Source organism: Leptopilina heterotoma, unplaced genomic scaffold (assembly GCF_015476425.1).
Source record: "Leptopilina heterotoma isolate Lh14 unplaced genomic scaffold, ASM1547642v1 Lhet_307, whole genome shotgun sequence".
NCBI classification, from domain to species: Eukaryota; Metazoa; Arthropoda; class Insecta; order Hymenoptera; family Figitidae; genus Leptopilina; species Leptopilina heterotoma.
This window is the reverse complement of record NW_025111010.1, coordinates 705,718-777,806: the sequence shown is the minus strand read 5'-3', so window position 1 is coordinate 777,806 and position 72,089 is coordinate 705,718. Positions and strand designations below refer to the sequence as shown.

Genomic DNA, 72,089 nt, shown 5'->3' with positions numbered 1-72,089 from the left:
AATGCCTATATGAACAATTAAAATGACTCATACACTTTTAGGTAATTAAAATAAATTAATAAAGTTTTTATTACTTCTTTCGTAATAAATTTCATATCTGACAAATGGCAAAATATATTTTACAAAACAGATACATGACTTTTTAGGACATACTAAGGAACCATAAAATTGTAGAACAATTCCAGGACAGTTTATATTTAGAAATCTAAAATAATTTAAAATTAAAATATAATTTCGGGTTTAAAAAAAGGGTTAAATAATTATATTCAAACAAAAATGTCCACACTATATGAGCAATTGTTACTTGGAGGCCACATCGAGAGATTGAAATCCGAAATTTACAACTTTGAAATAACGGATCACCATCATGTTAATAAAAATGAAAACGATAAGATTCAACATCACGATGAGAACAACATAAGGCAAGATGAGCACAGAATGGAAAGAAGTAGCTACGATCAATATTATAATGATTACTCCAATCAATATTGCCATCGAAATGCGACTAACCAATATAACAAGTATGAACTAAGGAATGAACGACAAAAATGGAATCAGCGACAAAAACAACAAAGCATTAAAAGAAGCAATGATTATTATGGATTTAACTACAGAAATAGAAACAGTAATTTTAGAGAAAGCATGCAGAACAGGAACATGGAGTCACAGGATTATGAAAGAGAACAGTTGAGTAAGAAAAATTGGAATTTTGACAAGTATAACATTAATTCTAGTAATTCACAACTAACAGAGATGTAGTATTGATGAACAAAGAGTTGGATGTGGAAACGGATACAGAAGATATAGCGACGTCGAGGATGGTTACAGTAGAGATGATCATAGAGACCACAGAATGACAACTACGAAGAGTCTTATAAGAGCTTTAACGAAATATTTTCTAATATTTATAATTCAATGTGTTTTCAGAACTCGCTCGCAAACCAAAACTCTTTTAGTGACAAGAAACAATTGAATTATAGTGTCTCAACCCCAGCCAATGAGCCACAAGTTGTAAACGAAAGAACTAATTACTGCGTATATAAATCCTATTATAAGTACCTTCGACGACGAAGAAGATATCAACATCAATGAAAAACTACCAATCAAGAGAAAGATGGAAATACATGCAGATGTAGATAGAAAAATCAGTTTATCGTTAGAAGAAAACCAAACTTGTATTTTGGACAGCAGAATGGTAGAAGAAGAAGAAGAAAAAAATAGAAAGGAAACTTTAGATAAACCAAATTCGGAAAGAAACAACATGTTAAAGGAATTAGAAGAAACGAATCACCTGAAGAATTATAGTTGTTATAATGACGAAATTTCTCATCAAGAAAACAATACGTCAGAAACTGAAGTTAGTCATAAATTAAATGACACGAAATTAGACCAAGAAAAAACAATGGACAAGAGTCACAAAATAGAAAATGCACATATTACTGACAAAAAAGGCACCTACACACATAAGCCAGATTCATCAACAGATCATAAGGATTTCGACAATCATGTTTTAATACCAAATATAGAAGAAATCTCAGGCAAAATCAAAGCTAAGTTTACTGAAGAAAGCAAAGTTAAAGAGTTAATAGTAGAGCTGTGCAAAATAATTCGAACCGAATTTTTTCGCCTAGTTCGAATGTCGAAAATTCGACATTCGAGTTAGCTTAGTTCGAATGTCGGTTTTTCGACATTCGAATGTCAAAAAACCGACATTCGAACTATCCCAGTACGGATGTCGAATATTCGACATTCGAGTTACTACAAAATTCGAACCGAACCGAGTTTTGTTCGGTTTTGGTACGCTAAAATGTCGAATTCTAAAATTCGACATTCAGTCGCCCAGTTCGAATGTCGAAAAACCGACATTCGAGTTAGCCTAGTTCGAATATTCGACATTTCGGCGCCCCAAAACCGAACTAAACTCGGTTCGGTTCGAATTTTGCACAGCTCTAGTTAATAGGTATAAAGGAAACAATGGAAGAAAAACACCATAAATATTTTTGTGATAAATTTTTACTCGAGAGGAATGAGAAAAAGGAAATAAACAATGAAGAAAATTTACATGACTTCGAAGTGAAAAAAGAAAATATAAACACCGAAGTAGAAAAGGATACAGTGTAATTAAACACCACAATTGCGCAGAACTTGTGTACTACGAAAACTCAGCCATTTATAAGGGAAAATAAATTGGTGAAGTCGAATTCAGAGAGAAAACTTGAAACTGTAAGAATATGGATGATATTGCGAAAATTGGTTCAGAAAAAAAGAGTTCAGCCGGTCAAAGAAAGACGATTTAACCCAGAAGGACAGAAACGCAAGCCAAATACGCCTCACCTTGAAGAAATCGAAAAATTACAGGATAAAACGTGGAGGAAATTAGTAACAAAAGTTAACTCGGAGAGGTTAGGAATAGGTTAGACATAGTCAAAATCAAGCGGGGGGAGTCATAGTAGTTTAAGCATGAAACATATTTAACAATTTTCTTGGGTAAAATATTAAACTTACTTATTCCTTACAAATCTCATACACTAATTGTAATATAAATATAAATTAATTGGGTTTGACATTTATTTTCTATTGTATTGTATTTTATTATATATATACTATTTTATTCTCGCGAAGAGCAAAAAAAAGTTAAAATATTTTTAGCAGTAAAAATAAAATGTTAAATAAAGACAAACAACTCTATTAAAATAATTTCGCTTGCTAATTTAGTAAAAAAATAAGTTATTCATAATACATTTAATAAAGTTTCAAAAACTAACACATAAAAAAAACATGAGCCTAGTTAATGCTTTGAATATAAATAATAAACTTAAACTAATGGGATACGCTATAATAATAATTTAAAATTATCACCATGAAAAAAACCATTAAAATATCAGACTAAAAAAATTTTAAACAAATTTCAAAAATGAAATCTTGTATGTTCTAACATTTTTATTTTGTTATAATACTAGAATTGTGTATAATTTTATTATTATTAACCAAATTAACTACATTTAAAAACAAAAAGTATTTCATTAATAGCAATATTATGATATTAAGAATATTATTCGTTGAAATACTTAAAAATTACGTTTCATTGACGCTGTGAACAAATTATAATGAATTAAAATATGGAATATGCTTAAATAGTTTTAGAAACTGCAACTACTTCTCTCATAACAATATAAAAATGATGATGCACTAAGTAATGTTGAAAGGAATGCTTTTAAGTTCGAGCATTAATGAAACCGTTGTAACACCAATAACACAAATATAAATTAATAATCTTAACACTATTAAATTGGAAACAATAATATGTAAATACTCTTAAAAGATAAAAGTAACACCAATAACACAAATATAAATTAATAATCTTAACACTATTAAATTGGAAACATTAATATGTAAATACTCTTAAAAGATAAAAGTAACACCAATAACACAAATATAAATTAATAATCTTAACACTATTAAATTGGAAACATTAATATGTAAATACTCTTAAAAGATAAAAAAAAGAACTATTGATCTTAGAAAACGTAAATCTATTTTTATGGTTTTTTTTCTAAAAAAAAACTATAATAAAACGTAAATCAATTCAAACGAAATATAAAGGCAAATTCCCACAAATTTTAAACATTGATTTCTAACTGAAAATGCAGTTTACTTTTTTTAAAACAGCATTTTAGTAAGAGAAAATCTAGAAAGAAACGTCATGCTTTACATTTTTCTTTGCCTAAAAAACAAAACTTAAAAATCGATTTATACTCATATTTAGAAAAAAGATAATTCATTCAACTTACACTATTTCTAAAATAAACATATAAAAAATTTTTTAAAAAAAGAATAAAAAATTTTAACACAAAACACTACATTTAATTGCTCAAAATAAAATTTTAAAATGGATGAACATAAGAAACAATTTGAAAATTTTCCATTCTTAAAACTATTTGACCAGAATTTTTTAATAATGAAATAAAAGAATCAAAATCTTACATTTTTTTCTATAAAAAAATCTAATAAAGAAACAGTGTTATATAATAATTAAACATTTTTTCTTTAAATTTTGCACGACTTTTAAACGAACTATAAAAATTTTACAAAGTCTGTTTGCGTTTGTCAACTTTTTCTAATTAATGACTAAAACTATTAATCTTGATGATAAAATTTTTGTAGTTCAGAAGACAATTTTCTAAAATCTATTCTCGCTACTATAAATTATAATAATTTAACGATACAAATGTAAAAAAAATACTTTAATATTATTCAAAAAATTAATTTAAACAGAAGTTTTCAGGGAAGGTATGAAAATTCACAATATTCTAATCAATGAAAGTTTTTTTTACGAAAATAACGAAGTTTTTATCTTATTATGATGTAATAAAAATATCCTGCAACCTGTGTAAAACTATTTCATAAAGGCATTATAAAAAACTAAAATTGAAATGATAAATAAATTTGTTATCGAAGTTTAAAGAAAGATTTTATAATTATAAATTTCTTCAAAATAATTTGTTATGAATTCAAATTTCTATACAATGAAATTATGTATTTTCGAAGTATCAAAATTAAAAAATATTTTATGTATTCTTCGTTTAAAATGAATATCAAAATTTAAAAATATTGTATACTAAAAAAAATATAGACTTCTTAATTTATGAAATACATTAAAAAGGATAAATTAAAAAATTTTTAAATTATAAACTTTGTCACTCCAATTTAAACAAATATAATATAAAACAAAATTCAGAAAAATTAAATATGTTAACGTAAAAATGCAATTAAAATATAGACAGTTAAGATTCTGTTTATTTTTTTAGTTATGTAGTTATAAGACAAGTCTAAAAAGAAACAATAAAGCATTTTTTTACCACACTAGACCATAAGATACCTAAAAAATTTTTTTTTTAATAAATACAAAGATTATATGCAAACCAACGAAAATATTAAAAACACCATTTTTATATTAACAATAAAATAAATCGTACTAATTACAAAGTTAATGTGTAAATCTACGAAAAACTAGCTTTTTGCTTCTAATGTAAACTAAACATGAAACTATACTGGAACTCAAAACATTAATTTACCCCTATTGATATAAATCTGTAAAACGCGAAAAGATTTTACTAAAAATTGTAAAGAAAAGAAAAGAACAAAAGCATTTAGAAATGGCTGCCAAGGGACGTCAGCCTAATTAGAAAAGGGACAGTGACAACAGAATTGTCGTCACAATTTTTTTCTTCTCTTTTCGAAGATAAAGCAAAAAAATCGCCTTAATCGTAACAATCACACGATATAAAATTTATGTAGTTATCGTTACGTTAACGCATATGATACAAGTAAAAGACGTTGTCAGCGATTAAAGTCAAATTCGACAAAATTCTTTTAAAAATTATATAACTAAACTAAAAACACTAGAACCTACATAAATATTTTTATCAACATTAAAACAAAACATTGTAGCTAAAAAAAGAAGAAACACTTTAAACAACGAACTTAGGCAAACTTGTATACTCTATTTCTTTCTATCCTAATAATCGCACACAATACAATCCAAACAGACATCTTTTCATCAATTCATAAATCCTTAAGAAAAACATTGTCAGCGTTTAAATTCAAACACATCATAATTTCTTTATGAATTATATAATCGTCCTAGAATCTTCACGACCTATATATGTAATGTTGTTAGCATAGTCTATAAAGAATAAAACCCTCATTAATCTAACAGATAAACTTAAGTAATCAAGACATCAAGGACACTTTTTTTGTAAAACTCAAAAGAGTTATATCTACCAGGATATCTACACACTCAAAACAAGAATATTATACGGCGCTTTTTGCAGCTGACAAGGGACGTCAGCCAATAAAAGGGGGCATTTGTGACAAACCGACTTCGTCACAATTTATCCCTTCGTGATAACAAAATACAAATATGTTTATAAGAAAGTATGAACAAAATACAAATACCTATATTAAAAATCATAATAAAACAAACATAATTCATCTATTCGTTATAATATTGTTTACAAGAATTAAAATAGAAGTAAAATACATAAAATATAATTCTCATTTATAGCTGTTTATTACATTTCACACATTTATAAATTTGCTTTGAAAAGTTAATGAACTTTATTTAAAAGAATGATACTTAAAATACTAATGTATTGTGAAATCTAAGAAGTGGTGTGTCCAGGTTAATGAACCAAGATCACACCACTGTCCAAAACTGCAAGCTTGCAGAAAAGCGCCTGGCAACGAGCAGGTGCAATAAACTAAAGAATAATTTCAACACTGTAATGTCGATTAATAAAATCGATTAACACAGGGAAATCTGGGCATTTGCCCGTGAGTCTTTGCGATAGTAAGTCGTGGGTCAGTTTGGCCGTTATTTTGAATATAAAGAAGTTATCATACGTATTACTGATAATTAACAATAAAGTATAAAAAGTGAAGAATAATAAAAGTTCTTAGTGAGAAATTGTGCTATAAAAAGTTGATCTAAAATAAATATTATAGAAAAGGATTATAAGAAGTTTAAAGGAATAATAACAAATAACGAATAGGTGAGTCAATTGTATACATACACTTAAATATTACTTCACACACACAAATATTATACATTTGGGGAGAATAAAGATTGTGTTAGCATTATACACATATTAACACGAATATATTATAGTTATGAATTAAACATACAAAAGAGAATAAAAAAGGATAAATAAATATGTATTAGGGTTTTAGAGGAACGAATAATAAATTGAAATTGTTTATAATTATCTTAACTTTATTTAACACCTCATTCTAATCTCCTAAAATTCTACTAGTGAAAAGTAGAGATTCTCACCTCACTACTTGAACAATAAGTAGGAAGGAGAAGATCCACTACCAAAACAGGTTTAAGGGTTTCGAATTCTTTTCGTGTAACACTCCTTTAAATTCATTATTGTTAACAATTTAATTTGTTTATTACAATAATTTATGGTAATAACATTTTAGCAATTGTTAATCAAATAATTGTTATTTGTCAACTCTTGGTAGAAACCACCTACAAAATTGCAGTTTTTTTCGAATTTTGTAATTAACTAATCTGAAAAACATGTTAATTGTTATTTACTAACTTTTGACACAAACCATCTAAAAACTTTATTTTATTATATATTCATCTTTGTAAATTGCAAAATTAAAAAAAAACTCCAAGTTTCTAGTTGATTTGTGTCAAAAGTTAGAAAATAAAAACAGTTATTTGCTTAAACAAATTTGTGAATTTTTTAAAATCATAGAATATCTTCATTTCATACTATTTAGATTAGTTAATTGTAATAATTTTGATTCAATACATAATAAATTTGATTCAATAAAAATTGTGTTTAATTCGATTTTTAAATATGCTTAATTTAAACAAATTTTTTAGGTAAAAAAAAAATAAAAAATAAATATAAAAAATTTATTATATAATATATATATATATATATATATATATATATATTTATTTTTTTTTTTATTTTAAATTAAAAAAACTTTTTTCTCAGTGTATAAGTAGGAAACGTTTTATGTCAGTCATACCCTATGACTGATATGAAGCTTTTCTTACTGTGTATCTTTACATTTTTTCAGGTAATATTTAATCAATCTTCTTATGTACCTATAGAAGTCTTATGTTTTAATGGTGTAATTTAATGTTTATTTGATAATTTTTTTATATTACATTATTTAGAATTAAGGACCGTCCATAAATTACGTAAAACATTTTTTGGAAAATTTGACACCCCCTCCCCCTTGTAAGATATTTTACATACATTAGCGCCATTTTTTCTATTGTTTGTAAGAACTTGTTGACCCCCTCCCTCCCTCAATGTCTTACGTAATTTATGAACAGCCTCTTATATTGATTGGATGAAAAATTTCTTTTAGTTTATGTAAAATCAATTTTACACAATGGTTTTTGCAAATTTGGTTTATAAATTAAGTTGACAAAGATTAATATTAATCTTTCATATTATAATTAATTTTTAAGCTTTTCCTTTTATTTTTAATTTCAAAAATTAACATTCTTCATTAATCCTATATAGAGAAACAGCTATTTTTGGCTAAATTTGATGATGGTCGCGATTGATTGAAATGCCATGATGACAAAAGTATATAGGGGAGAGTGGGGTAAGACGGGGTACCGGCCCTATTTAACAAACGAATTAACCAATCGCGATTATATTTTACATTATACTGCACGGAGACGATAGTTTCTTGTTTACAAAAACTAAAAGATATGAAAACAAATCTTTTATCTGTTTTACTAAAAAAAAGTGTTTTCGACGATTTTTTTGTGATTTTTTCACTTTTTTTTGAAAGTGTTTATTATTTAATAATAACAGTGCATGAACTATGTACTATGTAAGATTTTTTATAACTGGCAAGGGTTACAGAAAAAGGAAACCATTTGTTTTCTTTCTTTGTTGGATCGTAGATTGTAGTAATTAATCGTTTTATTAAATTTCGTAGGTGCGGGCAAGATGAGGTAGCCAAATGGGAAATGTCAGTGTAGTGCCATTGTTCACCACTGGCTTAGTACTCAGGGTGTCGATTCTGTAACTTTTCTACTTTTCACTCTCACTTCCCACTATCCCACCTTCCACTTTCCGGTTTTCACTCTCACTTCCCACTTTCGATTCTCACTTCCTACTCCCACTTCTAACACTCACTTTCCACTCTCACTTCTCACCTTCCGCTTCCCACTCTCACTTCCAAACACCCACTTCTCACTTCTATTTCCCACTTTTACTTCCCACCTTCCACTTTCCACTCTCACTTTCCACTTTCCCACCTTCCGCTTTTCACTCTCACTTCCCACCTTCCGCTTCCCACTCTCACTTTTCACTTTCCACTCTTAATTCTCACTTTCCGCTTTCCACTTTAACTTCCAGACACCAACTTCTCACTTCTATTTCCCACTTTTACTATCCACATTCCACTTTCGCTTTCTACTTTTAAATCTCACACTCTACTCTCACTTTTCACTCCAATTTTGGGAGTAGAAAGTGGGTGTGAAAAGTAGAAGTTGGGAAATAGAATTGAGAGTGAGAAGTGGGAGTGTGAAGTGAGAGTAGGAAGTGAGAGTGGAAAGTTGAAGGTGGGAAGTGGGTGTGGGAAGTAAAAGTGGAAAATATAAGTGAGAAGTGTGATGTGAGTGTGGAATGTGAGAGTGATAAGTGAGAGGGGAATGTAAAAGGTTGGAAGTGGAAGTTGGAAGTGAGAGTGGAAGTGAAAGTGAGTAGTGAGAGTGGAAGGTGGGTGGTGAAGTAAGAGTGGAAAGTGGGAGTTAGAAGTGAGAGTGGAAAGTGGGTAGTGAAAGTGGAAGATGGGTGTGGGAAGTAAGAGTGGGAAGTGGGAGTAAAAAAAGGGAATGTGGGAAGTGAGAGTGAAAAGTGGAAGTTAAAAAGTGAGAGTGGGAAGTGGGAGTGGGAAAGTTACAGAATCGACCCCCAGACGATTGTTCGGGCGTAATCCAGCCGAGCCTCGACAATTAGTGCTGCCGCAGTACAGAATTTTTGTTTCGCCAAAGCTTGGACAAGCCACTGCGGCAAGTGCTGGCTGAGTATAGAAAAATTGTTCACAACGCTCTTTGCCAACATTGGTTTTTTGACATAAACTTGAAAAAATAATAAAAGAAATTTATGAATATTTATAAATATAAATTTATTAAAAAAATTAATGTTTTACTTTTCATTTATTTATTTTTTTTTATTAAATTTAATAATAATAATAATTTAACATAATTGTCTAATTTTATAAATAATGAATTATTTAAACAAATTAAAATTATAAACAAAATTTAAACTTTAATCTCAACAATAATTTGGTTCCTATTAAAATACTATCATACTTCTTACTATGAATAAAAAATTATTAAAAAATTACCACGTAATTTAAGAATTACGTAAAATGTTAAATGCAATAAGTAAAGTAATTTAATTTAATTATTAAAAATTTAGTTTAATTTATTTTATTTTAATTTATTATTTCTAACGTATCCCTATTTTGTTCTCATCTTTGACTCAATAATTGTATGTCTGAATGATACTGAGATATTAATACTTTACTGTACACATGTGTCGTTAGCATACTGGTTAGAGCGTCAGTCTGTTAGTCCGTAGGTCGTAGGTTCGATCGTTAGGTACTAAAATATTAAAATCAAATGCACACTTACTGTAATTGTCTATTTTTTAATTTTTAAATGTTATAAACAATTTTTTTCTACTTTATTTATTAAATCCATTGTTAGTCTCCATCTTTAATACAATTTCTTTAAGAAGAGAAATATTTTATGAATAATAACTATTTATTAATATTATTTACCATTTTGTTGTTAAATTATTTATAATTCTTAATTTACGACTAATTAATAACAATACGTAATTTATTGTGGCAATATTCTCAGCCAGCACTGGTCTAGTGCTGTGTCAGCGCTGTCTGGCAGCACTGGCAGGTAGTACTTCGCCAGCGTTAGACAGCGTTATCATTTCAGCGTTATGCCAGTACTGTCTGTCAGCGTAGCTGTTAGTACTGACAGTGCTGGCGCAATACTCCGCCAGTTGTAAATTTCCTATTGGGGAGAGTGGGGCAAGACGGAGTACACAAATTAGGCAAAAGAAAAGTGAAATAAGAGAAATTAAGAAAACTATTTAAATAAAAACTGAATAAAATAAGAGTTACCAAAAAGAAAAAAGCTTGTAAGGTTAAATCTTTAATTAGCGAAGGTAAAATGGAAAATACACCTTCCCAATAGGAAATTTACAACTGGCGGAGTACTTCGCCAGCACTGTCAGTACTGGCATAACGCTGGGATGATAACGCTGTGTAACGCTGGCGAAGTACTGCCTGCCAGTGCTGCCAGACAGCGCTGGCGCAGCACTGGACCAGTGCTGGCTAAGAATATTGCCGCAATAAATGCCGTATTGTTATTAATTAGTATTAAATTAATAATTTTAAATAATTTAACAACAAAATGGTAAATAATATTAATAAATAGTTATTATTCATAAAATATTCCTCTTTTAAATTAAATTGTATTAAAGATGGAGACTAACAATCTGTCCTCCTCCGAGGACAGAATTTTTGAAGCGAGAATTGGGATTCAGTGATCACACTGTTATAGATTGGGGCAATTTTATAAAAAAAGGCAATCTTTCTCTGGTGCCTAGACATTTCATCTACCAAATTAGGTGGTCCAGGTAAAATTGTTGAAATAGATAAAGCAAAATTTGCAAAACGGAAGTACCACCGTGGAAGAACTATTGATGGTCAGTGGCTATTTGGTGGATTTGAGCTCAGTGCTACATTACTGAGCGTCATTAAAGACAAAATAGTTGATGGAACAACAATTATATTAAAATTTTATTTCCTTTCTTGTCAAACAGCCTTTTTCAGGGCCACCATTAGATACGTGATCTTCGACCAACTAGAAAGCCAATTATACTCCCTTTTTATGACTGTTAATTCGTAAAGATGGTTCCTGAACTGAATGAACCTAAACGATTTTTTAGGTTATTATTGTTATTTAATTATTTTTTTCAACCGACAGATTGGCTCAGTCGGATAAATGCCTGGCGTTGGTGGTCGTTTAAGGACCAAGGGTATAAGTATCCTTGGTTCGCGCCCACTTGGCTTGGTATTTTTTCGGCACGTGAGACAATCTGAGCGGGAGGTTTGACGTCGAGGTATAATGATGTGCACCGTCGATTATTGTCCGGTACACACCATTAGAACTCGACTGTCGATAAACCGGTTGTACTCAGAGAGGTTTTCTACAGTTTCCCTCTTCTCTGGCGAGAAAACCCATTGACGGGTGGTCCAGGCGTAATGCGAGTACTCCTAATAAAGTCGGCTGTAGACGCAAATTAGGTTAATATATAGAAAAATTTCTAAAGTAGAATGGTTATGCTTAATCCAAAAAAAGTATCTCTCGGGGACTCTTGTCGAAGTGCGTAAGGCCAATAGGGCAGGAGTATAAACAATAAAATAAATAATTATTGTTTTCCACCCCTGTGTCTTTTATAATCATTTTTTTCATTTTCCTCCACCAAAGGTCTTTTTTTTATAAAATAAAGGATTTTCCGAAAAGTAATAATCGGAAATTTCCAAAAGCAAGAAAAGCCCTTCTACTATATTACGTTTCTATGGTTATTTTCCGTTTTTTGCGTTTTTCTCAAAAAATACTCAATTTATAAAAAAATTTCATTGAACATAAAATGTGTACCTTAGCAAGATCTACAACTTTTATGTAGAACGTTTTTCAAAATTTTTAATATTTACCGAGTAAAACGTCAAAAACCAAAAAAAATTTGTTTTACAGCCCTGGCGTTCTGTAAGTAACTTTTTCATCCTCCCCCACCGAATTCTTTAATAACTAGTTAAATTAAAGCTTTTCCAAAAGAAATTAATCATTAATCTCCAAAATTGGCAGAAGTCACGATTCTGAATAATTACCAAAAGAAGCAATGTTGGCGAAGAGCGTTGTGAACAATTTTTCTTTACTCAGCCAGCACTTGCCACCGTGGCTTGTCCAGCTTTGGCGAAACAAAAATTCTGTATTGCGCCAGCACTTATTGTCGAGGCTCGGCTAGACTACGGCCGAACAATAGTCTGAGTACTAAGCCAGTGGTGAACATCGGCCCTACACTGGCATTTCCCATTGGGCTTTTCTCTATTGTAATGGTTATTATTTAGACTCAAATGAAGGGTGAGCTGCATGTTCTGTCTGCGGCCAATGGGCTTTGTGCAGTTGTTCTGGTGTCGATGTCGAAGATAAAGATGCAACCTTTACTTGTAAAATTTGTCGACAGAAATAGGTTGCTTTCTTGAGTATCCCATCTATACCCCTTAGGGTATCCCATCTTGCCCGCCGGTGGGGCAAGATGGGAAGATTTGCAATTTTTTCCATATTATTAATTTTATGCTTTTTTAAGAAACATATGGCCTTTGTACGCCTTTATTACGAAAAACTGATTTCCAAAGATGGTTATTAAATAAAATAATAAAATATATATTCGATAATTTTCGTTTTTTTGCGCTTTAAACCTTAAGTACCCCGTATTGACCCACTCTCCCCTACTCAGGGAAATAAAAGTAAAAAATTGACAAAATTCTTAAATACTTGGTGAATAAAATAAAAAAAAGGAAAAAAGTTTATTTGTGTGTAATAAGAACAAGTTGTGTATTTCATGATTATTTAGCTTCCTCAATATAATATATACCAATTTTTTATTTTAGAATAATTATTTTAAAGTGTTAAGATAAAATTTCAAAAAATGCAAAATTTCTTTTTTTTGTGAAAAATAAAAATTGTAACACGGTGTTACAAATTCTCCCGCGTATGTCGCGAATAAGGCGATTGAACCCGGAAACGGCCGAAGGGCCTCGAGGGTGTCAATCGCCGAATTCGCGAGCAGACGCGACACTTGTTGTCTGATCTCTCCCTACGCAACACCTCGTGGTTTTCTGTTCGTCTACATTGATTCCCCGGTGACTGTTTATACATCGAGATAGTGTGATCTACTGGTGGAAGCACTCAGTAACGTAAGTTGAATAAATAATTCATTTATTTGTAAACTGGTGTCTCATTTCTTTCCTTTCCTCCCCCTCTTTTCCCCCTTATAATTGGAAATACGGGCAACCAATTATAAATTGACGCCCAACGTAAAAATCCACCTTTCCCATTTCCTTTCTGTAAAGAAATACTTTTGCTTCAACATCTTCGTTTGTTGAAATTTCCAAAATAATTTTTCTTCATCTTCGTTTGTTGAAAATCCCCAGAAAATTCATTTATTTTTCATCATTTTTTAATTGTTGAAAATTCCACCTGTCACCTCATGGTCACCTAACCTCGAAACCAAATCTTTTCTTTTCCTGTTTCCCATATTTAATTGTTTATCTTATGTTTTATGCATGAATATTATTGATCTTGACATTACTGTAAACATTTTTGTATTGTATTAATTGACAATTGTGACAAAATTTCTTTGTGACGGACGCAGACAAGACAAAATTTCTGTGAAAAAGTGCGCGTAAAGACCGGTAAAAATTAATCGTGAAAAATTCTTTGAAATCGTGACTAAATTCGTGAAAATTAGCGAAAATTAGTGAAAATTATTGAAAAAACGGAAAATAAAATCAAGAATTAAAAAGAAAAAGTGAATTTATCGATTATTTTTGAGAGAAAATTTTGTCGTTGTAAGACGCCGGTTTGTTTTGTTTTCGTGATCAAGGTCGTGTGTAACTTGGAAAAAAAAATAGTAAACACGAAAAGTTTCGCGATTAATCCGAAAATAATTTTGTCAAGTTAGAAATAAAATTAGTATACCGGGTGACAAATAAAATTGAATGAAATAAGTCGAGAAAATAAGATTTTGGAAAATCAAGACTTATACCGGGTGTCTCTAAAGTTTAAACTTAGAATAAAAACTTAGGAAATTTTTGACACGGTAACCGACTTATACCGGGTGTTACTTTTTATACGGTAGTGCGATAAAGTATAGATGCAATTGTAAAATATCGTTAAAAGTTAATAACAATTGTAAGGATCTAAATTTCATGTATATGTAAAAGTATATTTGTGCGATAATGAAATTGTGAGACGGACACTCGAGCAAAAAGAAAAGAGGTGTTTCCTCGATTTGCCGAAAATCAACGTTTGTTCCCGAATCGTCACTCGTCGTATATATAAATGAAATGAGTGGGGACAGGCATGAAGACGAGAATGATTGAGACCAGTTTATAAAATTATAGTCCAGCGTTTAGGACGTTTTTCTTTCGCCATTTTTAATGTCTCGCGCAGAACCTTAAGGTAAAAGAAAAATTGATATTGTGAAAATAAGTGAGATAAAATGATTCAATTTTGTGATTGAAGGAAAAATATTATCAATAATTGTATGTTCATTTAGAGTGGCGAATTTATACAAATGGCAGAAAGTTTATATTCGAAGAGTCTTCCCTAACTTTTATTGACGGCGAACCAGAGCAACAATTCGATCTCCTGATCAGCGTGCATCAGAATATAAGCTGTGGAGAAGAATTTTAATTTATACTCTGATGAATTCGTAAATTGGGTATGCATACTTTGACTGGGAACAAGGCTCAACATCATCTCGTCCTCTCACCTAAAAAAACGTTCGACTAAAGGAAAAATCTTTATCGATATTGGTCCGTATATTGTCTTTATATTTTGTATTCTTTCTCATGAGAATTCACTTAAAATCTCAATGATTTGCGCATTTCTTATTTTTTAACATTAAATTTTATATTGTATTTATTGGGATATCTATGTTTGTTTGTATGTGTGTGTTGTGTGAATGATAAAATCTATGTATTTGATGACTTTTTAAATTGATTATTATAAATTCAAGCTTGATTTCTATTGGATAAAATAAATTGTTCTATTAATTCATTTATTCTGCTATTTTTTTAAATTTATTTATAATATTTTAATTATTGAGTCTTTTTATGAAAAGTTATTTTATTTAATTCATGTTTCTTTTCGATTTTAACATAAAGCAATATTTAATGGTTACATTTTTGGCGCTCAACGTGAAGGGCACAATAGAGGTTGTCCGTTTAATTAAAATTTTATTTTGTATTTGTCAAGAAATATTATCAGTTATAAGTAGATATATGAAAACAAGGTCGAAGGAAGGAACTTTGTTGACAGGTTTGGAGACGATTAAGAAAATTAAAAATAAATTTAATAGAAATCAAGTAATTATTGAAAATATTAATATTGAAATGGCTGAGCAGGGGAATATGGAGTTATTGAACGAAATGAATGTAGATCAACTCCGTGAGGAAGTAACTAGATTGCATCAATTGAATGTAGCACAAAATAATCAATTAGATGTTTTAAGACAACAAATTGCCAATAATAATGGAAATGGTGGCAATAATGTCGTTCAGGCTTTAATTGATGGATTACGATCTCTTAATGTTGATTTAAAACCCCCTAAATTTTTGGAATCAGATAATCCAAATTATTTTTTAGAAAAATTAGACAAATTTTTTACTGTTAAAAGGATAAATAATAATAATTCTTTGGACATGGTAGAAAATTCTTTTGATGGAAGAGTTCGAGTTTGGTTCGGAACACAGAGGGATTTATTCGAGGATTATGATGATTTTAAAAATAAATTTTTAGATGAATTTTACTCTGTGCCTATTCGTGTAAAAATAAAGGCTAAATGGCTTGCTAAAAAATTTGATACAAATCAGGGAAATATTCATTCATATTTTTTGAATCAAGTTCAGGAGGCCCAATATTTTTTGCCAAAAATTGAAAATTTTGAAATGCACTATACTATTATATCTCAAATGCCTTCGCGTGCTAGGGAAGCATTGGCCACGGTTGATTTTTCTGATTTTAATAAAATATGTCAAGCTTTAACTCAATTAGATCTTTCTTTTAATGATAAGATAAATAATCAAAGAAAACAGAATAATTCGAATACGAATAATAATGAAAATAAAAATCAATTAAAATCTAATAAACATGAACAAAATAGAACATCAGTAAATTGTCATCAAGTAGATGGTATAATACAATGGCCAAATGTTTCCCTACACAAGTGTAATAATTGCGCGGGGCCCTCGCCTTCGTCGAGATTGATGGAAAATCGAGTCGCTATACAACTACCGGATACTAGAATACCCCCTCCCTCATTGGGCTCTGAACGTTTTGGATTGTCTCGTGATCAACATAGCGCCGACCATTTAAACGGGTTTTAGGCGCGATGTTATCAGTCAAAACTTCGCGCCAATGTTTATATGACGAATTTGCAAATTTAGATAAAGATCTTGATAAAGAGAATGATATTAATGGAAATAAAAAATTATCGCGAATTCCTCTCTGTCCTCGAATTATTCTTACAATTTTTTCTGTGCCTATTCCGGCTTTGATCGATACCGGTAGTCAAATTTCTGCGATTTCGGAGAATTTTTATCAGTATTTGTCTTTGCACGGTAAACTAACGGAACTTCCTGTGTCAAATTTGTCATTGTTTACGGCTATTGGTAAAAAACCAACTAATATTAAAAAACAAATTATGCTCGAAATATTTTTGGGAGAAAATAAATATTTATTTTATTTTTTGATTGTGCCTAATCTTTCAAATTCGATTATCCTTGGCAATGATTGGTTAATTGCTAATGGAGTCCTTATTGATTATGAAAATAATGATTTTATAATTAATGGATTTCAAGTGCCAAAGGATATTATCAGATTTGATAAGATACCTTATGAAAGTTTAACTCTCTCGGAATTTCAAGATGGAATTAAATATATTCAAACAATTGGTATAGAAAGCAACATTCAACTAAATAACAATTTTAAAAAGCAGGGGAATAATTGTTTAATAAATGATAGTGTTGAGATAGATTTTGAAGGTTGTTTGGAAAATTTATTTTGTTTGAATGATTCAGATCTTTATGAGAATAGAGAGATGTTTATTTTTCGAAAGGAACCGGAGGAACAAAAGGTTGAAGTGGGGAATGTTTTTTGTGATAAAGTAGATTATTTTCAAGTTGATAATGACTGTTCTGACGATCTCGATTCTTTAAATGAAAATTATAATGAAATTCAGGATTCGAATAATTTTATTGAGGGTTTACGATCTATTATTGACTCAGTTTCTCATTTGAGCGAAGAGGAAAAAAAAGTTTTTATAGAGAGAATGTCGAGATTTGAAAAATTATTTACTCCGAAATATGAGAGCGCTGATACTTTTGAGTACGAATTAAAAATAAAGCCGCATAAAACGTATATTCGAAAAAGTTATCCGATTCCGTGGAAACATCGTGAGCCTGTAGGAAAGCAAATGCAAAAAATGCTTGACCTTAAAATAATTGAAAGAGCAGATTGTTCGTATTGCAGTCCCCTTAGAATTGTTATAAAAGATGACGGTACCGTACGAATATGTCTCGATGCTCGCTTCATTAATGAGATAATTGAAGATGATCATGAGTCACCCCCTTTGATTAATGAACTGTTACAGAAATATTATGGTGTTACATTTATTTCGACTACTGATCTTGCAACCGGATATTGGCAGATACCCCTGCATCCCAATAGCCGGAAATATACAGCTTTTGTTTACGACTCGAAGGTATACCAATTTTGCCGATTGCCTTTTGGTTTAAAGACGGCTGGCTCAGCTTTCATTCGCGCTTTAAATTTTGCTTTAGGTGATAAATTTCGTGATGTCCTCTCAATGTATATAGATGATTTTTTGATAGCCACGAGGGGATCTTTTTATGATCATTTACATGCGTTGGAGGGAATTTTTGATGTTTTACAAAAAAAGAACTTCACATTAAAGTTGAGTAAATCGTTATTTTTTAAAAAAAAAATCAATTTTTTGGGACACCAGTTGTCTATTGATGGGATAACTCCGCGAACAGATAAACTCGAAATTATAAAAAATTTTCAGGTGCCAAAAAATCGGCGCGAATTACAACAGTTTTTGGGAATATGTACATATTATCGCCATTTTACAGTATCACATTCGAATTTATTGGAACCTTTTCGTGTTTTGTTAAAGGAAAAAAATCCTTGGGAATGGACCAGTCAACATGACGAAGCTTTTAAAATAATGAAACTTGCTTTTGTAAATAGTGTGAAACTTAGTCATCATATACCAAATTCTATGTATAAATTGCAAACCGATGCGTCAGATATAGGAATAAGTGGAGTTTTATACCAATTTGATCACGAAAATAATCCTCGAATAGTCTCTCTCGTTAGTAGGTGTTTGAATTCGGCGGAAGTAAATTATACGACGACCGAAAAGGAGCTTTTGGCGATCGTTTACTCTATAACGAAATTACGAACTTATTTACTGGGTGAGAAATTCGAGGTTATTACTGATCATAAGGGTCTTACCTTTTTACACACAACCTGCTATCAAAGTTCACGATTAATCCGATGGTCTATTATTTTACAGCAATATAATTATAATGTTTCCTATTGTCAGGGAAAGGATAATATTATTGCCGATTTTTTTAGTCGAAACCCCAGGGGTAAATTCGAGGATGTCATGCAAAATTATTTAAGTATCGATGTTGTAAATGTATGTCATGATTTTGATGCTGAATTCTGTGTAAATCAAATCTCTTATGATGTTGATTTGGAGAATTCATTAAAAAATCTGGCAGATTTGCAGCATCAAGATGAATTTGCTATGAGTATTTTTGATCGAATAAAGATTGGCAAAGCTGAAGAGTGTTATTTGTCGTATAATCGTGTTTTGTTTCGGATGGATAAGTTTCTTAAATTGTGTCAAGTTTTCATTCCTGCTGTTCTTACTAAGAGATTAATCGATTGTGTCCACTCCAAACTTGGACATCCGGGTGTTTATAAAACCTTGATGTATTTAAAACAATTTTACTTTTGGAAAGGAATGGGTAAACAGGTAAAAAATCAAGTTTTGTCGTGTGATTTATGCCAACGAGTAAAGTGCCTGAATAAAAAAATGGAGGGGGAATATAGATTGGTGCAATCAACTGAACCGGGTGATTTAGTAAGTGTAGATTTTTTCGGGCCCCTTCCTCGATCAATAGGTGGTTTACAATATATTTTTGTAGTCTTAGACGTATTTTCAAAATACGTCAAACTTTATCCTATTAAAAAAGAAACTACCGAAATCGTCTTAAAGAAATTGCGTGAATCATACTTTCCCGAGATGGGTAAACCCAAAAGAATTTTAGCAGATCACGGTTCACAATTTACATCAAAAAAATGGAGTAATTGTCTCAGTAAACTTGAAGTCAAGGTCATTTTTTCCTCTATTCGTCATCCTCAGGGCAATCCCGTTGAGAGAGTAATGAGGGAGTTGGGTCGATTTTTTCGAACGTTATGTTCTGAGCGTCATACACGCTGGGGTAAGCATATTTCGGAAATCGAATTTTTTTTAAATATAACCACTCATCACAGTACGGGATTTTCTCCTTTGGAATTACATTTTGGAGAAAGGCCTTCTGATATGATTCAACAAATAATAAGTTTCCCGGAAACCGAATCTTTGAATAAAGAAATGAAAATTATGCTCGCTCGTGAAAAAATTAATAAAAGTTTCAATAAACGAGCTCGAACTCAGAAATCGTGGTCCCATGTTGTTTTGCATGAAGGTGATCATGTTTTATTGTCTATTCCTAAACAATCTGATGCCCTCAAGAAATTAACAAAAAAATTTTTTCATATATTTTACGGTCCGTATCAGATAACAAGATGTTTCGATAATAATGCTTTCGAACTCGGATATATTGATGACCCGACAAAAATTCTTGGCATTTATAATCGCTTCAATTTAAAAAAATATCGATCGCCTGAGTCACAGTAAATGACAAGTGTTGTCATCATTTCAATTATTACCATATGATTAGATTATATCATTTATGTGTAAGTAGTCGACAATTGTAAATGTATGTCAGGACTTCTCTTTTTGCGTATCGATATATATATATTTTTTTTTAAATTTGTATGTAGGAAAGAATCATTTTGTGTATGGTATGGAGAGTTTATGAATTCCGTTTTTAAGTTTTTTGAATGAATAAGTATTTTGTTTCGACGTAACTTTGTTTAGTCTAAACAAAGGGGAATATTGTAAGGATCTAAATTTCATGTATATGTAAAAGTATATTTGTGCGATAATGAAATTGTGAGACGGACACTCGAGCAAAAAGAAAAGAGGTGTTTCCTCGATTTGCCGAAAATCAACGTTTGTTCCCGAATCGTCACTCGTCGTATATATAAATGAAATGAGTGGGGACAGGCATGAAGACGAGAATGATTGAGACCAGTTTATAAAATTATAGTCCAGCGTTTAGGACGTTTTTCTTTCGCCATTTTTAATGTCTCGCGCAGAACCTTAAGGTAAAAGAAAAATTGATATTGTGAAAATAAGTGAGATAAAATGATTCAATTTTGTGATTGAAGGAAAAATATTATCAATAATTGTATGTTCATTTAGAGTGGCGAATTTATACAAATGGCAGAAAGTTTATATTCGAAGAGTCTTCCCTAACTTTTATTGACGGCGAACCAGAGCAACAATTCGATCTCCTGATCAGCGTGCATCAGAATATAAGCTGTGGAGAAGAATTTTAATTTATACTCTGATGAATTCGTAAATTGGGTATGCATACTTTGACTGGGAACAAGGCTCAACATCATCTCGTCCTCTCACCTAAAAAAACGTTCGACTAAAGGAAAAATCTTTATCGATATTGGTCCGTATATTGTCTTTATATTTTGTATTCTTTCTCATGAGAATTCACTTAAAATCTCAATGATTTGCGCATTTCTTATTTTTTAACATTAAATTTTATATTGTATTTATTGGGATATCTATGTTTGTTTGTATGTGTGTGTTGTGTGAATGATAAAATCTATGTATTTGATGACTTTTTAAATTGATTATTATAAATTCAAGCTTGATTTCTATTGGATAAAATAAATTGTTCTATTAATTCATTTATTCTGCTATTTTTTTAAATTTATTTATAATATTTTAATTATTGAGTCTTTTTATGAAAAGTTATTTTATTTAATTCATGTTTCTTTTCGATTTTAACATAAAGCAATATTTAATGGTTACACAATTAATAAACAAATTGAAATTAATTGTTGATAATAAAGGAAAATTAATTTTTTTTTTGTTTTTCGATATTATACAGTTAAGAAGAAAATAAAACTTTTTGCAACGTATACCGGGTGTGTCAAAAGTATCGATTTAAACTTTTTAGTGTTTTTCGGAAAATGAACGTGTAATAATTTTTTTTAAGCACAAAATAAACAGATACGGTAAATCTCGAGAAAATTGAAGAAAATTAGTTCGAACATTTGTGATTTAGCAATAGAAGCTTTTTCTCACATAGAGTTCATGACGTTGAACAATAATTAGCGGAAAATTTTTTCTTTTTGCGTAAGTTGAAATTTGTAGAATAGATTAAATAACGATTTAAACTTATTTCTAATTTTTCAAAATTGAGTCACAAATGCAGTCGAGACGTGGATTACCATTGGATACAAGAAAAATTCGGGAAAATAAGAAAACAGAAAATATGTCAGGAAGCGAAACGGAAACGGCGAGCGAAACAGAATCCCCCCACCAAAATGTTGCAAAAGGAAAGTCGCAAATTTTGGAAGCCACAATAGAAAAGCAAAATGCAATGATTCACTCATTGACACTCATTGACATGATGCCCCCAGAAAGATTGCAATTTTTGAATTCCAATCAATCTTTGCCCCTCCCCAGCGAAGCGAGACAAGTCACAGCGAACACATCTCTGCCATTGCCCGGACAGAGAAACCAAGTAAAGCCCCCCAAACCAGAATCAATACTACAACAATACTTAAAAACGATTAAGAAAACGGTTGTAGATATTGAAAAAGATTAGGAAAATGTCACAGAAAATTTGTTAGGAAAATTATCGGAAAATGTGACGGAAAATTTTCCAGGAAAATCAAAAGACGGAACTTTTGATATTAATTCGTTTTTAGGGACAAATAACCAAATGATTAAAAGTAGGAACGAATTAACAGCATACGATGAAATGCTGAGAAATGAAAGGGAAAAATTGCGTGAAAAAGAAAAACGATTAGAGATCGAACATAGGAAAATTGTGCAAGAAAAATACAAACCCTTAGCACATAGTTCGGTAAATATAAATAATCAAAATAACAGCGATTCGGAAGATAGTTTTCGAACAAAAATAGATCAATATTTCGACTCAGATAAACGCGAAATTAGGGAAAAAAGACAAAATGTCCAATTTAAAAGCAAAAATCAGGAAATTAACTATGAATGGCCGAACGATAGTGAAATAGAAATCAAGAACGAACCCAAAAAGTTAGGAACTGTTCCGAAAGGGAAAAATATTAATTTTAATCGGGAATTAAAAGAAAAATCAACCGAGTTAGATCAGTTCAAAAATGAAATATCGATACGCGATAAGGAATTAAATCAACTTAGATTGGAATTAGACCGAATGAAAATTGCGATGAAAAATTTAACGAAAAGTAAAAATCCAAATTTCGAAGAAAATTTCACGGAAAGTACGGAAATTGAAAATCCAAATGCCCAAGTCGACAACAACCGACATTTTGGAAATTTCAATAATCATTTTCCTTTTGGCATGTTACAAACACCTTAACAAATCATGTCAAATTGGCCAGTTAAATTTCATAATAACAAAACGAACAACACAGTGCAATTTCTAGAAGAATTGTATAGATTCATGCGAGGTTATGAAATCCCGGAAAGTCGTGTATTAGAAAACATAGACGTAGTATTAGCAGACGAAGCCCTTGAATGGTGTAGGACGGTTAGAAACAATTGGTTTTCTTTACAAGATTTTCGTGAAGAATTCGAAAGAACATTTTTAGACGAAAAGTTCTACGAGGAAATTAACACGAAAATCAAATATTGCAATCAGAAAGAGGGCGAAGAAATTCGAACCTTTTTGATTGGAATAAGAAAACTATTCGGAAAATTAAACCCACGAAAAGGTCTACACTGGGAATTACGTCGTGCATATGAAAATTTGCGTCTCGAGTACAAGATGTACATTCAAAGAAACGATTTTAAAACGTTTGAGGAACTAGAAAGTTTAGGTAAAGAATTTGAAATTGAAAGAAATAAGTCTAAAATTCGCGGACAATATTTGAAAATAACAACGGATAAAAACTCGTCTAATGATAAATCGAAGCAAACTACGAATCAGGGAAATAACGGAAATTCTAGAAAGTTTGGTGGAAACTCGAGATTCCAATCAAATTCTTCTGGAAATTATCGAAAAATTCTATGGCGATTGGAAATAAATTTCGTATACCGTTAAACACGAAATGGATTAATTTCAAAAACAACGCGATAATGAACAACAATATGCAGGAAAAAATATTGCGAGAATCGAGTTGTTTAGATAAAACCGAATTTTGTTCAGGACTAGTCGAATTGTCCGAGGAAGAACAAGAATTTTTAAATAAATTTTTAAAAGTTAGATTAGCGCCCCCCGAGGAAATTTTGAAAGCTACTCATTTGACTGAACTCGTAATTGACACGCAGGGTACAGCGCCGATAAATCAAAGATATTATTATGTTTCGCCGAAAATTAAGGAGGAAATAATTAAGGAAATTAAAAGAATGTTACGCGAAGGTATTATCGAGCCAAGTAATAGCAATTGGTCGAATCCAATTGTTATGATAAAGAAAGCGAACGGAACATACAGATTGTGCCTAGACTTTCGGAAAGTCAACGCAGTCACAAAAAAAGATCTGTATCCGGTTCCGTTAATGGCCGAAATTTGAGATATGCTCAGAGCCGCGAAATATATCTCTAAGGTCGATTTAAAGTGGGCGTATAATCAAATCCCATTGAGTGAAGAGTCCAAGGAAAAATCGGCTTTCGTTGTTCCTGGTTTTGGAATGTTCCAATACAAGCGAATGCCGTTTGGACTTTGCAATGCTCCCGCAACGTTCCAGCGGTTAATGGACAAAATTATTACGCCTGACCTTAAACCAAAAGTTTTCTGTTACCTCGACGACATAATTATAGTTTCTCAAACGTTTGACGAACACATGAAATATCTGGAAATAGTATTAGGAAAATTGAAAGAAGCAGGGTTGACAGTTAATTTTGAAAAAAGTGAATTCGGTTGTGCGGAGGTAAAATACCTAGGTTTCGTAGTTAACGAAAGAGGACTGCAAATCGATGACGACAAAGTCAAACCAATTCGAGAATTTCCGACTCCTAAAACTATTAAACAGTTACAACGTTTTATAGGAATGGTTAGCTGGTACCGACGATTTATTCCACATTTCGCTGAAATAATTGAACCTTTGCAAAAATTACTACGGAAAAATGTAAAATGGACTTGGAACGAAAATCAGGAAATAGAAAAATTAAAACTGATCGAGTTGTTGACGACAGCTCCGATCTTAGACCCCCTTGATTTTCAACACACTTTCATACTAGAAACTGACGCAAGTGACACGGGTCTAGGCGCAGTTTTGACACAAGACATTGACATTCTCGCGGTGAAAACGTTCATAGGAAAATTTCGACAATATTTAGAAGGTAGTCATTTTAAAGTAATAACTGATCACATTGCTTTAAAATGGTTACACAATTTGAAAAATCCTACAGGACGCTTGGTGAGATGGGCGTTGGAACTATCGGAACATGATTTCGAAATAATATATCGAAAAGGTTCAGCGAACGTAGTTCCAGACGCGTTGTCAAGAATATTCGAAGAAAAACAAGAAATTTCCGAGGAAATAAAAATCGAAAATAATGAAAATCAAACAGAAAATAGTTGGTATAAAACAAAAATGAGATTAGTAGAATCAAAACCCCAAGAACACGAAAATTAGCGAATTAGAGACAAACAATTATATTTTCATAGACCCGATCCGTTAAAATCACCCCTCCTTAAAGATGAAAATCCATGGAAATTAGTTATTCCGGAAAATTTGAGAAAACAGGTATTAGTCGAAAATCATGATAACGTGCAAGCAGGACACCTTGGTGTGGAGAAAACTTTCCATAGAATTTCCGAAAATTTTTTCTGGCCTGGAATGTACACGGAAATAGTAAAATATATTCGAAAATGTAAAATTTGCCAACAGACAAAAGCAAATAACAAACCGAAAATAGGACCAATGGGTAAACGAATCGTGGAGGAACCATGGACGATGGTTGCTTCAGATATAATAGGCCCATTACCCTTATCGAAAAATAGGAACAAAAATATTTTAGTATTTCTGGACATTTTCACAAAATGGGTGGAAATAATTCCAATTAAGAAGGCAGACGGAAAAACTATCGAAGCAGAGTTTCATAAAAGAGTAATTTCCAGATGGGGAACACCCAGAATTTTAGTTTCCGACAATGGCACGGAATATGCCAATAAATTGATACGGGAAATGTCGGAAAAATTCGGAATAAGACACTCTTTTACACCAAAGTACTACCCGCAAGCAAACCCGACCGAAAGGACCAATAGATCGATTAAAACGGCTATTAAGGCTTATTTAGATAAGGAACAGAATCTTTGGGATAAAGACATCGACGATCTACAATTTGCTTTAAATACCTCGAAACATTCCTCAACTAATTTCACCCCAGCTTTCCTCAATTTAGGTCGTGAACTTCAACCTTTTCAAACACTGAAAAAAGATTTCGAAAATCCGGACGAAATTGAATTTCAGGAAGTTGACAAGTGGACAGAAAGACTGAGACGCTTACAAATTATTAAGGACGAAGTTCAACGAAATTTGGATAAAGCGAACGAAAAACAAGCGAAATATTACAATTTGCGTAGGAGAAAATTAGAATTCGAAGTAGGAGATCTAGTCTAGAAGAAAGACAAATCTCTTTCCAGCAAAGATCTAGGAATTGCGCGAAAATTGAAAAAAGATTTCGAAGGCCCATATAAAATAATTCGAAAAATTTCCCCCACAATGTACGAATTAGGGAAAATTCGCGGAAAATCAATAGGATCGTGGAATATAAATGATTTGCGAAAATTCGTAAATAACGAAAATTAGGAAAAATTTCCAGGAAAATATAGAAAATTCCTAGAAAATTAGTAGAAAATTTAAAGAAAATTAATTAAGAATAATACGAAACCTTAAAGAAAATTGAACGAAAATGAAGTAAAATTAAATTACAATTGTAAGAAAATTACTGTAGGAAACGAAACGAAAATTGTAGGAAAATCAAAAAACAAAAACTTGATAAAATTGAAACAAGTATTCTTTCTATTCTGGATACAAGAAACAATTATTTTTATTTGTTTTACATTAACGAATGTGAAGTAAAATGAAGGTTAATTTTTCTTTGCAGAAAATGACAGTCTACGCGAAAACCTGGGAAGAATACGCCAAAGGAGAAATCCGACTTGCAAAATGGCAACAGAAAAACGAATTGGAACAAAGCATAGAACGATTAGAAAAAGAAATCATATGGGAGGAAAAATCCTTAATCAACAAAAAAACGACACTCCAAAGACTACAAATATCATTGACAAAATTAAATAGAGAAATAAGAAACAATGAAATATTAAAAGAAGAAAATTCATCCGAAGATTCCTCCTATGACTCATCAGACGACTCGACAAGCTCTAAAAAAATTACAATCTACGAACGAAGCATCCAGGAAAACATCGAGGAAATTATCGAAGAAAATATCGTGGGAAATATCAAGGATAACGTTCAGGAAAACATCGAGGAAATTATCGAAGAAAATATCGTGGGAAATATCGAGGATAACGTCAAAGAAAATATCGAGGAAATCATCGGAGAAAATATCGTGGAAAACATCCAGGAAAATATCGAGGAAAATTTGGAGGAAATAATCGAAAACAATATCGAAGAAAATTTGGAGGAAATTAACGAAAATAACATCGAAGAAGACCAAAATAGAGAAACAATAGAAGACGACCAACCAGAGGAAATAGATGCGACCGACGCGCTAAAATCGAGAAAAACTGGGAAGAAAAATCGAGCCAAGAAAGAGAATGGAAGGAGTTGAAAGAGGCCAATCAGAGGGAACTCGAGGAGTTTCTAGAAAATCTTAACAAAAACTAGAAATAAAACAAAAGTCAAAGTCTATTACACGGAAAAAAAATCAGCCTAATAATGCATGGAGTCTATTGGTTCGATTTTTACATGAGCCCATTTTGCAAATATCACACAGGAGTTTACTAAAAATGCATGGCTTTTGTGACTTTTGCCACAGCACCATGCGAAAATAGGATGGATTCCAAGCTAATCACGCATGGTAATGTGCGTGCAATATACACAACAGACGCTCATGTGTTTTTAGCCTAGTATTTTTTTCCGTGTATAAAGTCCAACTTTCTTTTTTCTCTCAGTCAAAGCAGTTTTTTTTACGTTATAACGGACATGTACAATATTTACTGTACCTTCGTAAGACTTATGACACTTGTATCCTTATTTTTTTTCTTATTATTTCTTTGCAAAATTTTTCTCATCACATTATTTTTCTTTTCTCAAGATTAATTACACAAATCGGTTAATATCAATCCTGTACACAAAATAGTACAATAAACTACAAATTAAAGCAAATTCTATTTATATTTTTTCTCTCCGCACTTAAAACGAATATTCAAATCATGAATAAAATAAAAATGAAAAGAGATAAACTTTTATGTTTAATTTTTTTTTTGGGTTAGTAGAAAATTTTTTTGGAATGTTACAGGAAACAATGGACAACAACGAAGTCTGGAGCTGCAGATTCTGCAAAAAGGACATATGGAAAACCCATTATATAATCCATGATGAATTCTGCAATAAGAGAAATCTCAAAGCACGAGCAGGATACTGCGAGCCGGCGGAAAATGGGACAAAATACATAAGAGCGAATTGGGATAATCGTCGAGAGGAGATGAAGGAATTCTTGGAGAATAGCCTAGCAGACAATTCAAGGAAACTAGCAGAAAATATTAAAAAAGAAAATCTTGAATTTATAGTCTTCGACACAAATTACAACGAACACAGTGTTACAAATTCTCCCGCGTCTGTCGCGAATGAGGCGATTGAACCCGGAAACGGCCGAAGGGCCTCGAGGGTGTCAATCGCCGAATTCGCGAGCAGACGCGTCACTTGTTGTCTGATCTCTCCCTACGCAACACCTCGTGGTTTTCTGTTCGTCTACATCGATTCCCCGGTGACTGTTTATACATCGAGATAGTGTGATCTACTGGTGGAAGCACTCAGTAACGTAAGTTGAATAAATAATTCATTTATTTGTAAACTGGTGTCTCATTTCTTTCCTTTCCTGCCCCTCTTTTCCCCCTTATAATTGGAAATACGGGCAACCAATTATAAAATATTAATTAATTCTATAAATATTGGTAAAATATATACTTTATATACACAAATCGATTCGTTTTCATATTAGGAATGCAATTTTGACAAGAATGAACAAAAATTTGAATAAAGAAAAAAGTTATTTCAAAAAATACAAAAATCAATTTTTTTAAAAATTAAAAAATTGTTTTTTAAATATTTTTGAAAATTTTTCTGTATGATTTTAGGTATTCGTGACCGTAATACACCTACCAAATTTTATCAAAATCCGTCAAAACGTGTAGGAGAAAATTTGTCCACAAGAATCGGTAACATACATACAAACACACATACAACCGGACATTTGTTCCTCTCGTCGAATTATATATGCTACACTTGAAAATTTGTAAAAATAATTGATTCTAAAAAATTTGGAAATCGACATCAATATAAGGCTTCCTTTAAGAGGAAGCCTTAAAAGGTAAGCTTTTATTTATATTGTAGGGAAGAGTGGGGCAAGACGGGGTACTTAAGAATTAAAGCGCAAAAAACGAAAATTATCGAATATATACCTTTTTTTTTAATAATCATCTTTATCTTTAGGAATCAGTCTTTCGTAATAAAGGCATACAAAAGCCATCTGTTTCTTTAAAAAGCATAACATTAATACTATGGAAAAAATTGCAAACCTTCCCATCTTGACCAACCGGCGGGCAAGATGGGGTACCCTAAGGGGTAAGATGGGGCAGTCAAAAAAGCAACATATTTCTGTCGAAAAATTTTACAAGTAAAGGTTGCATCTTCATCTTCGTCATTGACACCAACATAACTGCAGTGAGTCTATTGACCGCAGACAGAACAAGCAGCCCAGCCTTCATTTGAGTCTAAATAATAACCATTACAATAGAGACAAGGTATATTTTCCACTTTACCATCGCTAATTGATGATTTAACCTGACAAGCTTTTTTCTTTTTGGTCACTCTTATTTTATTCAGTCTTGATATAAGTAGTTTTCTCAACTTCTCTTATTTCTCTTTTCTTTTGCTTAATTTGTGTACCCCGTCTTGACCCACTCTCATCTACCCCATCTTGCCGGCACCTACGAAATTGAATAAAACGATTAATTACTACAATTTACTATTCAACAAAGAATAAAAGCATATGCTTCCATTCTTCCGTAACTCTTGCCAGTTATAAAAAATTTCATATAGTCCATTAACTGTTATTATTCAATAATAAACACCTCCTAAGAAAAGTGAAAAAATCACAAGAAAATCGTCAAAAACATGTTTTTTAGTAAAACAGATAAAAGATTTGTTCTCATGACTTTTAGGTTTTGTAAACAAGAAACTATCGTCTCGGTGCAGTGTTAAGTAAAATATAATCGCAAATGGTTAATTCGTTTGTTAATAAGGGCCGGTACCCCGTTTTGCCTGCAACCCCGTCTTGCCCCACTCCCCCTAATTCTAACCTTTAAAAAACTTATTTTAGTAAAGTTATATTTTTATATCAAAACTTCTATCTGTCGCATTTTCTTCTCAAATTCTAAAATAATTTTACAATATTTAATATATTTCTGTTTGTGTACGTATTTTTGTGTATTATTATAAAATTATTCTGTGATACATTATTTATTCAATTAATTTCAATTAATTTTACACTGCCTTCAGAAATTGTGTAAATGCTACTTTTTAGTACTATAAGTAATTTTTTATAACTCAGTCATAAAAACGGCGTGTTTTGGTACTCCGGAGATAAGTAGAAAACTGCCTTTTCTTGTACAGAGCGTCATAAGAGCTCTTATTCGTACAGAGTGCAAATAAGACTACCCCAGAGTACGAAAAAGAAAAATAATGTAACGACTGCGATGAACCAAGTGAGAAGGACAGAATGAGTCGACGTTTTTATCGAGAATACATAGTAGCACACAGACTACTGCAAAAACGCGTCGTGATAAACTCATTTGCTCAGGCGCTAATATTTGTTTCAATTTCTATAAGTTTTCCAACGAACACGCAGTGAACTGAGTGAACTTATATTTCGTATTATTATTAAATAAAAACAAATGATATATTTGTGATTGAGTGTTCACTATAATTGTAACAAATTCACGTGCATTTTTGTTATTTTATTTTAACAGATAAGCATTGCACTGGGCTAGGAAGTAAGTGTTTAAATCTATTTTTCTATAGTTATATGTAACTTAACCTAGATAACCTAAAAATTGTGACTGAAAGTATATGTATCTTGTTAATATTTTATTTTATTTTATATATATATTATTTTCTGATTCTAAACTTTTGAAACATTATATATTGTTAAAAAATGTAATTATTATTCTAGAAAATGTCGAGTAACGAGTCTGATGACGAAGGAAGATGCACACCGCCAGAAATGCGGGAAACGGCTAAACAAATTTCAAAGGATTTACTGCCGAAAAAATCTAAAGAGGTGTATGAGGAGACATACCGAAAATTTGTTACATATGTACAATATAATTCTGAATTAATTTTCAGATTGTTGTCATTTTTGGCCTAAGTGGTTGCTGTCGAAAAGAGGAAATTTATTCAACTAAATTTAGTCATGTCCAGAAGCAGGGAGAGCTTTTTCAAGTTGTTGTACCAGATACCAAAAACAAACTACCAAGAAGATTTATTATTGATTCCAAATTTGCACCGCTGGTTGAAAAATATATAGAGCTTCGTCCGTCAAATGTTTAAAGAGACAATTTCTTTCTACAATACCATAAAGGTAAATGTAGCACTCAAGTCATTGGGATCAATATAGAGCTGTGCAAAATTCGAACCGAATTGAGTTCAGTTCTGTTTTGGGGCGCCAAAATGTCGAATGTCGAATTTTCGACATGCCAATTAGGCTGCATCATGCTTTATATTTCGTGGTTTTTTACTGAAAATACTTCGCAGAATTATTATTTCTAAAGTGAACTTCAAAGTATTGTTTGAATAATAAATAATAATGTTCCTTTCATATTTTGATAGTTCATGGTAAGAATATTAGAGCTGTGCAAAATAATTCGAACCGAGCTGTTCGAATATTTTCTCGTAGTTCGAATGTCGAATGTCGAATGTTTAACATTTAATCCCTGTACTTAGAGTAATTTAAGATAAAAATATATACACTGGGAAAGAAAAGGAAATAATTTGCAGCGTAATTTTATATTTTCTTCTTCTTTTTTATTACAAATCAGAATTACTAGAAAAATATTTTCTAGAATTATTACAAAAATTCTTGTTTACAATGAATTTTGAAACAATACCTTTTTCTAATTTCATTAAATAATTGAATTTTAGAATAACTTCCATCAAAATAATAATTAGAATTAACTTAGAAAATTTTTTAGTTGAAAACAGTTGCAATTTTCAAAATTAATTTAAATTCAGAAGGTTTTAAACTAATATTTTTGAAAATTATGTCGAAAAATATAAAATTTTAAAGTGAGAAGAAAATTCCGCTAAACAATTATTTTGACATTTTATTTTTAATATACGAATATTCATCTATAATAAAGAGAAATTTTTGTTTATATTTGAAAGTTTTTTAACTAAAAGATGAATTTTAATCTTTCTTCTTTGATTGAAATTATTCCTCTCAGTCTCACAACTGGAGACTCTCCCCTTCATATATAATTATTTATTTAAAAAACTATTTAAGTTTTAAATAATTTTATTTGAAATTGAACCAGTTTAAGCAATTGTTGTTTTTTAAGTATAATAGTCAGGCTTTGAAGTGACACACTTTTCCACTTTTTTGACACTTTTTTGGTCAAGCCTACTTTTTGCTACTTATTTTGTCAAAAAGCTACTAAATGCTACTTTTTTCCAAAAAATGTAAAAAAAATTTACAGAATTCAAGAATTTTAGTTTTTTTGGTGAATTTCGTAGATTTCAAAAAACCCGCCAAGTGAATTAAATTTATTATTGGACGCGTGATTATAATATATTATAATAATTACTAATAGTGGATGTTTATTAAATTACAACTTTTTAACGTTTCGAATTTTTCGTATCTAATTTTATTATTCTTTAAGCTTCTTAAAAAAAATTAAAAACTAAATTTTTCATTTTTCGCTATATAATTTAATAGTAATACCTTTTTTTGACTTTATAAAAGTTTCATCAAGTATAGAAAAAATCAATTAAGAATGAAAACTTAATTCTTTTGGTTATATAAATTGTTTGATTAAAAATCCAAAATAATATTTATTTAACGTGATTATTTATTATATTATGTTTACAAACTTTATGTCAAATTTGAAAATATTAATTGTATTTTCAATAAAATCATTTATAAAGATTTAAGATCTATCTAGAAAAAAAGTTATACCTAATTTTTTTTATTGGAAATAAATTGCTCATAATTTATTATTGTACAAAATTATGGCTATGTAGATTCTAAAATTTAAAAAATTTATATGACTAAAAACAATCCATTTTTTTCATTTTGATAGTTGTTATTAGTAAATTACTAAAAAATGTTTACGTTTCATTTTTAAAAATTAGATGGCTGATAAAAAGTTATTGATAGTTTTTAAAAAAATAATAAGGAGAAAGAAGGTGTCAATTTAACTTCTCAAAATTATGAGCCTGTTATTAAAAAACAAATTATAAGGAAAGATCTCATTTAAGTATTATTAACAATTAGGTAAGACTCCGTCAGAAAAAAAGCGATTTGCAAGTGGTCTTCCGATTTCTTCGAAACCTTGGGAAATAGAAGTCTTATATGAATTAAATTTAACCCTAAAAGGATTTTGAAAAATTTTCAAAATGGCGGCCGCTACGCCATATTGAAAATGAGTGTTGCGTTTTTTTCAAAAATTAATAACTCTGAAACTTTTTGATCGATTTTAATAAAATTTACAGGCGATATAGTTAAAAATACGTAGTTTAATTTGATATTATAAACAAAAAAAAATTTCCAAAATTTGTCAAAAAAAAAGCCAAAAAAATTTTTTGAATTAATTTTTAGTTCAGTTGGCCTAATTTTTGAATTTTCTAATAAGTAAATATCGATTGCTTGTAATTTCACCTTTCATTTTATAAAAAAAAATTTATGGAGACTCTAATCAAGGGCGATTTTTGGAAGCGCTATTTACACTCAGAGAAAAAGTTTATTTCACTTAACCAAACTGTTTAATTAACCTATTTTATTTGTCACGATAAAACAATTTTGTTGATTTAAATAAAAATTTGGTTTATTTTAATAAATACGTAAAATTTGTTTGGTTATTGGAAAGAAATTTTTTATTTGAAGTTGTTTGTTTCATTTAACCAAATTTGTGTTTTGAATAGAGAATATTGTTTAGTTAAATACAGTTTGTTCGACACAACACACAAATTTGTTTGATTCAACCAAATCATTTTATTTGAGTCAAACAAACATATTTGCTTGTCTCAAAAAGTACATGTGTGAATTTAAAAATGGCGATCTCACTTGTCTACAGTCCGCGTTCGCGTCAAATTTATTTGTTAAATCGGTAAATCAAAAAAAAAAATTATAAGTGTCGGTTAAATAAATATTAAATACATTGTGTTCATTGACTTACTGCATATTTAATTTGTACCAGTGAGAAGAATATATACAAAAAGGTTTTGTGAAGTTTTCAGTTTGTTGTTTCGAATAAACTTTTTTCTGAGTGCACGTATAAAAATCATAATTATAATATGTTTAATGTAATATTTCAAATGTTTTTTGTAATTAAGTAATTTTGTTTATATGAAGAAATACATATATAATATTTTACTTAATTGTTATTTATTTTCCTCTAATAATGTTTGAGTTTCCTAATTTAATATTTTCTAGTATATATGTTACGTACCAAGCCCGAAATTGTACAAAGCCCGATCTGTACAACGATTTTTGTACTGAGCGCGGTTGGTACAAGCTGTTTTGTACAAAGCTGTTATTTCCGGACTCTGTACAGAGATATTTGTACTGAGCTAGCTCGGTACAGAGATGTTTGTACAAAACTAGCTCAGTACGATTTCTCCTATACAATGTTGTCCATAACAGTTGATTTGTTTATTGTTGACACTTTACCAACAATGAAATCAAAAGATTAATGATTAATAATTTCAATTATAAATTGGAAACGATTTCAGTATTATAGAAAATTTATTCGAAGGTACACGTAAATATAATCATGAATACTTTTGACATGAAAAATTATTTTTAAAATAAATTGTATAATGATATAATACAAAAAGTGATCGATTCAAAAAATGAAATTAAAAAAGTTCAAGTGATTATCGGCGTTTGAGAATATATGACGTATTAATAATTGAAGATGAAAAAAAATTGATAGTTCCTTTACATAATAATGCCAGCGAAAGTGTGAAATATTTCGTTCATAATAATAAAATTTTTAATATACTAAAATCTGCTCATACTAAAACATTCATTTCTTTAAGGATTGTCACCGGCAATACAAGGAAATGAGAGAAACTTATAAAAATTTGACAGTTTGTTCTGTATATTATTTTAGAAACATATGAATTTTTTCAGAATTTTTTACCACGTAGTTTTTTCTTAAAAAAATTAATTAAATACTTTTTATAATATTGAAATCTTGAAAAAATTTTATCATTAATTTTTACATCTTTTTTTAATGTTTTTTTTCTTTCAATAAAATAAATATATAGGTTTTTTGATTAAAATTATGAAACTGAAATTTTTTTTCGAGGTTGCAAACATGCAAGATTTTACATGGGAGCAATGGGAACAATCCCCTTGGCCCTCACCACCGCCGTGACAATCCTTAATCGACTGCTATGGACAACATTGTACATGAGAAATCGTACTGAGCAGGCTTTGTACAAACATCTCTGTACCGAACTTGCTCAGTACACATATCTCTGTACAGAGCCCGGAAATTACAGCTCTGTACAAAACAGCTTGTACCAACCGCGATCAGTACAAAAATCGTTGTACAGATCGGGCTTTGTACAATTTCGGGCTTGGTACGTAACATATATATTATTGGTTAATTTATAATTTATTATATGTATAATTTTAAAATATCAATAAATAATTATATAATAAATTATAAATTAACCAATAATATGTACTAGAAAATATTAAATTAAGAAATTCAAATATTATTAGAGGAAAATAAATAACAAAATTAAGTAAACAAAAATATTTATTTTAATGAACCAAATACACGGAAAAAAAATCAGCCTAATAATGCATGGAGTCTATTGGTTCGATTTTTACATGAGCCCATTTTGCAAATATCACACAGGAGTTTACTAAAAATGCATGGCTTTTGTGACTTTTGCCACAGCACCATGCGAAAATAGGATGGATTCCAAGCTAATCACGCATGGTAGTGTGCGTGCAATATACACAACAGACGCTCATGTGTTTTTAGCCTAGTATTTTTTTCCGTGTACGTTTACTAAAACTATTTATTTGAATCAAACAAATCTTTTCTCTTGAAATAAACAAATTTTTTAGTTATATTAAATAAAATTTTTTGGTTAAGTGTAATAAGCATTTGGTTAATACAAATAAACGTATTGGAAGAAATTTTTTGGTTGAATCAAACAAACGTTTGGTTGACTGTATAGCAATGCATTTATTTGGTTGATTCAACAAAAATTTGGTTGATTCGATCAAATTTTTTTCTGAGTGTACGAATCTAATGTTAAAATTTTATTTTTCAAATTATTCGATCCACTATGACGGATTCAAAATTATGATTTTCTACATTTTTAAGTAAATAGTCTAAATATTAATTTATAGATTAATATTTACAAAAAATAATTATTGGGATGTTTTAGAAACTCTTTTATAGAAATTTAACTTTTTATACCTCTGCTTTTAAAAATCGATTATTAAAGGAATATTTAAAAAAAAAATTTGAATCCGCCATGCCATATTAGATTCGGTAATTTAAAAAATAAATTTTTAACATTAGATTCGTAAATAGCGCTTCCAAATATCGCCCTTGACGTTGTTTTAGAATATTTACTTCGAAAATGTAGAAAATTAAAATTTTGAACCTGCCATATTGGATCCAAAATTTTGAAAATTAATTGTTACGGACACCTTATTGTGCACGTTTGTACGCTCGCTTCATATTCCGCCTCGCTACGGAGTTTAATTCCGCGGTACGCGCTCCCACTAAAGTCGCAATATCTCGAGAACTATTAGAGTCTCCATAAATTTTTTTTTATGAAATGAAAGGTGAAATTTCAAGGAATCGATATTTACTTATTAGAAAATTCAAAAATTAGTCCAACTGAACTAAAAATTAATTCAAAAAATTTTTTTGACAAATTTTGGAAATTTTTTTTGTTCATAATATCAAATTAAACTACGTATTTTTAACTATATCGCCTGTAAATTTTATTAAAATCGATCAAAAAGTTTCAGTGTTATTAATTTTTGAAAAAAACGCAACACTCATTTTCAATATGGCGTAGCGGCCGCCATTTTGAAAATTTTTCAAAATCCTTTTAGGGTTAAATTTAATTCATATAAGACTTCTATTTCCCAAGGTTTCGAAGAAATCGGAAGACCACTTGCAAATCGCTTTTTTTCTGAGGGAGTCTTACCCAATTACATTTCATTATGTAAATGAAACTTTCTAATGTAAAATATCGACAAAAAAGATATTATATTTTCATGTTTTATGTTTATAAATCAAAATTTAAAAAAATTTTTGTGAATTTTCATTTTTAGTATTTTTTTCTTTCAATTTTTTGGACAACAACATATATTCACTTAATTTTCTTACTTAAAAAACTAATTTTACTTCATTTTTAATATGCTACTTTTTGCTACTTTTTTTCAATTTAGAGGACACTTTTTTCTTCCAAAATGCTACTTTTTCACACTTTTTTTGACCTGCTACTAGACTTCGAAGCCTGACTATTATACTTAAAAAACAACAATTGCTTAAACTGGTTCAATTTCAAATAAAATTATTTAAAACTTAAATAGTTTTTTAAATAAATAATTATATATGAAGGGGAGAGTCTCCAGTTGTGAGACTGAGAGGAATAATTTCAATCAAAGAAAGATTAAAATTCATCTTTTAGTTAAGGGGACACCTAAGTGGAAAAATGACAAAAAAATCGATTTTTTAAAATTTGATTTTCTAAAAGTTGACTCAATTAGGAATAGAACAAGACTTTTTAAAACCTTTTCTGAAGAGTAGAAAAAATCTGATTACATGATTCTGAATACCATGAGTTTTTAGTATTTTTTCTTTTTTCGTGTCTCCTGTCAAAATTGTTTTTTTCCAATTTTTTAACTTTCGGTACACTTTTCTCCGAATCTACTAAACCGATTTGTAATTTCTTTTTTTTACTTTGTTCAGTAAGGTTTCAAGAATACGAATAAGAAGTTTAACATCATTTTGAGTTGTACAAACGGAGATATGAGTCAATGAATCAGAGAAAATGGGATTTTTATTTTGCTTTGGGTATAAATATTCATTCATTTGTAATAAAAAAGAAGAAGAAAATGTAAAATTACGCTGCAAATTATTTCCTTTTCTTTCCCAGTGTATATATTTTTATCTTAAATTACTCTAAGTACAGGGATTAAATGTTAAACATTCGACATTCGAACTGGCCTAGTTCGAATGTCGAATATTCGACATTCGAACTACGAGAAAATATTCGAACAGTTCGGTTCGAATTATTTTGCACAGCTCTAGATCAATACTATTGGCAGCATGCCAAAAAAATTGCTCAGTTCCTTAAATTAGAGAGTCCCGATAATTACACAGGACACTTATTTCGCCGTACATCCGCTTCTGTTTTCGCCGATACCGGAGCTACAACGTTAGATTTGCAGCGTCTCGGTGGATGGAAATCGGCAGCCGTCGCACAGACCTATGTCGATGATTCCACGAAATATAAAGAAGCGACTGCGGGAAAAATTAGTAAAGCGATCTTGGGATCTAAGAAGGAAAACCTCGAGTTGGAATGTCAAAATGTTCCCTCCAAGCGACCTAAAACAGACAATTCTCGGAATAATGATCAAGATTCTTCATCCGAAAAAGTCTTCGTATTAAACAACTGCAATGTGACAATTAATTATAACAAATAGATGATATATATGTGCATCGTTCACACTTTAAGACTGTTTGAGAAATAAGACTATTTAGTTTCTAAAAGTAATAATCTCATAAATTTAACAATGTTATTTTAAATCTGTAATACGTCTATAAATTGTTATAAATAGATAATATATAATATTTTTGTAACGTCTGAGTTGTAAAAGATTTTTAAATAAAATTATATTATATATTTAAACAAATACCAAGTTTATTCTCATTATAGTTACTTAATAATCATATTTTTCTAATAATTTAATCAAAAATTCTTGAAATAAATAATTAATATAAGATTCCCTAGAAATCTAAAAATCTCAATGATTTCGTTGTCATTGTCAAAACATTTACTCAATAAAACCTCACTTTTTGATGATCAAATATCAGAATAATTAATAATATTTGGAAATGACTATTCGAGAACGGGGAGCCTCGCCCCCCGAAGTACCATTCTCCTAGTAGGCAACACCAAAGGTTTTTCAACATTAATACTGAAATAAATTGTTTATCTTTAGATTGTCAATGAAAATTAATCTTTTGAGTCGGTTTTTTGCAGTCGGGGGGCTCCGCCCCCCGAACCCCCTCGCGCGACAAAACGTTTTTGTACCCCAGTAAAAAAAAACTAATTCAAATGAATTGAAACGAATTAACATTTTTGGTAGGCTCCAATTCGTATTTGTCACAAAGCGGGATTCACTCAAGCTCTTTGTATATTCAATTGAATTTAATTCAATATGTACCAATTTGTCCAAACGAATTCGCATTCGAAAGAAATGGCCAAGGAATGCATTGAATTCGTGCTAACGAATTGAAAAAAATTAAAGGCTCAAAACTTGTCCAGTGAATTGGTACGGATAGAAGGTTCGGAAGTTCAATACAGTTTCACGAATTCAGGAAAATTGCATCATGGCTCCAATTCGTATTTGTCACAAAGCGGGATTCACGAAAGCTCTTTGTGAATTCTTTTTAATTCATTTCAATTAGTTTTCGTTTACTGGGACGTTTGAATGTATATCGGTAAACTAGTTTTGTGACAAGTCTAGGTGTCTGGTTTTCAACGCCTTTTTTTATGACTTTATTATGAAAAGTATTGTTCGTTACTTGCGTGAACTGTTTTTTGAAACATTTTTCCAATCTAAGCCACTAAAATCTAATATAATTTTTTAACAATTAAACTTAAAAAGAAATTTAATTTACTTTCTAGAATCATTTAAATAATTCTTCGACTTGCTTTGTTTACTAAAATTACTATGATTTCTGACACATGATTCAATATTCTTTGAATGAAGCTGTAACAAGCACACTTTATTTTAAAAAATGTATGTTCTTTTTTAAAAAAAAAGAAAATATAATTTTAAAATTTAATTCTTAAAGTTAAATGGGTGCTAATACCTATGAACGACTGTCAAGTTTCAAACATTAAATTTCAGTTATGTATCCACGTTAGATTTCAGTCGACCTCTTAAAATCGGCCAAAAATATATTTTTTCTATTTTGTATTAAAAAAAAACAGATACGTATTTTTTTTATTATTTTTTTGGAGGCCAAATTTTTGAGTTATGAATTTTCAAAATTTTCGTTTTTTAAATGAAGATATATTTTTAATGTCAGATAACTCAAAAAATATTGCTTCTTTTCATTTTTTGACAAGAGAAAAAAAGTTTTGTTATTCTCTCTACTTTTGAATAGTCATAACAAAAAATTTTTTTTTTCCTTTTATATTAAAAAAATAAAAAAATTTTATAAACAAATTAATTTTTTTTAACTTTGGGTATGATAAATTTTTAATTTTCTTTTTTTAAAACATACCTGCAAATGATAAGAAGGTTTTGCAAAAAGTTTTAGAGTGGGCCTGACAAGTTTGATAGGTTTAACAAAATAATTAAGCTGCCCGTGCAGGTCGCTCGCACGCAGCATAATGGGATTTTTTACAATTTACTATTAAAAATTGTCTAGAGCCTACAAATTTTATCGGATTTTGATTATTATTGAATTTGTAGGCTCTAAACAATTTTTAATAATAAATTGTAAAAAAATTCCATTGTGCCGCGTGCGTGCGACCAGCACGGACAGCTTAATTATTTTTTTGGACCCATCAAACTTGTCAGGCCCACTCAGAAACTTTTTGCAAAACCTTCTTATAATTTCCAGGTATGTTTTAAAAAAAAAAATTAAAAATTTATCATACCCGAACTTAAAAAAAACTAATTTGTTTATAAAAGTTTTTTATTTTTTTAATAAAAAAAATTTTTTTTGTTATGATTATTTAAAAGTAGAGAGTAAAACAAAACTTTTTCTCTTTTGTCAAAAAATGAAAAGAAGCAATATTTTTTTAGTTATCTGACATTAAAAATATACCTACACTTAAAAAACAAAAATTTTGAAAATTCATAACTCAAAAATAGGCGCATGAAAAGTCTCCAATTTTTACTTTCCGAATCTTTACTTTATCGAAATTCTTTTTATCTAATAAGAATTAATTATAATTTCTTTTAATCAAAAGAATAATTGTCAAAAACATTATTTTTTTGAATGACTAATCAACAGAATGTTTAAGGGGTTACGCCACCCTGAAATTTTCAAAAAAATTTATTTTTTTTTTTTGCTTAATTTCAAAGTTTATATTCTAACGAATATTTTGAGATGTCGCCGAAGACAATGTCTCACTAATTACAAAAGTTATGGTCATTAGAAGTCAGCGCGGTGGGGACGCGCCGAGAGCTGCTGGAAGCAGCGACTTTCTATTTTCGAATGGTCTAGGGGGCCCTTTCATGATTTAGGAAGGGTCCTTTTCATTGTATCCCTTCCATTCTTAAATAAAAAAAATTATGGCCCAGGAATTGCTGATTAAATAGTAAATTGAAAAATTTTCAAGTTATAATACACTAAAGTTCATTTTTTTCTTCTTTTGCGTTTTTCTCGAAACCACAATTTTCGAGACGGTGTACACGATAACTCAAAAACTATTCAATCGATTGACTTGAAAATTAATATACATCTTCCTAAATAGATTTTCCACAGAGTGACGTGGGATTTTTTTGATTGAATAATTTGAAAATTTTTTATCCAATTTTTTATACGGTAATTTTAGCCAAAAAAAAATGTCAATTTTTGAAGTGCTTCCATTTGCGTAAAAAATTTTTTTTTTTAAAATGGCTTCGTCACTCTGTTCAAAATTTATCACTTTTTAAGAAAAATATTGTTTTACTTGTTTCTGACAAAAATTGAACTGCCAATCATGTACACCATCAAGGAGTGCTCCGGAAAAATTGATCCACGCCAATAGTTATATCTCCGCCATTTTTAATTAAAAACAATTTTTTTTTAAATATTTATAAAGCTCAATATATGTACTAAAGCATCAATAAATGTAAAGAAGTCCTACCTGAAACAGTTTTATCAAAAAAATTCCTAAAAAACCATCCGATTTTCATGCGTTCAGGGTGGCGTAACCCCTTAATACTGCGAAAGAAAATTTTTTATAATCTTCAGATAACTGAATTATCATTTATAAAAATTATTATTTTTTATATTTCTTATTTACACTAATATTTTTATTTTCGAAATGTCAATTTGGATAAATATTATTTTATAGATTTGTTAATAATTATAATAATTATATTCCCAAATTATTATTCAATATAATTCAAATAATACCGAATTACCAATTCTTAAAAAAGTTATTGTTTCTAATAATATTTTTTTATAATGTGTAAATGTTCTATATTTTAAAGTTTCTAAATTTAATTTTTTCGAAATATCATTTGTTATAAAACTTTTTTCTTATAAATGTTTTTCAAAATAATTTTAACTTTTTCGAATTAACATTACTCATAATTTTCTATACTTCTAATCATTGTTCTTTATAATTACTATATTTTCTAACTTGTATTTCTTCTAACCCCAGGTTAAAATCCCCGTACAGGATCCTGTGCAGGATCCCGACAGGATCCCTTACCCGGCCTGCACAGGATCCCGACCGGATCCCGTGCAGGAAATTGGAACAGGGTTCCTGTGCAGGTTCCGATGCAGGAACCTTAGCTATCAAAGGTTCCTGTAAAGGTTCCTGTACAGGAACACTTGCAGGATCATGTACAGGAAACTTTTTAATTTTTTTAATTTTTATATGTTAAGCAACATTTGACATACATAGACTTCATATTTCAATATGTTAGGCTCGTATAACAATGTTGGACAGAAAAATGTATTGCGCATTCGAGAAACTCATAGAAAACTACTGTGCAGGAGTTAAAAATATAAATAAATTAATTGAGGAAACTGTGTAGGATCCTTTACGGGTTCCTTACAGGATCCTTTATACTTAAGTACCTGCAGTTTACAAAGCTGTAAAGGTTCCTGTACAGGAACCTTCACAAAGTTTCCTGTACATGATCCTGCAAGTGTTCCTGTACAGTAGGGTGTCCGTTATTTCCCAAGTTAGCTATTTTCATTTGGGTATCGTCAAAATCGTTTCTTATGGACCTAAAAACAATTCTAGAAACTACAAAAAAATTTTACGATGCTGTTTAACCCTGCCTAAATAACAATACTTTTCCCATTTAATTAACATGGGATTTTTGCACTTTTTAGAAAATAATTTTTATTTTGTTTATAATACTCTTCGACTAACCAACAATGCTTGATTTTGCTTCTATTATGATTCCTTTAGACAGAGAAATTTTCATATTATCGCGAAAAATTTATTACACAAGTTTTAAAAAGGTCAATTTCATTTTTATTGATTTTTATGATTATTTTGCTAAATCTACTTAATTATTCATTTTTATTCGGTATTTCATTGAAAGTTTCTTGTTTTATGCATCTAATTGGACCATAACAATAATTTCAATTCATAAACTTTCCAAGAATCACACAGTAGACTAAATCCATTTCAAATCAGGCAGGTCGACTAACTTTATGTTATATAAAAAAAATTGTTTTGCTTGTCATTTTTTTTCTTTTGAGTATAATTATATTTTCTTTCTTGGGTCTTGTAGATGGTCTTGTCCTCTTCACAATCCAGTTTGAAATTTGAAAAAATATTGAAAATGATAAAAATAGGGGATGATTTTCTGAAAGTAAATAAGATCAATTTTCTCAAAAACACCACCTTTTTTGTTATCAAATTTTTACTACAAATTCTTAAAATAATTATGAACATTTCCTATGAATTTCAAGCAGGCTAAACCATTCTGTCAATCAGGAGATTTTTTTTTGAAAAATTTTCAAATTGTTAACGTTTACGTCAACAATGTTATAACGATTTATTTGTTTTTAAAAATGCAAGTTAACAATTTGAAAATTTGCAAAAATAAATATATTTAAAAAAAAATTCTCTTGACTGACAGAATGGTTTAGCCCGATTGAAATTCATAGGAAGTGTTCATAATTATTTTAAGAATTTGTTTTAAAAATTTGATAACAAAAAAGGTGGTGTTTTTGAAAAAATTGATCTTATTTATTTTCAGAAAATCATCCCCTTTTTTTATAATTTTAAATATTTTTTCAAATTTCAAACTGGATTGTGAAGAGAACAAGACCATCTACAAAACCCAAGAAAGAAAATTAAATTATACTTAAAAGAAAAAAAATGACAAGCAAAACAATTTTTTTTCTATAACATAAAGTTAGTCGACCTGCCTGATTTGAAATGGATTTAGTCTACTGTGTGATTCTTGGATAGTTTATGAATTGAAATTATTGTTATGGTCCAATTGGATGCATAAAACAAGAAACTTTCAATGAAATACCTAATAAAAATTAATTAATAAGGAGTCAGAATTCCTGAAAGGAGCCACCCAAAACCTTTTAATTTTCTTTTTCGTAGTAATGTGGTTATTTTAGTAGTATTTTATATAAGAAACCATAATACCAAAGGATTTTGCAAAAAAAAATTTTTTTGTTAATGTTATTAAATATTGAAAATTTTGAACGTATTTAATTAAAAAATTAATTTCTCAAAAACTTATTGATCCATTTTAATGTTTCAAGTTGCATTTTATTTGTCTCGAAATGAAGTATAACTGCCATTATTTTCAAATAAAAATATTTAATTTTAGTGAAAAAAGCAAATGTTCTGGATGATTTTTTAAGTTGAAAAAATTACTAAAATGTTCTTTATAAACCAGTGAAAAATATCCCGTTGGAAAAAAAAATGGCACGAAGTTTTAAATTGTTTAAACTTAAGCATTTGTACCGCGGTGCAGGGCGCGACTCTGGTCCTTATTGAGCGTACCACGCGAATGACATGAAAAACACATTCGTATTTTCTCACAGTATAAGGACTCTGCTTCTAAAACACTGCTTTTACCATTTTTATCCAAATGTTTAATTTTTTTGCTAAAATTATTACACACATACGGACACAGTATTTTCTATTAAAACATTACAGTCGTAAAGATAAAATTTGGATTGTTTTATTCTTTCTTTAATTGAAAAATTTACAATTAAATTAATGTGAATTAAAATTAATTTTATATTCTTATATACTCACTCACGATTTATTTTCTTGTAGGAGTTAAAGCACACGTTCGGTCCTGGTATTTTTAAATAAATATAAACCGATCAAAAATATTTTTTCTGGAAAACATAGAAATAAGTAACATTAAAATTTTTCATACCTGGATACTAATAACTTTTTCTAAAGAATAGTTTTAAAAAATATTTAAATCCAATTTGAATTTTAATTCTTGTCCTCACATTAATTTATTGTAAATGTCTCAAAATAATAAACAATAAAAACAAAAATTGTACCGGTATTACTGTAATTTTTTAGTGGAAAATACTTGTACCGTAAATGTGTAATAATAATCCATATTTTCTTATTCAGAGAAATTGAAACAAATAGCTTTCCTCACATAACCGCTGTCTACAGTTAATTTTAAAATACAAAATTTTTAATAATTTATTTTTATTATAATGTTCTTGTATGTATGGTGTTCTGTTTGGAATGAAACTTTACCAAATTATTAAGTGATTTAAAGGTTATGGTGATTTTTCTATCAAAAAACATAAAAATTATAATTCGTCTTGGTTATTTTAAAAAGTATTTAAAATGAAAATTCGTTTTTAGTAAATTATTTTCATAAATTTAAAAGTGGCATGTTGATTTGTGAGGTTCTCAAAATATTAACTTTAAGTTTATTTATATTTTTTTTAAAATTCATTATCAGATTTTGAGAACTTGCTCCTCAATGAAAAATTTTAACAAACTACGTAAAACATCTGTATTTACCAATCAATAAGAAGAATGAATTAAATATTCAATTAAAAAAAATTATTTAAAAAATTATTTAAATAAATGAAGTGTTTAAGAAGCGCAGTCCTTACAGCGAGCAGGAACGATAACACGCGCGTGGTAGGCTCAATAAGGACCAGAGTCGCGCCCTGCACCGCGGTACAAATGCTTAAGTTTAAACAATTTAAAACTTCGTGCCATTTTTTTCCAACAGGATATTTTTCACTGGTTTATAAAGAACATTTTAGTAATTTTTTCAACTTAAAAAATCATCCAGAACACTATTTATTTTTAATTGTTTATAAATAAACAATTGCTTTTTTCACTAAAATTAAATATTTTTATTTGAAAATAATGGCAGTTATACTTCATTTCAAGACAAATAAAATGCAACTTGAAACATTAAAATCGATCAATAAGTTTTTGAGAAATTAATTTTTTTATTAAATACGTTCAAAATTTTCAATAGTTAATAACATTAACAAAAAATTTTTTTTTTTAAATCCCTTGGTATTATGGTTTCTTATATAAAATACTATTAAAATAACCACATTACTACGAAAAAGAAAATTAAAAGGTTTTGGGTGGCTCCTTTCAGGAATTCTGACTCTAAGTAGATTTAGCAAAATAATCAGAAAAATCAATAAAAATGAAATTGACCTTTTTAAAACTTGTGTAATAAATTTTTGTCGATAATATGAAAATTTCTCTGTCTAAAGGAATCATAATAGAAGCAAAATTAAGCATTGTTGGTTAGTCAAAGAGTATTATAAACGAAATAAAAATTATTTTCTAAAAAGTGCAAAAATCCCATGTTAATTAAATGGGAAAAGTATTGTTATTTAGGCAGGGTTAAACGACATCGTGAAATTTTTTTCTAGTTTCTAGAATTGTTTTTAGGTGAAAAAGAAACGATTTTGACGATACCCAAATGAAAATAGCTAACTTGGGAAATAACGGACACCCTACTGTACAGGAACCTTTACAGGAACCTTTGATAGCTAAGGTTCCTGCATCGAAACCTGCACAGGAACCCTGTTCCAATTTCCTGCACGGGATCCGGTCGGGATCCTGCACAGGACCTGCACAGGATCCCGAGAGGATCCTTTAAGGATCCTGTACGGGGATTTTAACCTGGGACTATAACTTTACCGAATTGTCACTTCTCATAATTGTTATTATATCGAAATATTATTTTTCAAAATTTTTGTAATATCTAATAATTTTTTATACAAATTTTTTTATTGTATAATAACCAGTTTTTATAATTTTATTTTATTCGAATAATTATTTCATATAATTTTTTTCTTACCGAAATTATATTTTAAATAATTTATTTTAATCGATTTTATATTTTTCCTAATATTCATTTTTCTAAATGATTCTTTTTCATAATTTTTATATTTCCTAATTCGTATTTTGCATAACATACATTTTTTCTAAGATTTAAATTCTCTATTTTCCTAACCTATAAGTGTCATAATAAGAATTGCACCGAATAGTTATTTCACCTACAGAATATCCGGTTTCGACTTTTCCCATCTCTGAGGAATATGGCGCCAAATTTGAAAAGATTTTTATTTTATTATATAACAATTATTAATTATTACAAATATTGTTTAAAACAATTTCCCTAATGATATTTAGCGTAGTTAATTGGTTTAAACAATGTTTGTAATAATTAATAATTTTTAAATAATAAAATAATAAATTTTTTTCAAATTTGGCGCCATATTCTTCAGAGATGGGAAACGTCGAAACCAGATATTCTGTAGGTGAAATAACTATTCGGTGCAATTCTTATTATGACATTTATAGGTTAGGAAAATAATAAATTAGAGAATATAAATCTTAGAAAAAATGTTTGTTATGTAAAATACGAATTAGAAAATATAAAAATTATGAAAAGGAATTATTTGGAAAAATGAATATTAGGAAAAATAAAAAATCGATTGAAAATAATAATTTAAAATATAATTTTGGTAAGAAAAAAATTATACGAAATAATTATTCGAATAAAATAAAATTATTAAAACTGGTTATTATACAATAAAAAAATTTGTATAAAAAGTTATTAGATATTACAAAAATTTTGAAAAACACTATTTCGATATAATAATAATTATGAGAAGTGACAATTCGGTAAAGTTATAGTTAGAAAAAATACAAGTTAGAAAATGTAGTATTTATAAAGAAGAATGATTAGGAGTAAATAAAATTATGAGTAATGTTAATTTGAAAAAGTTAAAATTATTTTGAAAAACATGTATAAGAAAAAAGTTTTATAACAAATGATATTTCGATAAAATAAAATTTAGAGACTTTAGAATTTAGAACATTTACACATATTAAAAAAATATTATTAGGAACAATAAATTTTTTAAGAATTGGTAATTCGGTAATATTTGAATTATATTGAATAATAATTCGGGAATATAATTATTATAATTATTAACAAATCTATTAAATAATATTTATCAAAATTGACATTTCGAAAATAAAAATATTAGTGTAAATAAGAAATATAAAAAATAATAATTTTTAGAAATGATAATTCAGTTATTTAAAGATTATAAAAAAATTTGTTTCGCAGTATTAAACATTTTGTTAATTAGTCATTCAAAAAAATAATGTTTTTGACAATTATTCTTTCGATTAAAAGAAATTATAATTAATTCATTATAAGAAATTATAATTAATTAATTAATTAATTATAATTATAATTAATTAAAAAGATTTTCGATAAAATAAAGATTCGGAAAATAAAAATTGGAGACTTTTCATGCGCCTCAAAAATTTGACCTCAAAAAAAAGATAAAAAAATACGTGTCTGTTTTTTTCAATACAGAATAGAAAAAAAATATTTTTGGCTGATTTTAAGAGGTCGACTGAAATCTTACGTCGAATTGCCCATATAGATTATATATTTATATACACCTGCCATGCCGTCTATTAGATTCTTCCCACCCTTCAAAATTTTTGGTACTACAAAAAGTTTATTAATGTCATATAACACAGAAAAAAGATGGTATAAATTTTGTTCCGGGGAATTTTAACCAATGCTAATTCACATAGACAGTGGCGCCCTCACTTAGGGGAAAATTTGTTGCAGGGAATTTTCATTCCAAAATCAGGTTAAAATTTATACTTTTTTTTCTTGTGAAAGTAATTTAGGAAGATTTAAGTAATGGTGATTCTGTAGAATGGGGGTAATTCTGTAGAGGGGGGTAATTTAGTGCAGGGGGTAATGTAGTGCACTCCCTGGTAAAAATTTCGGACAAATTCCGGATTAAATACGGACAGATTAGTACGGATTAGTCCGAAAATTGTACCAAAAAGGGTGTTAAAATGATCCGCTCTAGTCTGATATCAATCCGTACGAAAACCTGAATCCGAAAACACTTCGGAGTAATCTTGAATGTCTACGAATTAAGTCCGTAATTAGTCCGCAACCATCTAAACTTATGACCGGTGAAGAATTCTTCTAAAATAAGTACGGAATTATCCGATATCAATATGTAAAGAATACGGAATCAATCCGCAACAATCCGAGTTTAATCTAGTTAAAAAAACTTAACCCAAAAAATGTCCGGAGCAATCCGAACTCTGTAAGCAAGAAATCCGGTATTAGTCCGCAACAATTTGAAATTACACGGAAAGAAAAAGTCCGTCAATCATTAATAGACTAGTATATTACTTTGAGACGGGACACAAAATCATTGAATGGGTAACATTCTTTGAGTCACAATCAATGACGAGTTGCTTGCTAAAATTTAGAAAACTGTCATCAATATATATAAAACTCGGTCACTAAAATTCAGAAAACTGTCTATTAAATTTCCTATGACTATCAAAAGCATTAAAAAATTCAACTTCTTTCAGAAGTATCCCTAATTTTAGACACTATTTGGTACAGAATGAACACATTTTTTTCGTTGCACAGTTCCGATATTTTATTTACACTCTTAGACGCTTTAGACCAACACATTTTCGCATTTTAACGCAGGTAACCTAAAACCCGAGACTTACATATATATTCGCATACTTATAATAACTATACGTATAGAAACGCACACTTATAACACTTTACGTTTAGAAGCGAACTGTTCTTATATACCAAATAACAAAATTTTTCACAACTTGTGAGAAATGATTTTGCACTAATAACTACTTTTTAATTAGCGAGAAATATAAAAGAAAATATATTTTCAGCGAGGTCAATTTCTAGACGCAATTCAACTGCAAATTATTAGTTAAGTTAAATATTCACATTACACATAATAGTATTTAGGGATATGTATAGCAGACAGCAAAAACACATGGACTATAAAGAAACCGGAAGAAATGCGCATCGGTACACTGCGCAACAATGCGCTAGTGAAGAGCACCGATTTAGAATACGAGTCACACTGAAAGAATTTTGGGCAGGCTGCAGGCTTTACATGAGTGCCGCTAGAGCTCGCTGCCTCAAGCTCGCAGTTAACCTCAAAAAGGCGAGAATCTACTCCCGAAAGGTAAGCAGCAACTCCTCAGGGGCAGCTGCTCACCTTTCGGGAGTAGATGCTCGCTTTTTTGAGGTAAGCTGCGAGCCCTGTGTAAGGGGCACTAATTTCGGACATGAAAAGCCAGCAGCCTGCCTAAAATTCTTTCAGTGCAACTAACGTTTCACAAACTTTCACTAATGATTCGTAAACATTCAAACATCCATTGATAACAATTCAGCATTAAATCTAAAACAATTGGTCACATACTGGCATTCTAATCAATCCATGACTCGTTTTTTACACTTTGATGAAGTTTTTCAATTGTTAAGTAAAGTTAAGTAACCATCAACGGAAAAAGAGTCCCGTCTCAAAGTAATATACTAATCCATTAATGGTTGACGGACTTCTTCTTTCCGTGTAAGTGTGGCCAAATCCTATTCCGAAAAAAGTACGAAACAATCCGAAATCTGTATGCTAAGAATCAGAAAATTGTCTGCAACAATCCGAATTTAATCCAACTAAAAGGTATAATACGAAATAATCCGAAATCTGTACACAAAGAATCCGACATTAGTCCGCTTCAATTCGGAATTAGTGTGGTAAAAGCATATTCAGAAACAAATACGAAACAATCCTAAATTCACTACCGTTGGGAATTATCGGTACGGCTGCAAGCGCACGGCCCAAAAACATACCAATCTATAAATCACGATTTTGTTGTAAATACAAATGTCAGAAAATTAACAAATATACCATTCGAAAGATTATTTAATTCTACGATTAATGATACATAACTGAAAACTTTAATAATTTATACAAAGATTGCAGCAATCGACAAATTTGACAAAAAAATTTTAAAAATAAAATTTTTTTGGAAATTTTTTCAACCTTGCACATTTTTTAAAAATTGTAGAAAAATTTTAAAACTTACATAAGAGTGATCATTTAAGTCTCATCTTTAATTTAAGACCAAGAGAGTTCAAAAATCTTAATCGGTTAGCGAGATATCATTATAAACGGCCGAGTACACGGAGAGAGATTCTGTTTTAATATTTCGTATTATTATATTAGTATTTAGTAAAACCGATTGCAATTTGGGGAAATCATGTACATTTATGAATTAATATTACCATTTTTAAGAAAGTTTATAATCAAATTATTACTTTGTATTATTCTGAAGTAATAGAAATTGAAATAGTCAATAAGAAGTTGTAATATTATAAGTAAGAAAGTATGCAATAGTAAAAAGTATTACCAGATGATTATACTAAATACTATCGAAGAATTACATAAGTTGTTAATTTAGTTATGAATAGTATTATCGACTATAATAAAAATTATGACCAGCCTAGTAGCAGGCCATAGCAGGCTATGGGCTGACGTCAGGCTGACGTAGAGCGGTTACGAAGCTGTCCGAGATTAGCCGAATATTTCAGTCGAGCAGTTCCGAAATTATCCGAGTCAAACCTCGTGGCAACATGTGCACGTTGTGTTTACCCCAAAATATTTTAATTTGATGTGTCAAAATGTGTCGGAATTGGGTGAACAATTTTATTTTGTTCATTCAATAATTTTAATCGACAATGAAGATTTCCTAATTGTAGTAAAAGGCATAGTCCATTGTCTTTTAAATGAGCATTTGAGAGCATTCAAAATTTACACGGAAAAAAATTAATCTCTAAATTAGAGATTTAATATGAGATTTAGTCATAAACTATCACTGGAATCGGATGTGTGATTTGAACAGATCTCTAAAACTGAAATTTAGAGTTATATCTAATCCGCATATATTATCAGTGTGAAGAATCCGTATTTTTATGCCTGAAAATGATATTAGAAATCTCAAATTTTATGATTTATCACAATTTAGAGTGAGAATTATTCAAAGAATGTATATTTTTCTTTTAGTATGAACTTATAAACAAATCCATTGACAATCATAAAAAATTGGACATTTTTTGAAGATAATATGAATTTTTTATTATTTCATTTCTTTATTTGAATCAAATTATCTCAACATCACACAATATAAACATTCTTTTTCTATTTCTTAATAAAAAAACATGGTTTGGTACAACTTTCAATATAGGTTAGGTTTTCAAGTGTCAAACGAAAGTTTAACCTGAAAATACTAATAAATAAAAATATGTCCCACACGTGATAACGCGAAAAACATTCGTAAAATATGGAAAGTGAAAACTGGGAATGAAACTGCATTTAAAATATAAAATTAATACTTAAATAATTAAAATGGTTTGAATATTCTTTGACAATGATGAACTTAAAACGCAATGTAATTCACATCAGATAAGTTGTGAAATTAACAAATCTCTAAATCAGAGATGTGAATTTAATTGTGACTATAATGTCTATTTTAGACATACTTACATTCCATTGGATTTCAAATTAATATTATTTCAAGTTTAGATATTAATTTTTTTCCGTGTACGAAAATGAATTAGGACATTGAAAGGTATTTAAAAAAAATGATTTAAGATATGCTGCATTTTCTTATGCCAATAAATTAAATGATGGGTTTTTTTATATAACGAAAAATTGGATATAATTTCAATAGAAATCATTTTCCAGAAACAAACAATTTTAAAAACAGTATTATGATAAACATTTCTGAATAAAATTTTGACCCAGCATACAAAAGTATGTATTTATAATGTAAAATAAATTAAGAACTTTTTTAAACAAAATATGGAGAAAATATCACTTTCTCACAAGTTCAGAAAATTTCTCGAGTTTAGTATATAAGGAAGTTGAGAACTGTATCTCCCAATGTACAGCGTGCGTGCGTTATTGCGTTTATTTGTATTTAAGTTAAGTTTATATGTATGCGTTTATAGGTTTTAACATAGATCTCCGAAATTGTATATAGTTTGTGTTTGTATAGTATGATGTATAGTATGATGCTTGCGTTAGCTCATTTGTGTGTGTGCGATATACTTTCGAAACGATAATTCTATCCTCCTCCTTCTTACGTCTTTTTATTTTCTGTCCTTTTCGACTCACTCATAATTTTTAGTATTGACTATATTAAAGATTGAAATATGTATTTTATTCTAAAATTTAAAAAAACTATTTCAATTTTTCTTATTCTTTCGATACTTTCACGGACTGCGATTTTAATATAGTCATTTTTAAAAATTATAATTCTTTTATTAAATTGTATTACAATTTTATTAATTTTTGTAAAATATATCAAGGGCTGCCTACTAATATGCACAATATTAATTTTTAATATAAAACACGATTTCCCTAAATTGAAAAAGAATATATTAAATTCTATTGCCAATTTTAACAAATATTAATACAAAATCTCTCTCCGTGTATTTTTAGCCTAAAATCGTTCAAAATCGACTAATTCAATGCATTTGTCAAAAAACATGCTCGGACGTTTATAATGATATCTCACAAACGGAATAAGATTTTTAAACTCTTTCGGTCTTAAATTAAAGATAAGAGTTAAGTTATCACACTTATGTAAGTTTCACATTTTTTCTACAATTTTTAAAAAATGTGCAGGGGTTGAAAAAATTTATTTTTAATTTTTTTTGTCAAATTTGTCGATTGCTGCAATCTTTGTATAAATTATTAAAATTTTCAGTTATGTATCATTAATAGTAGAATTTAATAATCTTTCGAATGGTATATTTGTTAATTTTCTGACTTTTGTATTTACAAAAATATCGTGATTTATAGATTGGTATGTTTTTATTGGTATGTTTTTAGCCCGTGCGCGTGCAGCCGTCAAAAAACTCATCTAAAATAAATACGAAATAATCCGAAGTCAATATATAAATAATACGAAATCAGTCCGCAATAACCAGAATTTAATCCAGTTAAAAGATTTAATTCGAAACAAGTATAGAACAATCCAAAGTCTGTATTTAAAGAATCCGGTAATAGTCAGCGTCAATCCGAATAATATCTGATCAAATCACCACAGTCCGAAAATAAGTCTTATTATTATAAGAATTTGTAAATATTTATACCTATACAATCCACAGACAGTTCAAAACAATCCATATTCAATCCAATCCAAAGACTTAATCAGGAATGATTTTGGTATAATATTGAATTTGTATATTAAAAACAATTTGTATTAAATGCAGATAAATTCAAACTATAATTATAATTTCATATGACAAAAACCTGACCAATACCAGATTAATGCCGGATTTAATAATTTCACATTTGCAAGTTGCGTATTATCAGACAAACTTCGAACTAGATCGGACTAATTCCGGATTCACTGGTTATACACAAACCGCATTGAGTTTGAATTTATCCGGCCAAATTTTGAGCGACAAAAACCTGTCCATAAGCAGACTATTTCGGATTAGCTGCGCATTCACTGGTTAAACCAACCGGATTACTTCTGCATTTACTTGTCGCATATGATCTGACTAACTGCAGACTAAAATGGACTAATTACGGATTCAATAGTTATAAAAAACGGTATTGATTTCAATCTTAATTCATGGTAAAAAAACTCTACAATAAACCGTACTGCTGCGGACAAATTCCGGATTAGTCCGAAATCGGTCCCACTTTTTATTCAGGGTATTTACTTATGGTAAATAAAATATTTAATTCTGCAGTCAATTTGTTTTTAAAAATTTACTATTATTATTAGTTATCTTGTTTCAATATTAAAATTAACACTGATGTGTTAGTTTCTTGTCATTTCTTTTCGTGGCACTTCATAAATTCTATTATGAATTTGAACTCCCATGCGAGCGTGGTATAGTGGTAAGTGTATTCGATTTCGGTGCGATATAATGTTAGATAGGTGTAGGTTCAAATCCCCAAGCGTTAGAAATTTTAAGTTAATGTAAATAAAATTGCGATAGGTAAATCGAAAAAATATGTTGAATGTACCATAAAGTAATAATAATAACTAGCTGCGATACCCGTCTTCGACGGGTTATTAGTTATTGTTATTCCTACTTATATATTAATAGTTACCATATCCGTCTTCGACGTGTTTCTTAGTATTTTTAAAGTTTTCCATATTGAGTATTGATTAGTATTTAACCAACTACATTTAAACTAATTTTCTTGATGATTATTAATATTAATTAATAAAGAAGAAAACGAAATTTTAAGGAAAGTAAAAAGATAATGTTTAGAATTTTTAAAATCGCCCTAAGTGTGAAAACCATCATGGCTTAATAACAGCCCAGTACTGGAAAAGTTGTCACCTAGTCTTGGCCGATATTATTGGGACGACTCTTGTGGTGTTAATTACGGTTGGACGTCGGCAGACGTTAATGGCCCAATACTGACTACCATTACTTACCCAGTATTGGCAAAATACAAAAACTAATATAAATTATTACATTTTTTATTAATTAACTAATTAATTTATCATATTTATACGTCTTTTATTTCACTTTGCTACTCTGACGTGAAGTCAAGAAAGCTTTATGGTTTTATAAGCTACACTATTTATCGATATTGTGATATTATTATGGCGAGGTACGTCCCAATATTGGCAATTGCATTTTGCCATCATAGCAGATACAAAATTTTTGCTATTAATGTGCCACTACTGAGCCGAGCAACGTCCCAATATTCTGAAACTGAAATTACCAACGTTTATTCGACGAAAATTTTTACTTTAGCTAATTGCTTATTTTAATATTAACAGCCCTTTAAAAAAATTACGAAAGGATCACGGATTTCCCGAAATTCCTGAAAATTCAACTAAATTATTGTTTCCTCGCCTCGCGAACATTTTTTTCTCTTAATAATCAGAAGCCATTTAAAAAAATTGCAAGAGGATTCAGGGCGAGGAAAGTAGTGATTTTTATTTTTTGTCACGGATTTCCCAAAAATCCCAGAATTCTGTTTTATCCAATACTTTCAATTACAACTGATACCAGTCAAATCGTAGGGGGGAGATTAACTGGCTCAGAAATAAACAATTGAGATTGTCGGTAAACAAAGGTTCGATGAGTTGAAAAGAGAGTTACGAATAAGCGCTTAATTGATCTACTTGATAACGGAGTGATGTCGAGAGGATAACCAGCTCGACGTTGATTGTTGTTGTGTTGAGAGGATATCTAACTCGAAGCGTAGTGTAGTAAGCCCAAGAGGATAATCAACTTGGCTGATACGTGTGGATATCGAGAGGACAACCAGCTTGATGCCAATTGTCGTTATGTTGAGAGGATAACCAACTCAACTTACAGTATAATATATCCGAGAGGATTACCCACTCGGTTAGTATGTGTGAATATTGAGAGGATAACCAACTCAACGTACGATGTAGTGTGTCCGAGAGGATAACCAACTCGGTTGGTATGTGTGGATGTCGAGAGGATAACCAGCTCGATGTAAAATGTTGGTGTATTGAGAGGATAACCAACTCAACGTACGATGTAGCGTGTCCGAGATGATAGCCAACTCGGTTATTATGTGTGGATGTCGAGAGGATAACCAGCTCGATGTAAAGTGTTGGTGTATTGAGAGGATAACCAACTCAACGTACGATGTAGCGTGTCCGAGAGGATAGCCAACTCCGTTATTATGTGTGGATGTCGAGAGGATAACCAGCTCGATGTAAAGTGTTGGTGTATTGAGAGGATAACCAACTCAACGTACGATGTAGCGTGTCCGAGAGGATAGCCAACTCGGTTGTTATGTGTGGATGTCGAGAGGATAACCAGCTCAATGTAATATAGTTCAAAATTGGGTGAAAATATTCTAAGTCCGAATTTCTTCTAAAATTTTCTAAGTCCAAATTTCTTCGAAAATTTTCTAAGTTCAATTTTGGGTGAAAATTTTCTAAGTCCAAATTTCTTCAAAAATTTTCTAAGTCCAATTTCGTGCGAAAATTTTCTAAGTACAAACTTCAGAATTTTAGTATAAGTATAATGTAGTGGTTAGGCTGAGCGGAGGAGGAAGACCAACCTCTAGGTGAGCTCAGGATAGAACTGACGTTTTGGTCCAGTGTATCAAGCTCCCTCGATCGCAACTTCCCAAAACGTACGGTGGGAGAACTTCTCTAAGAGAGAGGGCAGCTCGCGTCTGCGCTTCCTATCTCTGACTCAAAACGATGCGCGTACGGTTCACTCGTTTCGCTTGGGCCAGAGACAAAGTCGCGCGTCCTCTCGCAAGTTTCCCTATATCTCAAGGAATTCTCTTAAAATAAAATTAAAATAAAATTACTCAGCCTTTCCTAATTACTAATTTACTAAATTTACTTAACTTCTAATTAAAACTAAAATTATAACTAAGTCATAATGTATGGTATTATTAGATTATAAAATGTTATATATTAAACTATATATATAATACATAGCATAAAATATACATATTAAAATATAACCTAATAACCCTTCATCATTACACGCTAAAATACATTTAAAATTGTTAATTACTAATATTACTTCGAAAAACGCTTGATTTAAACAACTTACTGCGAAAGAATGTCTAAAAAGAAAACTAAAAAAAATGGTATTACAATTTTCCTTTAAGATAGTAACATTGGTTCGGCCAAGACAATACGGGAACGAAAAATAATGTTTTGTTTTTTCTCCTACCATTTAGTGACCGGTATCAACCCCCTTCTTGGAAAGACATTTAGTTACGAATTAAAGAGTTGTTCGAAGCAGACTAGTAGTTATGAAGTTACAGATTTTATTTCAACGAAGGAAGTTCGACGGTATAACTTCTTTGTAGATGTCCTCTTCCTGGTCGTTGGTTGTTGGCGAGTTGGACACGTGAGCTTTTCCAGCCACATGTGTCATTGTTGTTGTTTTATCCAAGGGTCCTCTGGTGGTGATTTTTGAAGCGCTGGTAGTGTGAACTGTTCCGAGTTAACGTTTTGTCTTTGTCACTTCGTCCGAAGTGACGATATCTCGCAGTAATCCTTGAATATTTCGAGGTCCTTACGTCGGCCGAGGCAAGGAGCGGCTTGCTGAGAAACTCGAGTGAAAAGGTGCAGCACGAGTTTCGGCATCGAAATATCGGGATTAGCTGAAGATGGTGAACTAAACCAGTATGGATTTAAGTGTATACAACTTCATGATAAGACAATTTCTCGGAATTGTCAATCAACTGGTTAAGTTCGTTCAACGATTTATTATTGGTATTATTCCAGGAGGAATAAAGTCCCTTAGAGAGAACCTATTGGGTCTGGATATCTTAAATGAGAGTGTTTTTTGGTACAAGAAACGACTTGATAATATGTAGAAAATGCTAATCTTAACCCTTTGCGGCATAGTGGTAACCCAGATTACCACCTTTTATATTGTGAAAATATCTGTTTATATACAGTCTTGTTCAAATAAAATTCAAAAATCTTTGTTTATTAATAATCAAAACATTGTTAAATGTCGAAAAATTGATAGCGAATGAGGTTACGTGAAATTATAAACAACTATAAATAAATAAATTAAAGAACAAAAAAATTTTTTTTTAAATTCAATCGACATTGATTGAAAGTCTTCACTCGGGGGTTTTTGGGGTCGCTGATTATGAATCTAAAGTCCGTTTCCCAAAATTCAAGATGGCGGATCCAATATGGCGGACGAATTTTTTTAGAATTGATCGAAATCGCTTGAAAGTCGTTACTCGGGGGTTTTCGGGGTCGCTGATTACGAATCTGAAATTACTTTCAATGAATAAACGTTAAATTATTAAATAATTGTACCGTCGGCATTTGCGTTACCTGATGTACACCGCGGGGAGGTTGCACGATCGGGATTTGTACATCGTTTAGCCCTGAAAAGGGCAGTTTGGTAAATACTGTTCAAAACTTTATAATAATCAAATTGAGCTGTTTATTTCCTAATAAAATTAATTAATTAATTAAAATCAGCGGATTTTAATTGCTATTATAAAGTTTTGATGTGTCTTGCTTTGAACAATTGAATTTTATTTTCAGCAGTGGTAAGCAGCGAAGCAATTCGCTTTCAGTAAAATTCATTTGCTTGAGTCCGGTTAGTATTTTAGTTTCTTTGAACTTTTAACAGTGTTTTGTTTATTGTTTGTTATAATCAACGTAAATATGCGTTTAGTCAAATATTGCTGATTTATAACTTGTCTTTTTTGCGCTTGTCATTTGTTTCGTCAAACTATGGATAGTATTTTGTTTATTGTTTGTTACCATCACCGTAGGTATGCGGTCAGGCAAATAATGCTGAATTAGAACTTGTCTTTTTTACGCTACGTTTAGTAGATGCATTGGTAGGACACAAACTACCAAGTTCAACTAGGAAGAAACGTAAATTAAGTACAATCTCTTCTTACAAACCAAAAGTGTCAGAGGAAAAAAGAAAAAGTCAATCAGCTCATATGCCTAAAACTATGGCTTGACCTAGACGCTGTGCTCATTGCAGTACTAAAGCCGACCAAAAGCGAACATCATGGATGTGTAAAACTTGCAATGTACCACTCTGCCTGTTTCCCACAAGAAATTGCTTCGTTGCTTACCACTGCTGAAAAAAAATTCACTTGTTCAAAGCAAAAGACATCAAAAACTTTATAATAGCAATTAAAATCCGCTAATTTTAATTAATTAGTTAATTTTATTAGGAAATAAACAGCTCAATTTGATTATTATAAAGTTTTAAACAGTATTTACCAAACTGCCCTTTTCAGGGCTAAACGATGTACAAATCCCGACCGTGCAACCTCCCCGCGGTGTACATCGGGTAACGAAAATGCCGACGGTACAATAATTCAATAATTTAACGTTTATTTATTGAAAGTAATTTCAGATTCGTAATCAGCGACCCCGAAAACCTCCGAGTAACGACATTCAAGCGATTTCGATCAATTCTAAAAAAATTCGTCCGCCATATTGGATCCACCATTTTGAATTTTGGAAAACGGACTTCAGGTTCGTAATCAGCGACCCCGAAAACCCCCGAGTAACTATTTTTAAGCGATTTCGATCAATTCTAAAAAAATTCGTCCGCCATATTGGATCCGCCATCTTGAATTTTGAAAAACGGACTTCAGGTTCGTAATCAGCGACCCTGAAAACCCCCGAGTAACGATTTTTAAGCGATTTCGATTAATTCTAAAAAAATGTGTCCGCCATATTGGATCCGCCATCTTGAATTTTGGAAAACGGACTTCAGATTCGTAATCAGCGACCCTAAAAACCCTCATAAGCATTTGTGATTTTTAAATTAATGTTATAATGTTATGCATGCCGCAAAGGGTTAAACTTATTTTTTATGACGTGCGTAAGGACGAGCGTCGCGATATTTCGCGGTTTTACGAGAACGCAAGCGATATTGCAGTTCGACGTGTGGAGTATCGTCGAGTTGTTCTTGCTGACGCGAGGTAGCAGGAATCTCCATATCAATTTGCTCAGCAAGTAGAATCGTGGTTGGTTGCGTAATGTCAGGGATTGAATTGTTGAGAATAGTCGGAGATGTAAGTCTGAGAGGGAAGTTGACTTGAGCGTGTACCGCCTCATTTGTAAATAACTCTTCGAAGTTATCAGTCATCTTCTCGTCTTCATCGAACGTTGTTCTAGTTGGAGTGGGATCCCCTGATGGTGAAGGTACTTCTTGAACTACTGGATCGCGTTGCAGGATAGGAGCTAATATCACGTCCGTAACATAGACTTTGTGGGGCCCATCTTCTTTTTGGATCCAAAGTACACCAGGGGACACGATTTCTAAAACTGGATAAGGCCCGGTCCGAATAGGCGCCAATCTGGCATTGTACCGTTCGGCGGCATTTGAAAGGCGTGTATTTTTTGCTAGAACCAAATCTCCAAATTTGAAAGGGGGTTCGTTTGGTGGACCCGCGTAGCGTCGTTGGTATTGCGTTTGGTGCTGGTAGGCCTTATTCTCGCGATGTTGAAATTCTTCATCCTGTTTTGGTTCTAGATCCATAGGTAAATCCCATTCTCCGGGACGTCGGATTTCTCGCCCGAACATTAAATTTGCTGGAGTAAAGCCTGTGGCGGCATTTCGGCGCCGTCGAAGACCAAAGAGTAGTTGTGGTAACTTTTGGTCCCATATTCGCTGATTTCAATCATGGAGACGGAGTCGAACACCTTTCTTCACCTCTTGGTTACGTCGTTCCGTAGGGTTTCCTTGGGGATGGTATTCTGGTGTAGTCCACAAGGTACAAGCCCATTGTTCACCAGATTTGGCCCACAAATTACTTCGGAACTGAGGGCCGTTATCACTTAAGATTTTTCGTGGATATCCGTAACGGGAGAAAACTTCTTCCTCGAGAATTCTGATGATAGTTGAAGAGTGAGAATTTCTTATCGGAAAGGCTTCAACCCATCGGGTAAAAAGGTCTATGAATACCAGGATAAAGCGGTTACCTTTAGTGGTTAGGGGTTATGGTCCCATTAAGTCTAGGGCAATTGTTTCCCATGCTGAATGAGGTTTTCTGGGCTTTAGACCGACGTGGTTCCGGTGATGTATCGGTTTTGAGCAGAGGCACAAATGACAACTGGCCACGTAGGAGCGGATGTCGCGAACCATTTTCGGCCAAAAGAAATGTTCACTTATACTGCGGAAAGTTTCTTCCGCACCGGGATGCCCAGCTAAAGGGACATCGTGGTATTCCCATTATACTCGTTCTTTCATTGTGGTAGGAACACGTAATTGCCATCGCTCGTTGTATGGGCAAAACTTCCAGAATCCACCCTCGTCGAGGAAGTTGTTTTCATAGAAACATGATTCTCTCCAGATCTGATTCTCCAGGGGCTCCTTCCATTGGATCAGGAACGGAGGATAGGGCATTAGGTAATCCTCGATCAATTTTCGGTGCGTGCTTTACAGTTAATTTAAACTCGTTAATCAAGATGTGCCAACTTGTTAACTTGGTCCGAGTACCTTTTAGTTTGTCCAACCAGGCTAGGGCTTTTTTATCTGCTCGGAGGACAAACGGGCGTTCTTCTAAATACGGACGGTATTTTTTAAAGGCCCAGACGATAGTCAGACAGGTTTGTTCGTCTAAAGGATAACGGGTTTCCACGGGTTGAAACTTTGCACTACCGTACGAGATGATCCAGTTTGAGTTTCTTGGAACAGGACAGCTCCCATACCAAGTGAACCTGTTTCAATCTGGAGTACGTAGGGGAGTTGTGAGTCAGGACGACTTAAGGCTGGAGGTTCTTTAAAGGCTTCTTTGACTGTTTCAAAAGCCTCCTGATGCACTTCCGTCCATTTGTAGGGCTTTTTTACGGACAACAGGTTCGTCAGAGGGGCCGTTAATTCTGAGTAATGGTGCACGTACTCCATTAGCCAATTACACGTCCCTAAGAAGGAAGCTAGTTGTTTCCGGTTTCTTGGAGGTGAAGCATTTTGAATAGCTTCGATGTGTTTTGGTTGTGCCTCGTTTCCGTTTGCCGAAACGACATGACCGAGATACGGAAGTCTGGTGTGTCCAAAATGACATTTGGCGGGGCTGCATGTGAGACCAAAGATTTGGATCCTTTCGAGAACTTTGGCTAAATGTACCAGGTGTTCCTCCCACGAATGTGAGAATATGATGATATCATCCAGATACGCTATACAAAACTCCCCCCAGAATGAGGCGAGTACTTGACGCATCAAATTTTAGAAGGTGCCTGGTGCGTTTTTTAAGCCGAAGGGCATCCTCTTGAATTGGTATTGGCCTCCATCAGGCGTTGAAAAAGCGGTATACTTTCTCGACTTTGGGGACATGGGGATTTGCCAATAGCCATTTTTAAAATCCATTGTTGAGAAAATCGTAGCGGTCCCTACGGTTTTGAGGACGTCGTGGATTCGGGGCTAACACTGTGGTGCGTCCTCAGTCTGTCCGTTGACGGGACAATAGTCGACACAGAAACGGAAACCCCCTCCAGGTTTATCAGCAACAACGATAGCCAAACTGAAATCAGCTGTAGCAGGTTCGATGACAATCATTTCGATGTTCATGATGAACATCGTGATCTTTGAGCCATGCTCTACCAAGGACGATATCAGCTCGCAAATCGCGACAAGCTTGGAAAACACGTGGGTAAACTGGGTCTCCGATGAGGGGACAGAGGGTCAGCGAGCCTTGTAGTTGTATCGTGGCTCCACTAGCGGCAAGTTTCGCCTGTGTAGGTCCTGATTGAAGGAGGGAACTTTCGTGAGCAGTGAGGACTGCTAATCGTACGAAGTTGTGAGTGGCGTAGGAGTCAATTTCTGCCACGATTTCTCAGGTACCAATACGGACTCGAGCACGAGGCAGATCCTGGGCTGAAGAATAAATGGCGCTTAAGACTGGGAGTTCCTGACGGGGTTGAGAACGTTGAGTTTGGAGTACGGGACAGTCCCGATGAAAGTGCATCTCGGGACAGAAGTGACAAGGGGGCGGTGATCTTTGTTGACGAGGGTTAATTGGTTCCGAAACTGATTTCTTTGGAGGTTCTTCTTTAGTAGGAACCGATTTTCGGGGAGCACAATCGGCTTCGTCTTGTACAGCTTTAGAGGACACTTCTAAGAGTTCCGTGACTGTTCTCGGTTTTGAAAGTCTAACGAGTTTGCGCAAGCTAGGCTTTAAGGATTTTAGCAGCAAGGTAGTAAGGTCTGCGGGATCAAATTGAGAATTTAATCGTCTCGCTAACAAGATTTTTCGCTGGAGAAAGATAGCGACAGGTTCTCTCTCTCCCTGTTTTTGCGAATACAGAGATTCATGTACTCGCATTACTGCAGTGCTACTGGCATATTTGCTCAACAGCAAAGACTCGAATTCTCCCCACGGCAGTGAGAGATCTTTGTACAATGCCCACCATTTCTGGGCATCCCCCTTCAGTCCCTTATTTACGAGCTGCGTTCGTTTGTCTGGATCCGTGCGAGCGTTACAGAAATATTTCTCACAAGCTTGCAGAAATTTTTGTGGATCTTCATAGTCCTGACCGTTAAATTCGGGAAAGGGGGGAGCGGAAGCCTGGATGGCTCTAATGAGTCCCATCCAATCTTCTGCCGTTAAAGTCGACGGCATGGCTAACGGAAGAGACGGTGGAGGGGCGAACGAGGAGCTCTCTGATGATCCCAAACCGCCAGGTATCGGGATGAGAGAACCAAGAAGGTTGAGAGGCGGTGCTGTCTCCCCCGATGTAGAAGGTGGAGAGGAGGTGATAGGCGGACCGGAAGTCGCCATGTTTAAGATGAAGCTGTTTGAAGGACTGGGCGCCACCGGGTTTTCTTGACCACTCCCGGAAGTGTTTCTTGAAGGGGAAGTCGTGATAGTTTCTTGAGGGCTTCCCCCTTGAAGTGGAGATACTCTAATCGAAGATGACGACGCAGAAAGATCGCTACGTACACTTTGGTTAGTCGTAGGAGGACTGTGTTGAATTGGAGGACCGAAGGGCGGATTGAAAGGAGGTATTTCGATCTTCGTGAGATCATCTAGCCCCTTGGCGATAGATTCTCGTCAGCTTGGACGAGCTCCTGAGCTCAGACGCTGCTCTGAAGCGTGTCTGATGAGTGGCGGCGAGCGAAAAAGTCCGTTCGCTTGACGACTTGGTAAGTTCCTCAAGGTCCTCTTTTCTGGATCAGAGGTTATGGGCGTTGTTGGTTAGCTCGGCTAGGAGAAGGAGACATCAGGTGTGTGAATTCGTTCTGACATCCATCAGAACCAAAAGCTAGAAAAGCAATGTCGGGCCCCACGTTGGGCGCCAGTTGATACCAGTCAAATTGTAGGGGGGAGATTAACTGGCTCAGAAATGGACAATTGAGATTATCGGTAAACAAAGGTTCGATGAGTTGAAAAGAGAGTTACGAATAAGCGCTTAATTGATCTACTTGATAACGGAGTGATGTCGAGAGGATAACCAGCTCGACGTTGATTGTTGTTGTGTTGAGAGGATATCCAACTCGAAGCGTAGTGTAGTAAGCCCAAGAGGATAACCAACTTGGCTGATGCGTGTGAATATCGAGAGGACAACCAGCTCGATGCCAATTGTCGTTATGTTGAGAGGATAACCAACTCAACTTACAGTATAATATATCCGAGAGGATTACCCACTCGGTTAGTATGTGTGGATATTGAGAGGATAACCAACTCAACGTACGATGTAGTGTGTCCGAGAGGATAACCAACTCGGTTGGTATGTGTGGATGTCGAGAGGATAACCAGCTCGATGTAAAATGTTGGTGTATTGAGAGGATAACCAACTCAACGTACGATGTAGTGTGTCCGAGAGGATAACCAACTCGGTTGGTATGTGTGGATGTCGAGAGGATAACCAGCTCGATGTAAAATGTTGGTGTATTGAGAGGATAACCAACTCAACGTACGATGTAGCGTGTCCGAGAGAATAGCCAACTCGGTTATTATGTGTGGATGTCGAGAGAATAACCAGCTCGATGTAAAGTGTTGGTGTATTGAGAGGATAACCAACTCAACGTACGATGTAGCGTGTCCGAGAGGATAGCCAACTCGGTTATTATGTGTGGATGTCGAGAGGATAACCAGCTCGATGTAAAGTGTTGGTGTATTGAGAGGATAACCAACTCAACGTACGATGTAGCGAGTCCGAGAGGATAGCCAACTCGGTTGTTATGTGTGGATGTTGAGAGGATAACCAGCTCGGTGTTACTCTAATATTGAGAGGATAACCAGCTCAATGTAATAAAGTGCACTGGTATTAAGAGGATATCCAACTCAATACTATGCTATGTTTAAAGACAGCAGGGGGTGTATGCAAATAAATGAATTGAATCGAGTCAAAAGCATGTAAAATTTCAAAGAGAGTTTATTTTAAAAGTACAAGTCAAGGAAAAAGTTTAAGTATCGAACCCCGGGAAAATATTCTAAGTTCCTAAGGACGAGAAAATATTCTGAGTCCAAATTTCTTCGAAAATTTTCTAAGTTCAATTTTGGGTGAAAATTTTTTAAGTACAAACTTCAGAATTTTAGTATAAGTATAATGTAGTGGTTAGGCTGAGCGGAGGAGGAAGACTAACCTCTAGGTGAGCTGAGGATAGAACTGACGTTTTGGTCCAGTGCATCGAGCTCCCTCGATCGCAACTTCCCAAAACGTACGGTGGGAGAACTTCTCTAAGAGAGAGGGCAGCTCGCGTCTGCGCTTCCTATCTCTGACTCAAAACGATGCGCGTACGGTTCACTCGTTTCGCTTGGGCCAGAGACAAAGTCGCGCGTCCTCTCGCAAGTTTCCCTATATCTCAAGGAATTCTCTTAAAATAAAATTAAAATAAAATTACTCAGCCTTTCCTAATTACTAATTTACTAAATTTACTTAACTTCTAATTAAAACTAAAATTATAACTAAGTCATAATGTATGGTATTATTAGATTATAAAATGTTATATATTAAACTTTATATATAATACATAGCATAAAATATACATATTAAAATATAACCTAATAACCCTTCATCATTATACGCTAAAATACATTTAAAATTGTTAATTACTAGTTTTACTTCGAAAAACGCTTGGTTTAAACAACTTACAGCGAAAGAATGTCTAAAAAGAAAACTAAAAAAAATGGTATTACAATTTTCCTTTAAGATAGTAACATTGGTTCGGCCAAGACAATACGGGAACGAAAAATAATGTTTTGTTTTTTCCCCTACCATTTAGTGACCGGTATCACAACTTGCCATCATAGATAGAAAAGTTTATCCTAATAATCTGATAATAATGTACCACTATTGGTCCGTGCTAAGTCCCGTTACCAGCAATGAGACGTTTTGTATGCTAGTATATAGGCCCAGTAATTTTTGACAGTTTTCTGCAGACATTCACTGAAAAAATTACATTCTAATTTTAAGAAAATCTTCTTAAATATGCGCCAAGAATATTCCCCCACTTAGATTATGTGGGAAATATTCTTATAATAAGAAGAAAATTAGTATTGTAAGAATATTTCCCACTTAATTTAAGTGGGGAATATTCTTGGCGCATATTTAAGAAGTTTTTCTTAAAATTAAAATGTAATTTTTTCGGTGTTGACGGGCCCGTTTTGCAGTCTTGGAATTTCACACTTGGAGCTTATAAAAAACCATTTATTAGCTTTTTTTCCGAGAAGCATCGCGTGGAGGTAACTACTATTAGTTGTTTTTGGCAAGTTTTTAAATCCCGTGCAGAAATTGCCCTAACAGGGCCCTGACCCCGCATGAAACCGGGAACCCGACCGGGACCCGACCTGGCAGCTCGTCAAATCAGGCTTCGCGCCATGGCGCCGGCCGGGTTCCTTGTTTCACCCAGGTCTGGACCCGGCCAGGCCCTTGTCAAAATTTATACTCGGGATTATTTTCCAGGCGCTTAGTAAAACTAAAAAAATTCTTGTTAATTAAGTTTAATAAAAGATATGAAACATTTTCATTTCAGTACTACTACATTATCTTGGATCATAATTTGTAAAAACAAAAACATCTTATTTAAACGTAATAAGTAGGTAAAATCAAAAAAATTAGATATTAATATTTTCAATTTTTATGGGTAAAAATATTTAAACTTTTAAATTTTAGATTTAAAATTCCTATTTTTTTATATTTTTATGATAAAATTGAAATTAAAATTATAAAGAAAACAAAATAATTAATTAATTAGAAAATATCAATACTAACTTAATGCAAGAATTAATTAATATTTAACCCTTTGAGTAGCAGTGATACATTTATTTCATATGAACATTTTTTTGTTAACTTCTGCATAACTTTCTTGATTTTGAAAACTGAATATTGAAACAATTTTTTTGGTCCAATGAGGCAAATTTCTTGCTTCAAATACTGATCTTTAAATAAAAAAAGTTTAATAACTTTCCATAAAAAGCTTGTTTAAAAATCAAGAATCATCATTTTTGTAGAAAAAATTGGATCAGAAAAAACGAAAAAAATTTCAAAATAAGTCTTTTTTTGAAATTTAAATATAGAAATGGGTTGTATTTAGCTAAGGATAGTTTTGCATCCATTTTTTAAAAAATTTAAATTTTTCATTTTTTTTATTTTTCGAATTTTTGAAAAAATGTCGTAACTTTCGTTCAAGTTAATATTTTTTAATCGGATAAGGCTATGATTTTAAGTTACGTTAATACCTAATAGGCTGCCAAGTTTCACTTTAATCGTTTAAACCGTTTTGAAGTGATGCGCGAACAAAGTTTTGCATACAGGCAGACAGACAGACAGACAGAAATTTTTTTTGCATTTTTCGAATTCTCATGTCTCAAAACGAAAAAATATATAAAAATTTTTAAGCTTGGAGCATTGTACAGACAGAAGTCTGATTTTATTAATATAGATAATATGTGTAACTTGCATAATTATTTTTTTATTAACATTCACTAAATTGTCTGGACTAATTTTTGACTGTTTCGGACTAATTCCGGATTCACTAGTTAAAATTAACTGAATAATTTCAGACTTCATCGGAAAAACTCCGGTTTCACTAGTTGTTCACAAACCGTATAGAGTTCGGATTTTTCCGGATTAATTTCGGGTGACAAAAACCTGACCATAAACCGCATTGTTTCGGACAAATTTCTGATTAGTCCGAAATCTGTCCGGTTTTTTTAACCAGGGCTGGCTTTACCGACTAAACAAATGAATTAAATTACTTGCCGTTGGTATGGTAGGTTTAAAGTAGCAAAGTATATTAATGTATATCATTTTGGCTTTATTGTGCTTTTTCTAAAAAAAGTTGTGGCGTCACTTCAAAAACACTAGATTTCGAAAACATATTTCCATTTTTTAGTGACTTGAAGAAAATGTAAGGCTCGTTAAAAGAGTATCAGGTAAGTGTTTTTTCCATGTAAAATTTGCTTCTAAACACAAATTTAGTATTGGTTTGACGATTAATTTTGTTTTTATTTAGATATTGAAGTCAACGTGAAAAAAGTGCTTGGGGGCATTGTAGTGCACGGGGTTGGGGTCAATGTAGTGCAATTATACAGAGTACTGTAAATATGTAGATATTATTTAACCATGTTTGCTTTTTGCAAATTTTTGCAGTTTTCTTTCAGTTTTATCTAACACAGGACCAAAGAAATCTCTAGTTTATAGTGCTGTCCACGAGACGAGATGATACCATGCAAAGTCTCGATCTCGTCTCGGTTTTTACATGAAAAATCTCGTCTCGTGACCATCACTACTTGTTTATAGATTTTTAAGTTTCTTATGTTTCTAATATTATATCCAATAAAATAAAATCGTTTGCAATATATTCTCTGCTTTTTATTTCACTAATAAAGTGATGCACTACATTGCCCCACAAATTCTAGAATGTCGAGAAGAAGTGCCTTCAGTTTTTTGGATATAGAAAAGCTCCATCTACATCTACAAAAATAATGTACACCATAAATGTAGCTAGAAGCATTGTCTTTCCAACGAGTCCTTATTGATCAAAATTGGTTGCACTACATTACCCCCTTCTACTCTACACATTGCCAAATGAGAATATAAAACATCGAACTATATCACAACATTTTAAGGAATTACAAGAAAATTGGTTTTAAATCAAACGGTAGGGGAGAGTGAGGCAAGACGGGGTACTTAAGGTTTAAAGCGCAAAAAAACGAAAATTATGTAATATATACTTTATTATTATTTTTTTTAATCATCTTTGGGAATCAGTCTTTAGTAATAAAAGCGTACAAAGGCCATCTGATTCTTAAATAGCTTATAATTAATAATATAGAAAAAATTGCAAATCACCCCATCTTGCCCCACCAGGGGGCAAGATGGGTTACTAAAAGAAACAACCTATTTTTGTCGACAAATTTTACAGGTGAAGGTTGCATCTTTGTCTTCGTCGTCTACACCAGCACAACTGCAGTGTGCCCATTGGCCGCAGACTGAACATGCAGCCCAGCCTTCATTTGATTCCAAATAATACCCATTACAATAAAGACAAGGTGTATTTTCACCTTCGTTAAGTGATTCAATCTTACTAGATTTTTTATTTTTAGTCGATTTTATTTTGTTTATTCCTGGTTTTTTAGCAGCTTTCTTAGCTTCTCTTGTTTCTCTCTTCTTTACCTTCATTTCTTCCATGAGCTTCCTTTTTTTAATTGTCTCTTCCAATTCTGCTTGATACGGTGAAGAAGTAATAACAGCGGTTTTTCCTCGTTTTCGAGATACGCGAGAAGTTTTTCTTGTTACTGGAACGGGCAGTAGTTGTTCAGGACTGACAACAGAAAACGTTGATTTATATGAAGTGCGTTTTTTTGGGATCATGGAAGGCGCCGTTGAACTAGAAGCGACAGCTAAATCCGGATTGTTAGCTGGCTCTATTGTAGCTTGAGGCGATGGAATCAAGTCAGCCTGTGGCTCATGTGTGGTTGCAGTTTGTATGTCAGGATGAGGCACACTTTCGGGTTGCGGAATATCCGTTACCATGGAAGCAGCAAAATCGCTTTCAGAGAAAACTGATGGATCATATGGACAAATTCCGCATTTTTTGAACCCGTTTACAGCCTTTGACATTGTAGACGCCTGAATGAAAGCTTTTCCAAATATTTCGGCAACTTGCTGAACTGTAACGACCAGTCCTGAATTGTTTGCGCTCCAGGTGCAGCATTTATCATTAGTTGCGGATTCATCCTCTTTCTGGGAAATATCATCATGGGTAGCATATACTGTCCACTTGCGCTCAAACATATTTCAACTGTGATGGTCGCACCTCTTTCTGCGGAAGTTATGGCCCCAACTTGCTTTCAATTCTGTTGAAGTTGAAGCTTCCTCTTGAAGATTACGAACGACTTTCACTTTCCTCTCCAAAGTAGTTTGAGGTACAGAAAATGTCTTCGCTGCTAGACAAAACCCCATTTTTCCTTCAACTACCGAGTCCACCGCATTTTTCATGCTCTCTTCTGACCAATCGCCTCTTCTTGACTTTCTTTTATAATTTCTCACCATTCTACAAAAAAAATAAGAAACAGTCGTGTACACAAATACTTTTTCAGTTCTCTCAAAATTTGAATTAATGAAAAATATTTGCAAAAATGCAAAAATATTAATGCAAAAATATTTGATTAAAAAAATAAATTTGATATTTTTTATGATTTATTTTTTTATATTTTATTTATTTTTAAAGTCGGTACTAGGTTACTTAAAAAATTAAAAAAAAAATGTTGCGAAAGATTTCATAACATATCAGAAAAATAATCTATAAAAGAAATTGAGTCATTGAACGTATCTTCAAATTCCTTATAAATAACACTGTATAATAGTGTATAATACTGAAATGCTTATTTCCGTGTTTTTGTTTTCTCCCATACTACTTTACTGTGTTATTCGAATTCTTTTCTGTAGAATTGATTCCAAAAACTAACCTTAGAAAATTCTAACCGTTAGGGAAATAAACAAAGGACTTCTACCAGTCACAGTGGTGCTATATAGAACGTGCATGCGCAGCAACACCGAATTAGTTGTGACTACCCTGTGGATGCACCTTTAGTTACACAAGCTGCATCCATAGGTACCAGACAGGCGTTCGCGCTCCCACTCTACACTCTGTTCACA

General features: G+C 31.7%; 3 protein-coding genes across 4 annotated transcripts; 2 read left to right on the top strand and 1 right to left on the bottom strand.

Moving 5' to 3' along the window:
• The first annotated feature begins 13,407 nt into the window (after window positions 1-13,407).
• Window positions 13,408-28,063, top strand: LOC122504611 (ring-infected erythrocyte surface antigen-like). Of its 2 annotated transcripts, XM_043615792.1 has the most exons (3): window positions 20,646-20,896; window positions 20,994-21,252; window positions 26,872-28,063. In XM_043615792.1, the coding sequence occupies exon 3, from the start codon at window positions 26,875-26,877 to the stop codon at window positions 27,556-27,558; it is 684 nt and encodes a 227-aa protein (XP_043471727.1). In that variant the 5' UTR covers window positions 20,646-20,896; window positions 20,994-21,252; window positions 26,872-26,874; the 3' UTR covers window positions 27,559-28,063. The 2 variants fall into 2 exon arrangements, with proteins under 2 accessions (XP_043471728.1, XP_043471727.1); XM_043615793.1 differs by lacking the exons at window positions 20,646-20,896; window positions 20,994-21,252 and adding an exon at window positions 13,408-13,560.
• LOC122504619 lies at window positions 15,763-21,130 on the top strand. Its single transcript, XM_043615802.1, has 7 exons — window positions 15,763-15,960; window positions 16,444-16,717; window positions 16,816-17,040; window positions 17,230-17,504; window positions 17,610-18,131; window positions 18,567-19,905; window positions 20,994-21,130. Exons 1-7 carry the CDS (start codon window positions 15,763-15,765, stop codon window positions 21,128-21,130), a joined length of 2,970 nt encoding a protein of 989 aa, XP_043471737.1.
• Window positions 28,064-62,604: 34,541 nt separating the features above from the next.
• LOC122504618 (uncharacterized mitochondrial protein AtMg00860-like) lies at window positions 62,605-63,204 on the bottom strand. The gene has a single exon (XM_043615801.1). It carries the CDS (start codon window positions 63,202-63,204, stop codon window positions 62,605-62,607), a length of 600 nt encoding a protein of 199 aa, XP_043471736.1.
• Window positions 63,205-72,089: the final 8,885 nt, after the last annotated feature.

What these genes read in the sequence shown, in the direction of transcription:
- LOC122504619 (XM_043615802.1), top strand. Translation starts at nt 15,763, where the DNA reads ATGGCTGAGCAGGGGAATATGGAGTTATTGAACGAAATGAATGTAGAT. An exon ending in TGAACGTTTTGGATTGTCTC is followed by an intron (nt 16,718 to 16,815) that starts GTGATCAACATA and finishes TTGCAAATTTAG; the next exon opens with ATAAAGATCTTGATAAAGAG. An exon ending in AGGAACCGGAGGAACAAAAG is followed by an intron (nt 17,505 to 17,609) that starts GTTGAAGTGGGG and finishes AATGAAATTCAG; the next exon opens with GATTCGAATAATTTTATTGA.
- LOC122504611 (XM_043615793.1), top strand. Translation starts at nt 26,875, where the DNA reads ATGACAGTCTACGCGAAAACCTGGGAAGAATACGCCAAAGGAGAAATC.
- LOC122504618 (XM_043615801.1), bottom strand. Translation starts at nt 63,204, where the DNA reads ATGCGTCAAGTACTCGCCTCATTCTGGGGGGAGTTTTGTATAGCGTAT.